This window comes from Leucopleurus acutus (assembly GCF_964270905.1).
Source record: "Leucopleurus acutus genome assembly, chromosome: 15".
Classification (NCBI taxonomy): Eukaryota; Metazoa; Chordata; class Mammalia; order Artiodactyla; family Delphinidae; genus Leucopleurus; species Leucopleurus acutus.
Window position 1 is genome coordinate 286974 of NC_139157.1, and position 71552 is coordinate 358525.

Sequence of the window (71552 nt, forward strand, 5' to 3'; positions counted from 1 at the left end):
CCACCACCCCATCCGGCCAGGGTACTGGGGGTATCTAAGAACCTGGAAATCAGCAGCCCGCAAATCCAGCTCCCTCCTAAGGGAAAAGGACCCCACGTGGTTATCCTAACTACCCACCATGCCCTGAAGTTGCAGGGGTCGCTCTGTGGGCACGCTGACCTCGAGTGAGGAGGCCCTCCAACTCCAACCTCCAGAGAGACAACCGGGGAAAACGGGCCCCCATGACGACTCGTGTGACCATCACTTGACCTGGAGCTTCTCTCAGAAAACAACAAGAGTGTGCCCCAAAAGAGGAGACTACTGCTTGCAGGACTTACTGCACCCAGAGAGGAGCTAATAAGCTTGTCAGGGGAACCGTATATCATGCTGTCACCATAGAAAAGCCTACAGACACCGCAGTGACGGTGCCCAATGAGAGCGGCTGGACTCCTGGCTACTTGAAAAGGCCGTTGACTCAGTGGCCGTCATGGTCCTGGATCACCACCGGGCCTGGACTGTCTGGGAGTTGAGCGGGCAGGGCTCTGACATCTGGTGCTGTTTGTATGTTAATTTAGGGGCCTAATTGAAGAAAGCACAGACTACTGGTCAGAGCATCTAGGCTGGCAGAAACCGTCAGCCTAAGGTGGCCAAACAAATGTGGGGCGGAATAAAACCGGCCACCCCAGCATCTCTGCGCATCTCTCTCCTGGACCCTTAAAAGTCATTAGAATCTATATCACTTCCAATGCTGGCGCTCAGGCGGACGAGCAGTGAGGCAGGAGGCCTGGGGACAATCAACCTCACCTAGAGGCTGCTGGGGAGAAGTTCTGCCCCTCCCCACGAGTATGAGGACTCCCAACTCAGCACGAAGCAGTTACAGAAGAGGGGTCTGCACCCACAGCGCCCCAAGAATGAGGAATGGGACAAAAGGCAGAGGAGTGGTTCGTCACCGGCAAAGCCCATGAAAAATTCCTGGGAGATAAAAATAGAATCTGGGCAATAAAATAAAGTCTAATCTTTTTTCCTCTGTGCTTTGTCTAATTTCACATGCTCCTAGGGTCCCGCAAGCAGAGGTCCCACACCTGGCACTTCAGACCCGATTTCCTAATGCAGAATGGCTGGGTCGACAGTTCAGCTCCTTGGGCCCCATGCAGACTCCGCGACATAGAGCCTGAGCTGCAGCCAACCCACCCCTCGAGAGCTCCGCTCCTCCCTCCCGCTGATGCTGCTGGGATCCCTACACAGCAGCTCAGCCCACAGCCCGTGGGGCAGTGCACGTTCTCATCTCTCCATTCTCTGAAGAAAATATAGAGTTTCACTTGCTTCTGAACCAAACTCAGTCTCAATCTGTTGGCTCCAAAGACACTGGGCAAGGAGAGCCTTGTTGGGGCCCACTCTGGTGGATCAGTAACAGAAATTGACAACATTGTAACTTCAATTAATACATGTGTGAGCAAAACTGTAATTAACATATAGCAGTGTATAAGGCTCGGGTAAAATAAGATGTTTCTAACACTTCCATTGGATATTTCCATCACTTTATATGGAGCACAGGGGCACTGCAATTCACCCGTTCCCTAAGCCTAACCCTAACCCTAACCCTAACGCTAATCCTAAACCGAACACTTAACCTAACCCTTACACTACACGGTACCCTAACCCTAACCCGTACACTAACAATAATGCATAACCTAACACGTACCCTAACACTAACCTGTTGTCGTACCCTAAAATGGAGCCTGAAACGTACCCATTCCCTAACCCTAACCCTAAACCTAACCTTAAACCTAACCCTAACCCTAAACCTAATCCTAACCATACACTAACACTAACGCATACCCTAACACGTACACTAACCCTAAACCATTGTCGTACCCAAACCTGTACCATAAACCGTACCTGTTCCCTAACCAGAACCCTTACCCGAAGCCTTACCCTAACCCGTACCCTAATCCTAAAACATACACTAACACTAACCCGTACCCTAACACATACACTAACCCTAAACCGTTGTCACACACTAACCTGTACCCTAAACCGTACCCATTCCCTAACCCTAACCCTAAACCTAAATCTAACCCTTACCCGAAGCCTTACCCTAACCCGTACCCTAACCCTAACCCTAACCCTAACACTAACCCATACCCTAACACATACGCTAACCCTAAACTGTTGTCATACACTAACCTGTACCCTAAACCATACCCGTTCCCTAACCCTAACCCTAAACCTAAATCTAACCCTTACCCGAAGCCTTACCCTAACCCGTACCCTAATCCTAACCCATATACTAACACTAACTGGTAACCTAACATGTATGCTAACCCTAAACCACTGTCATACCCTAACCTGTACCCTAAACCATCCCGGTTCCCTTACCCTATCCCTAACCCTAAACCTAACCCTTACCCGAAGCCTTACCCTAACCCGTACCCTAATCCTAATGCGTACACTAACACTAACCTGTACCCTAACATGCACGCTAACCCTAAACCGTTGTCGTACCCTAACCTGTACCCTAAACCGTACCCATTCCCTAACCCTAACCCTAATCCTAACCCTAAACTTAAACTTTATCCGAAGCGTTACCCTAACGCGTACCCTAATCCTAACCCGTACATTAACACTAACCTATACCCTAACACGTACGCTAACCCTAAACCGTTGTCATACCCTATCCTGTACCCTAAACCATCCCTGTTCCCTGACCCTAACCCTAACCCTAAAACTGACCCTTACCCAAAGCCTTACCCTAACGCATACCCTAATCCTCACCCGTACACTAACACTTACCCGTACCCTAACACGTACACTAACCCCAAACTGTTGTCATACACTAAACTGTACTCTAAACCGTCCCTGTTCCCTAACCCTAACCTTAACCCTAACCCTTACCCACAGCCTTACCCTAACCCATACCCTAATCCTAACCCATACACTAACACTAACCCATACCCTAACACGTACGCTAACCCTAAACCATTGTCATTTCCTAACCTGTACCCTAAACCATCCCTGTTCCCTAACCCTAAACCTAATGCTAAACCTAACCCTTAACCCGAAGCCTTACCCCAACCCGTACCCTAATCCTAACCCGTAAACTAACACTAACTCATACCCTAACACGTATGCTAACCCTAAACCATTGTCGTACCCTAACCTGTATCTTAAACCATCCCCGTTCCCTATCCCTAACCCTAACCCTAACCCTTACCCGAAACCTTACCCTAACCCGTACGCTAATCCTAACACATACACTAACACTAACCCATATGCTAACAGGTATGCTAACCCTAAACCATTGTCATACCCTAACCTGTACCCTAAACCATCCCTGTTCCCTAACCCTAACCCTAATACTTACTCGAAGCCTTACCCTAACATGTACCCTAATCCTAACCTGTACACTAACACTAACCCATACCCTAACACGTACACTAACCCTAAACCGTTGTCGTACCCTGACCTGTACACTAAACCATACCCATTCCCTAACCCCGACCCTAACCTTAACCGTAACTGTAACCCTTATCTGAAGCCTTACCCTAACCCGTACCATGATACTAACACTTACACTAATGCTAACCCATACCCTAACACGTACACTAACCCTAGAGCTTGGTCGTACCCTAACATTTACCCTAAACCGTACCCCTAACCTAACCCTAACCCTAACCCTAACCGTAACCGTAACCCTTACACGAAGCCTTACCCAAACACGTACCTTAATCCTAACCCGTACACTAACAGTAACCATTACCCTAACACGTATGCTAACCCTAGAGTGTTGTCGTACCCTAAACTGTAACATAAACCGTACCTGATCCCTAACCCTAACCCTAACCATAACCGTAACTCTTACCCGAAGCCTTACCCTCATCCGTACCTTAATCCTTACCCATACACTAACACTTACCCGTACCCTAACATGTATGCTAACCTTAGAGCGTTGTCATACCCTAACCTGTACCCTAAACCGTACCCGTTACCTAACCCTAACCCTAAACCTAACCTTAATTGTAACCCTTACCTGAAGCTTTACCCTAAACTGTACCTTAATCCTAACCCATACTCTAATACTTACACGTATGCTAACCATAGAGCGGTGTTGTACACTAACCTGTACCCTAAAACGTACCAGTACCCTAACGCTAACCCTAAGCCTAACCATAACCGTAATCCTTACTGGAAGGCTTAACTTAACCCATAACTTAATCCTAAACCATACACTAACTCTACCCCTTACCCTAACAGGTATGCTAACCATAGAGCATTGTCGTGCACTGACCTGTACCCTAAACCGTACCCTTTCCCTAACCCTAACACTAACACTAAACCTAGCCGTAACCCTTACCAGAAGCCTTGCCATGACCCATTCCTTAATCCTAACCCATACACTAATACTGACCTGTACCTTAACATGTATGCTAACCCTAGAGCGTTGAAGTACCGTAACCTGTACCCTAAACCGTACCCATTCCCTATCCCTAACTCTAACCCTAACCCTAACCCTTACCCAAAGACTTACCCTAACCCGTACATTAATCCTAACCCATACACTAACACTAGCCCGTACTCTGACACGTATGCTAACCCTAGAGCATTGTCATACACTAACCTGTACCTTAAAACGTCCCTGTTCCCACACCTTAACCCTAAACCTAACCATAACTGTAAACCTTACCCGGAGCCTGACCCTAAACCGAACCTTGATCCTAACCGGTACACTAACACTAACCCATACCGTAACACATACACTAACACTAGAGCGTTATCGTACACTCAACTGTACCATAAATCGTACCCGTTCCCTAACCCTAACCCGAACCATAACCGTAACCGTAACTCTTATCCACAGCCTTACCCAAACACGTACCTTAATCCTACCCCGTACACTAACACTAAACCTTACCCTAACATGTACGCTAACCCTAGAGCATTGTCCTACCCTAACCTGTACCCTAAACTGTACCCATTCCCTAACACTAACCCTAACCTTAACCGTAACTGTAACCCTTACCCGAAGCCTTACCCTAATCTGTAACTGAATCCTAAACCATACCCTGACACTAACTCGTACCCTAACACGTACGCTAACCCTAGAGTGTTGTCGTAAACTAACCTGTACCCTAAATCATACCCGTTCCCTAACCCTAACCATAACCGTAACATTTACCTGAAGACTTACCCTAACCAGTACCTTAATCCTAAAATGTACACTAATGCTAACCCATACCCTAAAACATACGGTAACCCTAGAGCATTGTCGTATCCTAACCTATATCCTAAAATGTACCTGTTCCCTAAACCTAACCCTAATTTTAACCGTAACCATATCCCTTACCTGAAGCCTTACCTTAACCCATACCTTAATCCTAACCCGTACACTAACACTAAACCATACCCTAAAACGTACGCTAACCCTAGAGCATTGTCATACACTCACCTGTACCCTAAACCGTACCCGTTCCCTAACCCTAACCCTAACTCTAACTGTTACCATAACACTTACCCGAAGCCTAACCCTAACCCGTACCTTAATCCTAACCTGTACGCTGTCAATAACCCATACCCTAACATACACCCGAACCCTAGAGCATTGACGTAACCTAACCTGTACCCTAAATCATACCCGTTCCCTAACCCTAATCCTAACCCTAACTGTAACCCTTACCAAGAGCCTTATCCTAACCCGTACCTTAATCCTAACCCGTACACTAACACTAACTCATACCCTAACACATACGCTAACCCTAGAGTGTTGTCGTACACTAACCTGTACCCTAAACCGTACCCGTTCCGTAACACTAACCCTAACCCTAACCGTAACCATAACACTTACTTGAAGCCTTTCCGTAACCCGTACCTTAGTCCTAACCAGTACACTAACATTAACCCATACCCTAGCACATACGCTACCCTAGAGCATTGTCGTACACTAACCTGTACCCTAAACCATACCTGTTCCCTAACCCTAACCGTAAGCATAATCCTTACCCGAAGCCTTACCCTACCCCTAAATTAATCCTAACCCATACACTAACCCATCACCTAACACGTATGCTAACCCTAGAGCGTTGTCATACCCTAACCTGTACCCGAAACTGTACAGGTTCCCTAACCATAACCCTAACCATAACCATAACTGTAACCCTTACTCGCAGCCTTACCCTAACCCGTACCTTAATCCTAACCTGTACACTAACACTAACCCGTACCATAACACGTACCCTAACCCTAGAGCATGGTCATACCCTAACCTGTACCCTAAATCATACCCATTACCTTACCCTCACCCTAAATCTAACAGTAACCGGAACCCTTACCAGAAGCCTTACCCTAACCCGTACCTTAATCCTAACCCGTACACTAACACTAACTTGTACCCTAACACGTACACTAACCCTAGAGTGTTGTCGTACACTAACCTGTATCCTTAACCATACCCGTTCCCTAACACTAACCCTAACCTTAACCGTAACCGTAACCTTACCCGAAGCCTTACACTAACCCGTACATTAATCCTAACCTGTACACTAACACTAACCTGTCACCTAACACATATGCTAACCCTAGAGCATTGTCATACACTAACCTATACCCAAAACCGTACAGGTTCCCTAAACCTAACCCTAACCCTAATCTTAACTGTATCCAAATCCCTTACCCGAAGCCTTACCCTAACCCGTACCTTAATCCTAACTCATACACTAACACTAAGCCATACCCTAACACGTACAGTAATGCTACAGTGTTGTCGTACACTAACTTGTACCCTAAACCGTACCCGTTCCCTAACTCTAACCCTAACACAAACTGTAACCGTAAACCTTACCCAAATCCTTACCCTAACCTGTACCTTAATCCTAAACCGTACACTAACAATAACCCATACCATAATACGTACACTAACCCTAGAGTGTTGAAGTTCCCTAACCTGTACCCTAAGCCGTACCCGTTCCCTAACCCTAACCGTAACGGCAACCCTTACCCGAAGCCTTAACCTAACCTGTACCCTAATCCTAACCCGTACCCTAACACTAACCCGTACCCTAACACGTATGCTAACCCTAGAGCATTGTCATACACTAACCTACACCCTACACCGTCCCCGTTCCCTAACCCTAATCCTAACCCTAACCCTTACCATACGCCTTACTCTAACCCGTACCCTAATCCTAACCTGTACACTAACACTTACCCTTACCCTAACACGTACCCTAACCCTAACCCGTTGTTATACCCTAACCTGTAACCTAAGCTTTACCCGTTCACTAACCGTAACCCTAACCCTAATCGTAACCCTTACCCGAAGCCTTGCCCCAACACGTACGCTAATCCTAACCTGTACACTAACACTAACCCGTACCCTAACACGTACCCTAAGCCTAACCCATTGTCGTACCCTTACCAGTACCCTAAACCGTCCCCGTTCCCTAACCCTAACCCTAACCCTAACCCTTACCCTAGGCCTTACCCTAACCCGTTCCATAATCGTTACCCGTACACTAACACTAACCCATACTGTAACACGTACCCTAACACTAAACTTTTGTCGAACCCTAAGCTGTACCCTAAACCGTACCCGTTCCGTATCCCAAACCCTAAACCTAAACCTAACCCTAACCCTTACCCTAAGCCTTACACTAAACCGTACCCTAATCCTAACCCATTGTCGTACCCTAACCTGTACCCTAATCTATAGCCGTTCTGTAACCCTAACCCTAACAACAACCATAACCATAAGCCTTACACTAAGCCTTACCCTAACCCGTACCTTAATCCTAACCCGTACACTAACACTAACCCGTACCCTAACACGTACCCTAACTCTAACTCATTGTCATACTCTAACCTGTACCCTAAACTTGACCCATTCCCTAATCCTAACACTAACCCTAACACTTACCATAAGCCTTACCCTAAACCGTACCGGAATCCTAACCCGTTCCCTAACGCTAACCCAAATCCTAACCCTAACCATAACCATAACCCTTACCCTACGCCTAACCCTAAGCCATACCCTAATCTTAACCCCTACACTAAAACTAACCTGTACCCTAACACGCACACTAAACCTAACCCGTTGTTGTACCCTAACCTGTACCCTAAACTGGACCCGTTCCCAAACACTAACCCTAACCCTAACCCTAACCCTATCCCTTACCATATGCCTTAACATAACCCGTCCCCTAATCCTAACCCGTACGCTAACAGTAACCCATACCCTAACACGTGCCCTAACCATAACCCGTTGTGGTTCACTAACCTGTATCCTAAACCGTACCCATTCCCTAAACCTAACCCTAACCCTAACCCTTACCCTAACCCTTATCCTAAGCCTTACACTAACCCGTTTCCTAATTCTAACCCGAACACTAACCCTAACCCTAACACGAACCCTAACCCTAACCAGTTTTCGTACCCTACCCTGTATCCTAAACCGTACCCGTTCCCTAACCCTAACCCTAACAAAAACCCTAACCCTAACACTTACCCTAAGCCTTACGCTAACCCGTACCCTATTCCTAACCCATACACTAACAGTAATCCGTACCCGAACATGTGCCCTAAATAGAACACGTTGTCATACCCTAACCTGTAACCTATACCGCACCCGATCCCTAACCCTAACCCTAACACTTACCCAAAGCCTTAACCTAACCCATACACTAACACTAACCCGTACCCTAACACATAGCCTAACCCTAACCAGTTGTCTACTGCAACCTACACCCTAAATCGTACCCGTTCCCTGACACTAACCCTAATCCTAACCCTTACCCTAATGCTTACCCTAAACCTTACCCTACCCCGTACCCTAATCCTAACCCGAACACTAACTCGTACCCTAACCCTAAACCATTTTCACACCCTAACCTGTATCCTAAACCATTCCCGTTCCCTAACCCTAACCCTTACCCTAAGCCTTACCCTAACCCGTACCCTAATCGTAACCCGTACACTAACACTAACCCATACCCTAACACGTACCCTAACCCTAACCCGTTGTCATACACTAACGTGTACCCTAAACCATACCGGTTCCCTAACCCTAACCCTATCCCTAATCCTAACTCTAACCCTTACCCTAAGACTTACACTAACCCATACCCTAATCCTAACACGTACACTAACACTGACCCGTACCCTAACACATACCCTAAACCTAACCCGTTGTCTTACCCTAACCTGTACCCTAAACCATACTCTAATCCTAAACCGTACACTAACACTAACCCTTACCCTAACACATTCCCTAACCCTAAGCCATTGTCGTACTCTCACCTGTTCCCGAAACCATACCCGTTCTTTAACCCTAACCCTAACCCTTACCCTGTGCTTTACCCTAACCCTAACCCTAACCCTAACCCTAACAGGTTCCCTAACCCTAACGCGCTGTCTTGCCCTAACCTGTACCATAAACCGTATCCATTCCCTAACCCTAATCCTAACCCTAGCCCTAACACTAACCCTAACCCTTACCCTAAGCCTCACCCTAAACCGTACCCTAGTCCTAACCCATACACTAACACTAACACGTACCCTAATCCTAACCTGTTGTCGTACCCTAACCTGTATCCTAAACCGTACCCGTTCCCTAACCCTAACCCTAACCCTTACCCTAAGCCTTCCCCTAAGCCGTACCCGAATTCTAACCCGTACACTAACACTAACCCATACCCTAACATGTACTCTAACCCTAACCCATTGTCGTACCCTAACCTGTACCATGAACCGTACCCGTTCCCTAACCCTAACCCTAACTGTAACCCTAACCCTTACCCTAAGCCTTACCCTAAACCGTACCGTAATCCTAACCCGTACACTAACATTAACCCATACCCTAACCCGTACCCTAACCCGTACCCTTTCCTGTACCCATACCCTAACCCTAACCCTAACCCTTGCGTAGCGGGAGCTCAAAGCTCTCTCCTCAGGCACGGCTGTGGTCTCTGGGGGAGGCAGAGCTCTGGTCTAGGAGATGCAGCTGTGGGGTCTTTTCCTCTGCCTGGTGACGGATCCCCAAGGTGAGTGTCTCAGGTTCAGGGCCGGTCTATGGGGATGATTGTGGCTTCAGGTGGCTAAGAGGGACTGATTGATTCTCCTTGTTCTCAGGTGTCCTGTCTGATCTGACACTGCAGAGTCTGGCCCAGGACTGGTGAAGCCCTCACAGACCCTGTCCCTCACCTGTGCCGTCTCTGGGGGCTCTGTAACCAGCAGTTACTACTGGAATTGGATCTGCCCACGCCCTGGGGAAGGGTTGGAGTGGATGGGGTACTGGACAGGGAGTACAAGCTACAACCTGCTTTCCAAGGCCGAATCTCCATCACTGCTGACACGTCCAAGAACCAGTTCTCCCTGCAGCTGAGTTCTGTGACCACCGAGGACACAGCCGTGTATTACTGTGCAAGAGACAGTGAGAGGAAGTCAGTGTGAGCCCAGACACAAACCTCTCTGCAGGGAGACAGGAGGGGCTGGGCTGTAGGGGAGCTCAGAGACTAGTCCCAGGAGCCGGTGCAGCGGGTGGCAGGGAAGGTGGTTTCGGTTGGGATTGAGAATTACCTCTCCACGACGTTCAGCTGCCCCAAGGGACATTTCAAGTTTTTTCTGTCTCTGAATTCTCATATTCTCAGTGCAGCCAACAAATGAGAAAGTTACATTGTCTATTTGCAGATGGGATATCATCAGTCACTAGGGATGTGTCCATCAAGTTCCTATATCTTATTTATTTTTCTTGACAAAGAGAACATCCAGAAGACTCTCAGCTTCCCTGTGATTCGAAAACATTTCCACAAAGGGAGGTACCAGCACATTTCATCAACTCTGTGTCCAAACCCAACTTCGACCCCCTCACGCACAGGTGGCCCACATATAGGACCTCCTGTCAGACAGGCACATATGACCTCAGGGGGTTATGATCAGTGCACCCCCAGGACCTCTGTCCACAGGGTCTCTCTCCCCCCAGGATATGTTAACCTCCTGCTTCTGATTTACTGGGGTGGATGTTGAACCCACCCCAACATAACGCTCTGCCTTCTACCTTTTAAATTCTCCCTCTACCTGTCCTAGACCCTGAGCACCGTGGGGTTAGGGTTAGGGTTAGGGTTAGGGTAGGGTTAGGGTTACAGTTAGGGTTAAAAAAAGCACACAAGAGCTCAGAAAACCAAGTAGTGTTTCCCTCTGTGAGGGGAATTTATGAGGTAAATCTCCATTTGAAAGGGTGTCTCCCTCTCTGTACCAGGAAAAGGGTAACTGAAGCTCAAGAAACTTTTACCTATGGAGAAGGCCTGGACTTAAATCTACATAACAAACATACCCTTGTTTACTATGCACTGCCTGATGACCTCCTTTAACTGGCTTCCCCCCTCTCCCAACACCTTTTGTTTTTTAACTGAAGATGGTATGTAAGGGAGATTAGGTCATTTCCTGAGTTAGTTTTCCTGGTGTTGACCTGAAACAAACAGACAGCCAGATATTTCTCCAGCAAATATGGGTTTATTCTCAGGATCGGGAGAAAATCACAACTTGGAGGTCTGCAACCACAGCAAGGCACATGAGCATCCCCATGAGTCAAGGGAAGGAAACACCTCTGCAGAAAGGAAGAGGACCCTGGACGGGCTATAGCAAACAGTACACAACTTTTTATTGGCTGAGTCCTTGAGTCCTGGCTCAGTCCTTTCCTGAGGCCAGGAAATGAGAGTCTTTCTTCTCACTGTGGGGCTCCGCAATTGCGGTAACGCATGAGAGCTCTCCGTTCTGGTCTCCCCGTCCTATTTAATTGAGGTTTCTGCTTATTAATTTTTACAACACTAACCCCCAACTCTTAGCCCTTGGCCCAATCCCTAAACCCAAACCTAACTCCTAACCCTTAACTCTAGGCCCTAACCCCTAAGCTTATCCCTTCCCCACCATCCTAAACCCTCTCCCTAACTGCACCCTTCACGCCACCCTCCGTCCCTTTCCTGGACCAACTGGGCCAGTGACATTTCTGAATCTTTCAGCATCTCCACCCTGCCTCCCCCCGCCACCCTACAGCCCCGCCTCCAGGCCTCAGGAGGCGACTGGGGTCATCCGCCCCTAGGTGAGCGGATATGTGCTCCCAGACCCAGAGCGTTCAACAGCGTCTGCAGGACGTGCCCAGGCCGTCAGGAAGTCAGAGAGCCCGCGCTCCGCTGCACTTAGCTCACCTAAACGCCCTCCAAGACCTCCACGTGACCCCCGGGGACTCAAGCGGCTTCGCGCCCCTGCCCCAGCAACCAATCGTAAGTCAGGGACAACGAAGCCGGCCCACGCCAGGCCTCCCCATGGCCCCGCCCCCTCTCCACTGCCGTCCAATTGCTTCTGGCCGGCCGTCCTCCGCGCTTCCGCGGCGACTTCCGCTGTCGGCGGCGGGGCGGCAGTTCGAGGGGCCTAATTCCTGCGCCTATGGCATCCGGGAGCGTCGGGCTGGCTGAGCTGGGTTTTGTGGAGGCGGCGCCGGCGTGGCGGCTGCGCAGCGAGCAGTTCCCCAGTAAGGTGGGCGGCCGGCCGGCGTGGCTCGGTGCAGCCGGGCTGCCGGGGCCCGCGGGGCTGGCCTGCGCGCTGTGCGGCCGCCCACTGGCCTTCCTGCTGCAGCTGTACGCACCGCTTCCGGGCCGCGCCGACGCCTTCCACCGCGGTCTCTTCCTTTTCTGCTGCCGAACGCCACCGTGCTGCGCCGGCCTACGCGGTGAGGGGCCCGGGGCCCGGGTAGCGCGTGCGCGGTGAGCGGCCTGCGGCCCCGGTCGCGCGTGCGCTGCCTTGCTCGCGGTCAGGGCCCAGGGACCGTGCAGCCTCCTCTGCGACCCCGCCGCGGGCCTCTCCCCTGTACCCCGCGAGCGTTTCCGGGGGTGGGGGTGAGTTACAAGGGCTCGCGCCTTCTTCGACCCCAGCTTTTTGTTAATCAGTCGGTAGTAGGTGTTCAGATAATAGAACCTGTAATTTTTCGGAAACCTGGGTTCCAACACGTTGCTCATATGTATGTAGTCTGACTTAATGTTACTTTTGTTACTAATTTGAACAAGCTCAAAGAGCCTACTTAGTTGTATGGACTTTAAAAAGTTTCTCGTTTTCACTCTTATTTTTTCTTCCTTTCCAGCAAATAAGCTTTTTGAAAGCAAAAACTTTCTATTTTTCTTTTTAAAAAATGACTGTCTTTTCAGTCCTGTGTGGAGTGAAGGCTCAAATATTTGAATTGCTATGTTGTTTTATTTAAAACATGTGTAACGTTTCTCCTTCTCTCTCCTTAGTTTTTAGAAATCAGTTGCCTAGGAGAAATGACTTCTATGCCTATGAGCCACCTTCTGAGGATCCCCCGCTGGAGACAGGAGAATCCGTGTGCCTCCAGCTCGAGTCCGGTGCTCATCTCTGCAGAGTTTGTGGCTGTTTAGGCCCCAAAACATGCTCCCGATGTCACAAGGCACATTACTGCAGCAAGGAGCATCAGACTCTGGACTGGAGATTGGGACATAAGCAGGCTTGTACACAAGAAGGTCAGTCAATTCTGTTTTTATTTCTAAATCTCAGCTCAGTTTCATAGTGTCTGTCAGGCCAAATCTTTCATTTTGAGGATAAACATTACCATTACAAAAGGTGTAATACTTTTCAAAGCTTTGGTTAACCAGTGACATAAACACCTTTATGAAGAAGGAACTGTGAGGTCTTGCCCACTCACGTCCCAGCCTAGCTTTAGCATAGTCATTTAATTTATGAGCCATAATCTAAAATGCTGGAGCTACATATGTTAATTACTAGGGAAAACTGTTATGACGTGGAATACACTTCAGATATAGGAAATTATTTGACCTTCCAAACTAAATGATTACTAATGATGCTAGTTACCTTACTTTGTTTCAGGTGATTTGGACAGTACAGTTCCAGACCACAGCTTCCTTTTTCCAGAATTTGAAATTGTAATAGAAACAGAAGATGAGATTATGCCTGAAGTTGTGGGAAAAGATGATGAATCAGAGATTATAGGTAGCATGGGTAAGGAATCAGTTTCAAAACTCATTCATTAAATATACACTACTATGTATAAAATAGATAACTAATGAGAACCTACTGTATAGCATAGGGAACTCCACTCAGTGCTCTGTGCTGAACTAAATAGGAAGGAAATCTATAAAAGGGGATATATGTATAAGAAAAAAAAGGAAAAAGGTGGGGGAAAGAATAGTGAATCTAGTTGAAGCAGAGAGAAAGTAGAGGGTCAAGTGTCACCACATTCCAGCCTCAAGGGACATGTTGTCACCCATTTCAGGGGACACTGACGGCCTGCCATGGAGACCTAGGGATTAGAGAACCAGTTTGGAGACACCCGTCTTAGATCATTGCTAAGACAAAAAACGTTTTTCTTTTTAACTAACATATGAGAAGATTCAGTGCCAGATGTTTAAAAGCACCTAGGGAGAGGGATGCTATGTTTGTTGGTGGGTAGTAGTGTTAGAGAGTGTGCTTTGGGGAAGAATTCACTGATGAAGGAGTCTGATAGAAAATTTCCAATAACAGGTGAGAGAGAACTCCCTGTATTGAGTGTCCAGTGAAATGAAACCATGCTGTATCTAAACTGGACAGTGCATGCCATTGATCCACACTGTCTCTGCTCCCTCAGACATGGGGCCAATAAAGTAATAAGCAATAGAAATGTAAAAAAAAAAAAAGAATAAAAAAACTCTTTCATTAAGTGATTAAATATAATGCTTGAAAGGAAGGGCTCAAGATGCCAAGAAGAGAAGCACTGATAGGAAAAGGCAACTCACTTGGGAGGCTGCAACCTATACTTTTCAAATATTGCCTCATTTGAAGATATCCTTTCTGTACTTCCCTCCTTGGCATATACAGGAACGTTCTGGTTCCTGTAAACATGTCAGAGGAAGTATCCAGGTGGTCAGTTGGGTGGGGCTGCACAGGATGCTGGAAACTTGGAAAGTTTATCTGGCTCCAGGATTTGTTTCTCTGATTGAGATGGTGGACATGAGAGTGCCTAGCAGTGTTTGGTGGGCAGCAGGGGGCCCTTTAATCTGGCAAGTTTCAGATACTTGATTTCATCAGTTACCTCAAGGTTATCATACTCTGGCGCAGTGCCTGTGCTGAGACTAGCCGTAGCCAAAACTGATCCAACACTTACTCTGTACCACGGGCCTTTTGTGCATGATCTTACTAAAGTCTTGACATCAGAACAATATGTTAGAAACTCTGCCCCATTTTGCAGTGAGGAATTTGAGGTTCTGGGTATAACTTGCTTGGTCGTATAACTGACTAAAGTTGTTAAGTTCTAGAACTGAAGTTTGAGCTCACGTCTTACTCCAAAACTTGAGCCAAAATGTAGATTTCAGAATCTAAATTAAATTTTGGATTAGAATGTCAGCTTACTGGCTTACAGTTCACATTCAGGGTATGAGAAATATCTTCTGAGTTACAAAGACTCGATCCTGTTGGGGATGGCGGTGTTTCAGGTAGCTGAGATTCCAGAGGTGAGTGTGAAGGAGTGAGCTGGTAGGGTTAGGGCATGTGATGACTGAATGAGTGTAAGGGAAAGGAGAGATGAAACATGAAGAGATTGGAAGTAAGAGTCCAGATGGGTGAAGGACACTAGTGATAAGCAGGGCTCATATTTTTTGGGTGCCCTTTTGTGTGCTGGGCACAGCAGTCCTCAGACTGGGACTTGGGGTCTGTTCTTTTAATTTGGAGTTTTAAAGAGAAGCTCTTACTAGGAGCCGGCATAGTAATAATGCTTCATGGAGTACCTGCAAAGTCAGATGGTCTTAAAGCACAAACATTAATGAATTAAAATAGGAAAGCCTGTAGAAACATCTGGCCTTCACTGTCTGATTTAACACTAAGTTGGTTGTTTAAAACTGGCTTCCCTCAGCATGTGTTTATTGTCCAGACATGGAGATTATTCCTGTTGCATAATAGTTATGTTGATAATTTTTTAGGTGAAACACCTGAGGAAGAACTGGATTCCATGGCAAAACATGAATCTAGGGAAGATAGAATTTTCCAGAAGTTTAAAACCAAAATATCCTCTGAACCAGAACAGGTAAAATAGAATTCATTTACAGCTCCTTCTGTTCTTTTCAGGTGGTGGTTTAGGGGTATAAACCCTGAGTAGGGAATTCCCTGGCAGTCCAGTGGTTAGGACTCTGCACTTCCATCGCTGGGGGCCCAGGTTTGATCCCTGGTTGGGGAACTAAGAAACCAACCTGCAACATTAGCACAAAGACCACTGTGGTTTTGTGAAAAGAATAATGGGTTTTGCTGTTATGAAGAATTCTGGCTTCTTGAATTACATATTGACCTTCTGATGTAATTGTATCTACGGTGTGGGGGAAAAAAAAAGAGTGGTTTTGAGGATTAAGGTAGATTGTAGACTCAGTAAGTATTCAGCAAATGCTTCCCTTTGCCTCTTTGTTTCCATTAACTTTATTCCCCTTAACTTCCCTTACCATAAACATAAATCACTAAAGAAGACAGCTAAATTCCCATAAGCCAGTCGCTGAGCAAATAAACATCCAGGGGCTTATAGGAAGAGTAGGTCTAGGTCCTAAATACTGAGAAGGTAGTTTTTAGAAACGCATATGCTTTGAACAAGAAATATTGAGGAAGGTCACTCATTTGTTATATAAGCTGTTATAACAAAATTTACTTCTGTTTTATTTAAACACTGTGGCTCACTTGGTATTTGTTCCTTTAAAAATTGTTAACTAAGTTTCCTTATATCTGTGTGAAGGTAAGCACAGACCCTGGGCTGCATGTTAGATTGACAACCTGGTGATGGGGAAATAGGATTATTGTTAGTCTCTTCACAAAATAGTCATAGGATTCAGATTCTAACCATATTGACATCTAAGAAAAATAATTTGGATATCCTGAATCAGATAAGCTGAAACAGTCCCTTTGATCAGGGGCCCCAAACCCTGGGCCAAGGACCGGTACCGTGAAGCTTCAGCTGCCACTCCCCATCGCTCGCATTCACGCCAGAACCACCCCCTTCCCCCTCCCTGTCCGTGCAAAAATTGTCTTTCACGAGACAAAACCAGTCCCTGGTGCCAAAAAGGTTGGGCACCGCTGCCTTTGATGACGCTGAGAACGGTCTTAATTGTGCCCAGTGGAGGGGCGCAGGGGGACAGACAGTAAAGTGGTTTTCAGATGAGCGTTTCATCAATCGTAAGAGTATGTACAAAGCTTCTGTAGATGATCCTCAGATCACATGAGATGTTGGTGATTTAAACTGATCCTTATTGATTTTAGATTCTCAGATACGGCAGAGGGATTGCCCCCATCTGGATCTCTGGTGAAAATATCCCTCAAGAAAAGGATATTCCAGATTGCCCCTGTGGTGCCAAGAGAATATTTGAATTCCAGGTATGACCTTAAATAAGTACTATTTTAGTATGTAATTACCCTGATTTATAATTTTAAGCATTAAAAAACTTTGCCAAAGTAACATATGTGTATGGGTCCCTATGGTGTTATGGAAGGTTCCCTATAATGAAAATCAGTAGTTTCCTACCCCACCTTAGGGCTTGTTACAAGGAGGGAATTGTCTTTTACTGGTTATCTGGTAGTTATTTCTATCTTTAAATAGCATGCTTTTTCTGAGATTTATCAGTTTACTAGTTTTTTAGACATCTGTTGACTGACTTCTGCAGTAGTGAGGATTTAAATGTAGTCACTCACACCATCTAGACCATCGCCCACTTCCCAGTGTGGTTAGGGTCAATATTATTTTAGTGCCTCTATTGTTACCTTTATAATTTAAAATAATATACCTTTTTTACAATATTTGACTCTCTCCTTTGTGAGAGTGTTTCAGAACGCTTACTCTGTTTAGTCTTGGTTTGTAGATTTGTTAGGAGAACAAATTAATGTAATCATTAAGGTAACCCCCCCCCCCCCCCACAAGAAGTTGTTAGCATCAAAATCCGTTTGGGTTGGGCGGAAATGCTCCTGAATTGTGGATTCACTAACCTTATAAAGTGATATTTGTTTCTTAGGATAAAAAAAGGATTTTTGTGGACTGATCCAAAACTAATTGGTTCTTACTGCCAGAGCTCTGACTGACGCCCAAGATGAGCTGACGGTGGTTGTATAAAGCAATTTGATAACAGTAGTGGCAGTGCTGGCTCTTACTCTTTCCCATGAGACCACTGACTCCTAAGACCCATTTCTAGTCTATACAAATACATCAATAGATTTCCTTTTTGTATTCTACTAGGTTAGTGTTTCTTCAGAGTCATAGTAACAGCATCTGCTATTCAGGTTGTAAATAACCCAAAATAAGAGTTGCCCAAAGAGAAGCCTCATCCCTATTTTGTGGCATATTATTAATAAAAAAATAATTAGGTTAACAGCCAGGTCAAATAGATCAGCTGATCTTATTATACTTAGGAACTTCTTTCTTAAACGAAAAAGAAAGACACCAAATAGAGAGGGACTTTAAAGAAACATAGAGTTGCAAAGTATTTTTAGATTGTTAAGTATGTTAACACCATTAATGTCTTTAATCTTGCTGTGGAGTGTGGAGATGGAGAGACCAGGATCCCCAGGAAGGTCTGGTCTGTTGAAAGCAGACTGTGCTCATCACCGCCAAGGAGCGCTCTGACTGTGCCATCCTTTTCCCAGGTCATGCCTCATCTGCTCAACTACCTGAAGGCCGACAGACTGGGCAGGAGTGTCGACTGGGGCGTCCTGGCCGTCTTCACCTGTGCTGAAAGCTGTGGCCTGGGCACTGGCTACACAGAGGAATTTGTTTGGAAGCAAGATATAACAGATACTGCCTAAAGACAACTGTGTGAAGCCTCAAAATATTCATCATCTCTTAGACCTTCCAATTCCATTTCTAGGACTTTATCCTAAGGAAGTAATTATACCAGAGATACACAAAGATGTTGTTTTAGGTGTTGTGTATCTGTCCAGCAGGAGGCTACACAGTCTTAATGATACAGACTTATATGCACATCAAGTAAGATAAAGATGCCAAGGTACCATTGTAGATGGTATTCATAGTATGCTATTTTTGTAAAAATATTTATACACATGTATATACACCAAAAATATCTGGAATGAAATGCACTAGGTGTGAACTGGTTAACTAAACAGTGGGACTAAGTGACATGATCTTTTTACTTATATGTATATTTCTTTCTATAATAAAAATGGGTTATGTGCCTAATTAAGTCAAACCATCACTCAAGAGCATTTCTCCCCTAAAATTTGCAAAGTTAAAACAAGGAGAAAAATATTTGGGTAAAACCCCAAGAGACTTCCTGAGTTCAAAGAGAAGCTCTACTTCAAAACTGACTTTGGTCAGCCAGTGGCACTGCTTATAGACCAGAGGCTGAAAGGTCTTCTCTCTCCATCTCCCCATCTCACAGCACTGTCCACATGGCAAGTAAACCCAAATAAGGACAGGGAATCAGCCACGGGGATTTCCCTGGGTCAGCCTGAGGGAAGGCTCTGAGGTAGCTTTCAAGTGAGGGATATTGTTTCCGATGCCTCTGTTTACACAAGCGGTTCCTGAATCAATGCCACCAACCACGCTAAGCCTCCTTCCAGCCCCAGGTGATTTACACTTGTGATAATTCCCAATTCTCTTGGTGCTGGGCAGGCTTCACTGCTGCGAAGGCAAACTTGGAGACATTGCTGTTGATCACTGCGTGAAGACCAGCAGCTAGTTCTGGTAACATCCCTGCTAACCCTGAAATGCACTGCCACCATAAACACATCTTTTTGGAGGTAATATCACTTGCTAATATCACTGACTTGGCTATTTCACTATAGTTTTTTATCAGGAAATCCTGGCCTTTTAGTCCATATCACGTGTGTGTGGATATGTGTGTAATTTATATAAAGATACATAAAATACTGGACTAGTGGGGCCTTCATAGCCCAAACTATAAATCAGAAGTTTGCCCCAGTAGGACAGCATCCTGACTGCGAAGGACTTCTTAAGCAAATTGTTTAGGGTCTGTCTATTTGGAGAGATCCCCAGATTATGTAGACATTCTTGCAGGCATGTTGGTAACCCACCAAGCTATCCTTTAGGTGTGTATCCCTGCCAAGGTCTGGAGATGACAGCAAGTTCACCGGGCATTTCCATTTGGAGACAGACTTCCAGCACTGACTTGGCAACCATGTCCAAAAAAAGCAACTAGTTGAAAATAACTAAAACAAAAATAAGAAAATTTAGATAAATAAAAAAAGCAACTCAGTTGCCTCTAGATATGTCAAGACATTTAAAAACCTTCATGCCAACCATGAAATGACCGACACATCTCACCCAGCAGCTGCTCCTGCGGACGACATCAATCACTACTGCCAACCCATGCATGCTGTCCCCCAAACCTCTGCTTGGCCCAGATACTGCCTGACCAGGCAGCTCACCCTACCGTAGAGAGCAGTGCAGTCACCTGTCCCTTTTTGATACACTGAATGCTGGTCTCATCATCCTTTGACAATTCAGAGATCACAGCAAAGAAAAAATGTTTCAGTGCTTTTGATATTCATATTAGTGGTAGTGTTCTGTTATTCTAACTAACTCATCATCCCACGTGTCTTTAAAAATTAAGGGTTCTCAGCGTAAAATACGTAATATAGAACTGATCAAATAAAAACCCTGTAGTCTGAATCTGGATTGGATATATTAGTACGAACTCATGAGGTATTTTATCTTGAAAACTTTTAAAGGGAAAGAAGCAAGAACTTATCCTGCTATGTGAAAGAAGTATATAACTATATAAAAAAGTATTCTAACAAATCATGAAAAAAATAATTAGAATTTTATCTTTTGCAACCCACTAATGAATTAGTGGATCAATCAGAAGACGCCAATCAGACATTAAATCCCTAACAAACACTACTTACAGTCTTTACAAAGGGATCAAGCCTTTAGATGCAGTCACCAACCGGTAGGAAATGCAGAGAACAGAGGGACATGCTGGCTGCACCATCCTGAGTTTGCAAATAGCAAGACAGACTGTAAGAAACTACTAGCCAAACAGCCTATAAATTTCCTTAAATGAGATGGCAGGGGAACTTAAGGAATAAAGCAGACATAAAAACATCAATTTATTAAAATGGAAGACTAACCTATATTGGTGTTTAGGTAATTACTGTAAAAGGATAATGGTTATTTGGGTGGGTGGTGTTGCTGGACTGGTGCATAAGGAGTAACAAGAATTCAGTAAAGTGACTGGAAATAAATCTATCAGCAATAATTTTAAAGTCTTATGAAAAATGCCATTAATAATGAACTAAAATACTTAGGAATTAACTTTTATGTAATGTAAAGCCCTATATGAAAAAAATTATGAAACTTTACTGAAGAACCTAAAGGAAGACTCACACGTGGGGAAACAATTCTTTCTTGAATAGAAGGAGATTATACTGGACTGATGTCTTTCCGATTCATCCATACATTACTGACATCACTGATGACTGGAAAATGCAAGAAAAGGGTACCTCATACACCATGTTCTCTCTGGACTGTAACCTGGTATGGATCTATCAAAACCTAGAATGTATAAATGCTCTTAATACAGTGACTCCTCTTCTAGGCATGTTACTACAGAAATACCTGTACTTATCCACAAATACACATAAAAGGATGTTCCCTGCAGCACCTGTTTATAATAGTAAAACACTACAGGTAACATAAATGACCATAATTACGGAAATGGTTAAATATATAAACTTGTGTAACCATCAGATTACATCATGTGGCACCATCAGATTCCATTTCATGGCAGTATGTTTGTCATGGAAAAATGTGTATGATATAGTGACTAAAAAAAGGAAGCTATAGGGGCTTCCCTGGTGGCGCAGTGGTTGGGGGTCTGCCTGCTGATGCAGGGGACACGGGTTCGTGCCCCGGTCCAGGAAGATGCCACATGCCGCGGAGCGGCTGGGCCCGTGAGCCATATCCGCTGAGCCTGCACGTCCGGAGCCTGTGCTCCGCAACGGGAGAGGCCACAACAGGGAGAGGCCCGAGTACCGCAAAAAAAAAAAAAAAAAAAAAGGAAGCTATAAAATCAAACATATGCTTTACTATTTTTTCAATATGATAACAAAAGCACCCCCAAAAGAAAAAAACCTGAACAGAAGAGGGCTGGGGAGGTACCCACCAATCTGGTAGTTAACCTAGGGAAACAGACAGAAGGGAGAGGAAGGAAGAAACTTTCTGGTTTCAGAAAAAATATTTTTACAATTAAAAAGAAAAACACACGCCCGAACAATGAACCCCAAGAACTTACACGTGCTCACCTGATATTCATGAGAAAAACACACCTCACCAGTCAGTGGACGACCCCAGCTCTAACACTGAAGGCCTTTGGCTTAGAGCCCGTGTTTGCCACTTAACGGGCTCTGTAACCTTGGGCAGACCCTCAGCTGGGGCCTACCTTACCCTACTTGTGAAAGAGGAACAAAACCTAACTGCAGCTTTTGTGAGAAGGCAACATATCTGGGAAACGGGAGGTGCTCAACGTACGGGACGTAATAAACATGTTTTGTGAGCAACTTAAAATTTTCAGACAATTCTTCCATTTTCACTGCAACATACAATGAAATGTTGATTGAAACAAACAGCAAGCAAGCAAGCAAGCACACTGAAATGGTTTCAGGCATTATTTCTAAAATACGACTTTTTAAACAGTATGATCACATGAGTCTTACAAAGTTTCATTTATAACATCAATCTAACACTTTTATAAACAGCATTTATTGTACAGAGTACTCTGAAGGAAGAAAAATATGTACAGCCATTTGTTTTCATTAATACATTTCTATTCTGTCCTGCAATACTGGAAAGGCGGAATGTGGCACAAAAATAACCCTCAGGAGTTACAAATTAGAAAACAACACTTTTTAAAAAAGATTTTTACTTTTCTGGTAGAAATATAAAAACTGCGGTTTATGGGGAAGAAATTAAACAAAATAAAGTCCAATCGATTGTTGAGGTGGCTTTAACACTTAAAGTTTTGTCCCTTAAACCAACTTGTCAACAGCAGTAAGTGTTTAAAAGCTAAATATAAATAAACGGGCAGCGCTGCCCAAATAGCAGCACAGTTCGAGCAACTTACAGTAACACTTCGGTGATCTCTGTGCAGAAATAATGCCCCCTTCCTGGCATCCCTACGGGGTACACATGCAGGGGAGCTTCACCTCGTGCTGCAACCTACAACCAGACATCCATCCTCTCATCACATGGGGCCGTCCACAACACCACTAAATGTACCAGAACTGATTTGTTTTAAAAAAAACAAGTGGGTGGGGGAGGCAGGAGTACATGACAGCCATTACGTTGTCTTCCTGAAACCCTTTAGAATAGGGTAGATGTTCTCAAAGGCTTCATAAATTTCTGCTCTGACTTTAGCACCTATGAAGACAAGTTGGAGTAGAGAAGAGTGTGAAACGGCATTTCTTAACATAAAACCACAAGCACAATTCTCTCCACACCTAGTAAGACAGATGCATTAAAACATTAATGATGGACCCTTGTCATAATCCTATTTTTGTTTTTAAGGTGGTATTTTTTTAAGTTGGCTTCTTAAAAAAATTACAAAAGCAGCGCCCCAGGTGACTCCAGCCTCCTTCCCCAGTCTGCCCATGTGACTGGTGTTGGGCTCTGGACTGTGTCAGAACCCAGCAGGGCAGCAGTCAGAGTGGCTGAATCTTATTCTCCCAATCGCTGCCTTCAAACAAGCTCTTTTGAATCTGCCTTTGTTGTCGCAAAATGATAATGGTGATGAACCCCAAAGCTTTAGACAATGGTACCCAACTTAAAACGCCATCTGTTATGCTGTAATGCCCACCTCCCCCTTCCCCACCAAGGTCATGCTTCAGCTGAAGAACCAGCAGGGCTGTGCTCTGACTTCCCTCGGCTCACTCCCTCTGGTGGGTGTGTTTCCCATCAGAGTGTTGGGGTCAGGGGAAGACAAAAAAGGGGCAAAGCTTCTTTACAAGTCACTAGTCAACTGTCCCGACACTGTGATATTACTTCTTAGCACTGAGAAAATGCCATTCTTCACACTTTCCAAACTTCGAACACTACTTCCTGTTGCAACTTACCTGTTAATACAACTTTTCCAGAAACAAAAATAAGGAGAACAATTCTCGGTTTGATCATTCTGTAGATTAAACCAGGAAATAACTCTGGCTCATAACTAGAAGGAAAATGGCAAAAACAGTTTAGAAATTAACAGCTGCTCATGCCTTTAGAAAAAATGGGGACCTGAACAAGGGAAAGTACTGAGTAAGCAGCACACTAATGAGGAGGTGAAGCCCAACTCCTGAGGAGCGCCACAGGAGAGAGGGCTCAAGTGAGGCCAACTTGTAACTGGCACTTGAAGACCAACTAACTCTATTTCTAACGAATCTGGATTTCCTGACATAAGAACAAGAGCTTTATAAATATGTTCTATAGTCTCTGACCTTTATCAAGTTTCATTCTGGACAAGTTTACACCGACTTACAAGAGCCCAATAATCATTCATTTATAAGATCTGACAGTCACAGTTTACCTTCTAATCATTCACATCTCATCTCCTTAAACTGAAATATCTCTAGCTGTTAACTTTGTTCAGGCAATTTAACCAAAGTGATAGAAAAGATACTAGTTGGAGACTGAATCTTTCCCTGACTATGTTGTCTAACTAAATGCACTATTGGTATGTTTTATTCTAATCCTAGTAATCTCATTTTCTTAGTTAGAGAGATTGAAAACAGTTAGGATGTGTGACTCTGTTTAACCTAGTGGAAAATTCAAGATAGGCTTCTCTGAGGAAGAGATGCTAGGGTGGATATGTGAAATGCCAGTGGGACTTTCCTAAGTGAAAAGTGATATAAGAGTGTGCCAGGTACAAAAGTGGGATGTGCAAGGGCCCTGGTGCAATAAGGGCATGATAAGCCTTGGGGGTGCTACGAGCAGAGAGGCTGGAGAGGTGGGTAGGGACCACCTGCCTTGTAAGTCTTCATCAGGAAGTAGCAGGGAAAATAAATGTTGACTAGCACAAAAGATTCAAACAACTGGGGAAAAAACTGATACAAGAGGTTGTGGACTTTGTTCATGTATTTAAAATGTATTTAGTGAGCAATAAAATGATAAAACATACAGAAGGGGAATCAATTTCATCCCAGTAAAGGGGACTTTTGGGTGTCGTTAAGTGAAATGACAGGGAAGTAGGAGGCTGGTGAGAATAATAGGTGTTACCAAAGACATCAGGAAGACACTTCAACATTAAATATACCTATAAGTATATCATTTGTTCTTACATACTAATTAGTTTGCACATGTTTTATCATGAACAATGTTTAAATAGATTATAAATTACTTGTTGCCAAAAGCAATCACAATCCATTTCAGACTCACCTACTGAACTGTTGGTGGGTAAGCACAAGGCCTTCTAACCTTATAGGGAACTTCACATCGCAGCTCCCCACCATATTCTGAATCTTGAAGTCCAAGAACTTAGCTGGAAAACCCAACTTCTGTACAACCCTGGCATATTTTCTTGCTGCTAGTCTGGACTGTTCTTCACTAGGGAAAGAAAAAGTGAAATATTCATACTCAAAGACAGCTAAAATAATTATTTAGATGAAAAACTTATAAAAAGTCCAAATTAGGAAAGATATTTTATAAAGTGTAAACTGGTCACCCCTTCCAATAAAGAAAAGCTCAACAGACATTAACAGTTTTATGTACAAAGTATTCCTGTGTCCTTGACAGAAAACTTAGGCCTACCAAAATGAATCCCTCTTCAATTCACCAAATTACTGATAGCCCTAGATTTTTAAAAAAAAAAAAGTTATTTATTTATTTGGCTATGCCGGGTCTTAGTTGCAGCACACGGGATCTTCATTGTGGCACACGGGATCTTCAGTTGCAGCATGTGGAATCTTTAGTTGTGGCATGCAAACTCTTAGTTGCCACGTATGGGACTTAATTCCCTGACCAGGGAGCGAACCCAGGCCGCCTGCATTGGGAGCACAGAGTCTTAAGCCACTGGGCTACCAGAGAAGTCCCAACAGCCCTAGATTTTATACGTGTGAAACATAATATCATCGTCACCATTATCATCAGTATTATTGTACTTTAGCTCACAAATTTCTACTGAGATGAAAACTAACAAGCTTCATTTGGATAGGAAAATAATGATGAGACTTATACTCAAAGAATGCATACGCTAATTCCTCTTTTACGCCAAGTCTTTCTTTATCCATTCCTAGAAGTCATCTCTTGGACAAAACTATGACTTAGCAGAGCAGGGCTCATGTGACAAAAGCATAATGATAGCAGTATCATCGTCGACAAAAGGTTCTCAAGTGCAGGGTCATGAATGACAAAAATGAGGCATGCATACATGCTGAATTGTATGGAAATAAGGTGATAGCATACACCCTAAACTAATGCCTGGTTTTAAGAAAATGAAGTTACTACTGTCTAAAAGTGATGAGAATCAACTATTTTAATAAGAAAGCAACAATAACATTTTATTAAAGTATTAGCCTAACACCTAGAAACCATGACACAGCCATTTCTTTCATAACATACAGACCAGGACAATGAACTCCTTTAAACCCACCTCTTGGCTCCTGTGCACACCATCTTCCCAGAACTGAATATCAGTGCCGTGGTCCGGGGCTCTCTTATTCTCATGATTACAGCAGCAAACCGCTAAAACAGCCAGAGACAATAGTTAATGATGTCATGCCAGACTGCTGACTTCTGTCAGGAGAACTAGACAATGAGAAAGAACACCCCAAATAGTAAGAAGGACCTGGTACTTAGTTATCAAGATATCTGTCATGTGTTTCCATACAGGGCTCCCTTACATCACCATGTGCCACGCGTCTTTTGCATATGGAGCAAGCAAGCACACAAGTTGTGACTCTAAGGCGGCTGGACCAAGATCTCTGTGTTCTGTCATACACATCCCAACACCTGAAGACAAGGAATATTTGCAAAAATATCTTTCTTTAACTATAAATTTTGTTTTATTAATTTTTTTAGACAAATCTACTGCTAAACCTTTTCCACCTCCAGAAGGAATTAATAAATCAGATTACAAGCATATCAACGCATAGTGACGTTACCTCCCGTTTCCAATACTTTAGAAACTGAATTGGTGGATTGGCATTTATATAAATGTAATGGCCTCAGTGACTAGGTTACATGATACAAAGCAAAAAATTAGTTTCAAAATAACTGAAATTTTAATATCTGCTATCTAATTACACATGAAAAAATTCGTATTATTTCTAATCAAGATCACTCTTTGACAAATTAGATTGCTTTCACAATTTTAGTTTAAAAACTACTATATGTCTTCTCTCTGATTTTACCACCATGTAAAAATGCTAGCATTATATTCTAGTTTATTCAAGTCCCAGGAAATGCCTAATTATTTTGCATTTCCTAAATTCCCTCTACTGGTTTTATTGCTTGGATAACTAATATCATTTCATTAGAAAAAATTATGTAAAATCATGTATTCAACTTAATAAAATTATGACAAAAGATTCTTATAATGCTACATTCATATGGACTTTCCATATGCATTAGGCTGTTTTTTTTTTTAAATAAATTTATTTATTTAGTTTTGGCTGCGTTGGGTCTTCATTGCTGTGCACGGGCCTTCTCTAGTTGTGGCGAGCGGGGGCTACTGTTCGTTGTGGTGCGCGGGCTTCTCATTGCGGTGGCTTCTCTTGTTGCAGAGCATGGGCTCTAGGCATGCGGGCCTCAGTAGTTGTGGCTCACGGGCTCTAGAGCGCAGGCTCAGTAGCTGTGGTGCACGGGCTTAGTTGCTCCGCGGCATGTGGGATCTTCCCAGAGCAGGGATCGAACCCATGTCCCCTGCACTGGCAGGGGGATGCTTAACCACTGTGCCACCAGGGAAGCCCTAGGCTGTTATCTTAAAATCAGAAAATTTGTAGGTATTTTTCCCTTAATCTTTTTATTATAAAAAAATCCGCAGTTATACAAAGGTAGAAAATATAATAAACTTCTTGTACTTATTATCCAACTTTAACAATTATTAACTTTTGGCTAATCTTGTTTCATCCATATGTCCCTTTCCCAATTCTCCAACTGGACTATTCTGAAGTAAATTCCAGGTAGTATGGCATTCGATTCTATATAGTTTTCAAAACATAAATGGGATCATACTATATATTTTGCTCTGTAACTTCACATGATCCCCTCACAATGAATATGTCAAACTTCATCCTGTGGACTGCTGTATTCCTGGAGTCTCTATATATTTTGCTCTGTAACTTCACATGATCCCCTCACAATGGATACGTCAGACTTCATCCTGTGGACTGCTGTATTCCTGGAGTCTCTATATATTTTGCTCTGTAATTTCACATGATCCCCTCACAATGGGTATGTCAGACTGCATCCTGTGGACTGCTGTATTCCTGGAGTCTCTATATATTTTGCTCTGTAACTTCACGTGATCCCCTCACAATGGATGTGTCAAACTTCATCCTGTGGACTGCTGTATTCCTGGAGTCTCCTACTTGGCAGCTAGTCAATAAAAATGCTGCATATTTTGCTTTAAATCCTTGTTTTGCTGGTGTCAACAAACTTAAACACAACATATTCTTTTTGATCTAGAGACCTTTGGAAGAAAATTCTGTATTATTATAGTCTGAAATACATTAAAATTGTTCTGACCTTGGGATTATATTCAGCATTCCGGGCACGAAGTGCAATGGTCTTCAGGTCAAGTTTACAACCAAGATTCACTGTGGATACAATATTTCTGTAAGAAATTAGAAAAGAAAACATGATTATTTACTGTTAGTGTTAGATGATTACTTAGAAATTGTATTCTTTCATTAGAACTAATTTAATGAAATTTAATGAGATTAAATTAGTTTAATTTAAACTATCTTAATTTTTTTAATTAAAATTTTTAAAAATTGCTGACATTTATTAAGTGTTTAAACAAGTACCAAACACCATGCCAACATTTTACAAAGATAATCTCACTTAATACTTACAATGCACTATGAAGTAATAACTATTTAGTACTGCCATTTTCAGATGAAGAAGCTGAGGCTTAAGTGGGGGTAACTTGCTCTGTATACACATGGTTCCTAAGTGAGGTATGACTTTCTCACTTCTCTCAAAATAAGTATCTTTTGGAAGAACAAAAGTTCAATTATCTTTGACAAAGGAAGAAAACCAGCTTTTTCCTCTGATTAACCCTCAGTAAGTCAAGAAAAACAAACATCACCATCTATTATCTGGGTCCAATGAACACTTTTCATTTTTTAATATTCTTATATAATTTTATAAATAACTTCTAAATGAGTTGTAACATCACTCTCTTGTGAATACTGATCCCAGATTGCAAATACATCTCCAACTGTTCCAGCTCATGGCTGCTTCTGGGTCTTTCTTTGGCACTGTCAAAATGCAATACCTTTGAAAACTTGATAGCTCATAATTAGGTTGAAAAGAGGTTGGGTGTCTTCTTTAATACACAATTGTAATGCCAGTTAGGTTGATCAACTCAATGTTCTCATTTCTACATCACCTATTTCCTTCCAATCAATTTTACATACACAAGTTCACAGAACTTTCTTATAATCTATTTAATTTGTGTAGAATTGGTAGTAACATCCCTACTTCCTTTTCTGATTTTAGTAATTTGAGTCTTCCCTTTTTTTGTTAGTCTAACTAAACGTTTGTCGATTTTTTTCAAAGAACCAACCTTTTGTTTCATTGATTTTCTCTACTGTTTTTCTTTTCTCTATTTCATTTATCTCTGCCCTAATCTTTACTATTTCCTTCCTTCTGCTAGCTTTGGGGTTAGTTTGTTCTTTTTTCAGTTGTAACATTAAGTTATTGATTTGAAATATTTTTGTTTGTTTTTTGGCTGTGTTGGGTCTTCGTTTCTGTGTGTGGGATTTCTCTTGTTGAGGCGAGCGGGGGCCACTCTTCATCGCGGTGCGCGGGCCTCTCACTGTCGCGGCCTCTCTCGTTGTGCAGCACAAGCTCCAGACGCGCAGGCTCAGTAATTGTGGCTCACGGGCCTAGCTGCTCCGCGGCATGTGGGATCTTCCCAGAGCAGGGCTCGAACCCGTGTCCCCTGCATTGGCAGGCAGATTCTCAACCACTGTGCCACCAGGGAAGCCCTCTTGTTTTTTAATGTGATCATTTGTAGGTATAAATTTCACCCACAGCACCACATTTGCTGCATCCCGTATGTTTTAGTATGTTGTATTTTTGTTTTCATTTGTCTCTAAGTATTTTCTAACTGTCCCTATGATCTTCAATCCATTGGCTGTTTAAAAGTGTGTTATTTGGACTTTCCTGGTGGCGCAGCAATTAAGAGTCCACCTGCCAAGGCAGGGGACACGGGTTCGAGCCCTGGTTCAGGAAGATCCCACATGCCATGGAGCAGCTAAGCCCATGCACCACAACTACTGAGCCTGCACTCTAGAGCCCACGAGCCACAACTACTGAGCCCGTGCACCACAATGAAGAGTAGCCCCCGCTCGCCGCAACTAGAGAAAGCGTGCGCATGCAGTGACGAACACCCAACGCAGCCAAAAATAAAAATAAATAAATAAGTTCGTAACAAAAATAAGAAAATACAAGTATGTTATTTAATTTCTACAATCTTGTGAATTTTCTGGGACGCTTTGTGGAATACCAGAAATATTACGGTGTTGGCAAGAAACAAACACCCCATCTGAACTAGGTAGAATTTACGATTTAAACCAAAGGTGCAAACTTAAATACACACAGGAGCCAGCTAAGTGTTAAAGACAATAGGGTATGGTGTTTATAGAGGTGAACTAACAAGTGCTTATCTTTCTAAAATCATTAAGATTAAAATTATTTTGTTTTTAAAATTGTTTCAGATCAAACAAACACCCACGCAAGATTTAGGCCACTGGATAAGAGTCAGGATCCATGGTTAAACATTACTTAGTTCTAAAAATGATCAGGAATGACTTACAAGAAAACTGGGTAACATAGTTGTTACAAATATCCCCTGATATGGCCATAAACTTCCTAAAGGCAAAAGCTATATACTTCTCGGCGACAGATATTTAAGAATATTTGTTTTTCAGGAAAGAGAAATTTTCCCTACCCGTCCCCTACCCCCCAGTTCTGTTACATACAGGACCTAATTCAATTAGATAGAAAAATACATTTAGGACAAGAACAGCCATCCTCAGCTTGTGGGAAGGGCACAGTTCTTCAAAAATTTACATGCAGCCCTTACAATGACCAATGAAGGAAAACAAGGACCACTATGAACTATAATGATTCTGTGACTAAGTAATTAATCTTCCCAAAAACTAAAAATATCACACGGGAAGGAGACTACATAAAGCTTCATTTGGTAAATCAGCTACAGCGAAATGTCTACAACAACAATAATGCAATCTAAATTGAACTTCATTGGCCCAAACATATAAGCACAGCTACTAAATTTCTGAAGATGTTATGAGAGCCTTTTACTGGGGGCACTGACTCACTAAGACAGCTTCCCCTTTTCTTTTTAAAGCGAGTTTTGATGCATGATCGCCATTAGTGCCACACAAATAACTCAATCCATCTGAGAACAAAGAACAGCAGCACAGTTCCAGGGGACCCCTCCAGGGCAGGGAAAGGACGTACAACAAGTACTCACTGCAGCTGCGGCACAATCCCAGAGCTCTCCGAGGCTGGCGTGGCAGGGGTAATGGGGGTCATGGGAGTCATGGGGGAGGGATACAGGGGAGTGGTGCCCGGCAAGGGTGCGGTCGTAAGAGTCTGTGAGTGGAAAAGCTGTGGTGTCTGGCCCGAGGCCCCCTGGGTCGCCTGCTGGGAGGTCGACTGCTGAACGGCTGCCACTGCCGCCTGCTGCTGCTGCTGCTGCTGCTGCTGCTGCTGCTGCTGTTGCTGCTGCTGTTGCTGCTGCTGCCTTTGCTGTTCTTCCAAAATAGACAGACTGTTGGTGCTCTGAATAGGCTGTGGAGTCAGTCCTGTGCCATACGGCATCATTGGACTAAAGATAGGGATTCCAGGAGTCATGGCCCCCTGTGGGAAGTTAGGAGAACAATGGGTTAGGCTGGCTGGTGTTTGTGTCTGTAGGACTTGGCTGGTAGAACAGCAGATGAGATTTGCAAAGACAGGCACCTTCCGAGTACAAAGGGGGTTATATAGCAGTAATGGGGAGGAACTTGCTGTTCTTACACACATCACTTTCTTCTTCAGCATAACACAGTAGGTAAGAGCTTAGGATGTGGAAGCAGACCTGGGTGTGAAATCCAACTCTGCTACTTACAACACGTGAGAATTTAAGGAAGCTCCTTAACCCTTCAGGCTCTAGAGGATAACAATGCTTTAAGACTTAGAAAAAATCGAGAACTTCTACTCTTTGAAAGATACCATTAAGAAAATTAAAACTTGGGACTTCCCTGGTGGTCCAGTGGTTAAGAGTTAAGAACCTGGCTTGCAATACAGGGGACGCCGGTTCGATCCCTGGTCAGGGAACTAAGATCCCACAGGCTGCGGGGCAACTAAGCCCATGTGCCACAACTGGAGAGCCCGAGTGCCGCAACTACAGAGCCCATGCGCTCTGGATCCTGTGCACCACAATTAGAGAGAAGTCCGTGCGCCACAACTAGAGAGAAGCCCACATGCCGCAACGAAAGATCCCATGTGGCACAACTAAGACCCTACGCAGACAAAAAAATAAAATAAATAAATATTTTTTTAAAAAAAAGAAAATTAAAAATTAAGCCACAGACTACGAGAAAACATCTACCATACATATATCTGAGAAAGAACTCATATCCAGACTACATAAAGAACAATCAAAATTCAATAAAAGATGAAAAAACAGACCAATAAAGAATGGGCAAAAGATGTGAAGGACATTTTACAAATGAAGATCTATAAATAGCTAATAAGCACTTGACAAGATGTTCAAGATCATAAGTCAGAGGAAAATGCTTGTACTTCTAGAACGGCTGAAGTAAAAACCCAAGGGCCGGTGAGCACGTGGAGCAAATAGAACTCTCACGTGTTGCTGGCAGAGCCTCAGAACATGCTTTCTTATAGAGTTAAACATGCACGTACACAATGACCCAGCAATCCCACTCCTGAGTACTCACCCAAGAGAAACAAAAACATAGCAGACACGGAGAAATGTACACAAACGCAAAGCACCTTTATTCACAATGGCCCCAACCTGGAAACAACCCTAATGTCAGCAACTGGAAAATGGACAAACTGTCGGACACCCATACAACAGAGTGCTACTTGGTGATAAAAAGGAACTTGCTGATACACAAAGACAGACACAAATAAAAGCATATACTGGTATGGTGCCATTTGCATGATATTCTAGAGTAGGCAAAACTATCTCTAACTCTGGAAAGCAGATCATTAGTTGCCTGGAGCTAGGGGAATGACTGCAAAGGGGCAGGAAGGGACTTTTAGGGTGATTGAAATGTTCTATAACCTTCACAGGTGCATACACTTATCAAAACACATACTTAAAATGGGTGTTTTTTGACTTCCTGGTGGCACAGTGGATAAGAATCCACCTGCCAATGCAGGGGAAACGGGTTCGATCCCTGGTCTGGGAAGATCCTACACACTGCAGAGTAGCAAAGCCCAGGCGCCACAACTACTGAACCTGAGCTCTAGGGCCCGCGTGCCACAACTACTGAAGCCCACACACCTAGAGCCCGTGCTCTGCAACAAGAGAAGCCACCGCAAGAAGCCCGTGCACCACAACGAAGAGTAGCCCCCGCTCGCCGCAACTAGAGAAAGCCTGCTCGCAGCAACGAAGACCCAATGCAGCCAAAAATAAATAAAATTAAACCTTAAAAATAATAGAGTGTTTTTATTTAAGTATGTAAACTACACTTCAACAGAAATTATTTAAAAATTTAAAAGTAGCTACGTTATTTGGAACCTTAAACATAAAAATGAAAAGAAAACTAGAAAATAATTTGGTTAGAGTTATCTCCAAAATCAAACACCCTATAATCACTCAGACCACTTTCATAAGTGCTTATCAAAAGATTAAGTTTTACAAATACACATTTTAGCTTCCAAACAAACTCCCCAAATCAAACACTATCATGTTTATTCAAAGCCTAATAGAACTTCTCAATGAAATAAAGGAGGCTTAAAAAATATAAATCCATTTTCAACAACAGATGGTTAAATTCCCTTGCTTCCCTTTTACACTGTCTCTAACAATGCAGATTCTGACCTACGTGTACCCTCCCTCCAGTTGTATTACCTGAGGGGAGGCCAGGCCCTGGGCATAAGGTGGGAGGCTGTTGTTCTGATCCATGAGGTTCACTTTCTTCTTGGCAAATCAAAAACCTTTGGACTGGGAATCACCTCAGCATTCAGTCTTTTCCTAGAGCATCCCCAGCACACTCTTAGCGACTTCCTCAACTCTCTGGGTTATCTTCATGCACACCAAGAAACAGTGATGCTGCTTTGAAAAAAGTTTGAAGTTTAATGTAAGAATACAGGTAAGCTATACAGTCTTATAAACCAGTTTCATGGTTAAACAAAAAACAAACAAACAAAGAATGAAAAAAACCAACGAAACTATTTTGGAATATATTTCTTTTTACCTTACAAAGCTGAAATCTTATTCCTTCCACATTTCCTGTGACTGCATGCAAAATTGCCAACAGAACAAAAATTGTTTTTTTATGTGTTTAATTTATAGTCTTATAATGTTAAAAATTAAAGTACATAATCAGCATTAAAAACTTTTGGGGAAAAACACCCAGGGAAAACAAATTCCTAAGGAACCTGTCATATCTGAGTAGAAATATTTATTATGCATTGTATACACAGCGCTATTAGGCTAAATTCAAGTTTTAAAATATTCCATTCAGCATTCTATCCTCTACAATGTCTTGGGCATTAAGTTTAATAAATTTTGAATTGGATCCAATACACTTTAGTGTGCTCATTTATTGAGCAACTACTTTAAATAAAACACTGTGATAGACGCCGTACAGACACAAAAATAAACATCATGTTTTTATATATGTAATAACTTTAATTCTTCAGAACACATAAATACAAACTATGCCTGTATCTGGCTTTCCTTAAATCATGTCTTTACTGGCTACACGTTTGAAATTTCTTTTAGTCAAAAGAACCGAGTGACTGATGAACTACCTTTTATTGTTTAGTTCAGATGGACTCCTACCGTGCTCAGGATTGCTGTGAGAACTGACCGATTCAAACAGGACTGATTAACACCTCAAGAACAGCATCTAATTATCACACAGTAAGCACAGGATAAATGTTAGCTATTATTATTAGATTTCAGTTTAAACATTACCATCTAATAAGATATTCTCACACAGAACTTACAGATCTTAAAGTTACAAGTTATATGTCAAAGACACACGTGTAACTCAAGCATGTACTGGTACAAAATAAGCACTCAGAAAGAATCTGATAATGACTTTGAAAGGACAAAGGACCCCAAAGACTATATATCCTACATATTCATCAATGGAAAACAGACCAAAAAAAAGAGAAAACTCTGCTTCAGAAAACATCAGACATATAAGAAAATTATGCTCTTTCAGACATTGTTATCCTCTTACAACAACAGAAGTGCTGCAAATATAAAAATGAAGAGGCATTTGATCCCTGGCATCAAAGAGTTCAATTTGAAGGATTTGTAAATAATCACTGCAAAACTTAAGTGCTATAATAGCAGATATGCACTATGCTAAGCCCCTTGAGTGAAGAAATCAGCAATATATGTCTTTGTAATCTCTGTACTTAGTACAGGGCCTGGCATATAGTATGTGATCATGAATGAATGCATACATGCTACACAAAAGAAGACAATATAACTGCCAAGTGTTTTGAAGAGTATGTTCATAAAGCAGGGACCATATGACTTGGGTCTAGCAAGGTGAGAAGGAATTTATATTCAGCATTTCAAGCAGAAGAAAGATGAAGCAGAAAGAGACAAACACTGAAAGAGCACGCAGTATGCAAGCAACAAATTTAGCATGACTGCATGGAACATTCCTGCAGGGGATGAGACAGCAAATATAAGTGAGGTCACATTATCAGGATTCTAAGTCATTATTACATAAGCAATATGAGCAGTGACAAGATTCTGAAGTGCACCATGAGTAGATCTACTTTGGCAAGAGTGTGGATGAATTCCAATAGATAAAACTGGAGGCTGGAAGTTCGGTTTAAGACTCACTGCTGTGGTTCAGGCAAGAGTTAATGAGGGCAGGATTTAAACCACTCATTAATATGACTACAGATTATCCAGAAACTGGTGGCTCCAGACCCCTTTTTACAAACTAAGTCTAGAGAACAAATCGGTGGAACTAGGTTGAGGCCTCATGTAACCATTTTCAGAGCTCATCTCTCACTCCCAGTGATGGAACTGACCATCTTTCCTCCCCTGTGTCATTAAAACCGCACAACTATTACCGCACTACTGTATCCTCACAAAAGAGAGTTGTTTGCAGAATCTCCTCATTTTTTGGTCAAATTCGATATTTTTTGGAAATAATCACTGATAAGGGAAAAGACTCAATTAATTCTGCATAGCCTTCTAGTGACTGCATATGTAAATCAAGCATAATCTTTTCAGAGACGTCTACCTGGAGTTTTAAACGAGAAAATCACACAGTCCAGGGCCTAGGGAGGGAGACCTCGTAAGGAAAGTGGTGTGTGTTTGTATCTTAACGCTCTAGCGTGCCTGAACTCTCCGGCCTCTGACAAAACGTTAAAAAGTCTCAAGCGCAACTTTATTATAAAACCACCACTGCTGGTAGCAAAACAGGTGGGCACAGGCCAGGGTGAATCTCCCTTTGAATATCGAGAGGAATTAACGGATGGCAGGACATAAAGACTCCGCGTCTTGGATGCGCGGGACTGTCCTGTCTCAGGCCCCTCCCAGCACCCTGCACCACACGCTCGTACTATGGGAAGCCGCTTTCGAACTACGGCAGAGGAAGGCACTCGGTGGGATAGGCAGCCGGTACAGGCCGAAGCTGCGGCAGCACGAGCGGGAGGAACAGCCCCCGCGCGGTGTCCCCGTCCATTCCGCGCCTCCTCCCACCATCACCCCAGGGCCCCGCTGCAGCGGTCACCTCTACACGAAACCTCAGAGAAAAGCTCAAAGGGCTGTTACCTGGAGTCACTGCAGAGACAACTAACAGTCGGCGAAAACGACGTTAAGCCGCAAACGGCCCAGGCGCCCGCTACGGCGACGGTTCCCGACCCTACAGAACTCCTGGCGCGCGTTGTTAACGTCACTTCCGCCAGTTCCGCCCTCGGCTTCGGCCGGCAGCCCACCGTGCAGCGCGGGCCAAGGGAAGTGTGGGTGTTGCGTCACTTCCTGTGATTTGCTGGGTATTCGGCTTAAGGGAAACAAGGGGCGGGGCGGAGCTCTTCTGCCTTCCGGCGAGGCCACCCCGTCAGAGTATTTTACGATTGGTTGTTGCTGGATGTAGTAGGCAAGACTGATTTTTAAATGTTGACTGTTTAAACCGACTAGCGATGTGACATTTAGCAAGTTACCAGACCTCTCCGCCTCAGTTTCTTCGTCTGTAGGATGGAGTAATAATAGCACGTGTCCTCTAAGGACTGTGAGATGGATTAAGGAAATGCATGAACAGTGCCTGGCACATGGTAAGCATGTTAGCTATTCTCAAACATGTAGAATGATAAAACAAACAAACAAAAAACACACCTGGTTTACAAATTCGATTATATTTTAATTCTGCTGCTACCATCTTATGCAGTATTTTCACATTGGTCACAAAGAGACTATAGGTAGTTGGACCCCAGAGTACCTCTCCTATGGCTCATTTAGGCATAATTACATGTTGTAATGCTTTCCTTTGTACTTCATATAATCAATGAGGTTGTGAGCTCCTTAAGGATAGGAAATGTTTTACAGAACTTTTCTATCCAGGCCAGTACCTGAATAAGTACAATACTTCTCTGTCCATAACCATCAAAGAAAATCCTTTGTTTAAGTATGGGGAAAGTTTTAATTAAAAAAGTACTTTTCAAAAATCTTCTCTGCTTCCAGAATTGCATGTATATATCAGACAGTCCATTCTATATTAGCCAGCTGCTTGTCTGCTTTTTTACATAACATTTTTAAATTGTAAAATATAATATTCATATACAGAAGTACATAAACCCATGTACAGATTAACAGACGGTATTAAATCAAGTAAAGACAACCAGTACTGCCAGCACCACGACCCGTCCCCAGCCACACAGGCCCTTCCTACTTACTGTGTACTCCTAAAGTATATAGTATGTATTCTTTTGCTCAACGTTAGAAGACTCATCCATGTTGATGTGCCTTCGCTCTAGCTGAAGTAGGTTAATTTTTTGCTGTGACACATCCCTCAGTTGCTTTATCCATCCTGCAGTTTATGGACATTTAGCTCATTTCTACTTTGGGGCCGTTAAGAACAATGTTTTATGAACATTCTTACACGTCTTTCTGGCCAGGGTACATACCTCTGCGTGACACTGCTGGGTCATGATGCGTGTGTATTTTCAACTATGCCGAGTAATGCCAATCCCTGTTCGAAATATGGCTGTACCAATTTACGCTCCAATAGAGTCTTCGAGCTTCCGTTGCTCCATAGTTTTGCCAATTTCTTTGTAAGGTCAGACCTTAAAATTTTTATCCATCAAGAGTGATTTCGAATGTTTCCTTGGGAGAGAAAGCCTTTACCTCTCTGTCAGCTCTCTTGGAAGAGCGGGCGCCGGCTACTCACCGGAAGGTTACGGCGCTTGCCTCTAGGACCAATGACCGGCGTGAGACCGAGCGGCCGGAGGCAGCGCCGCGAAGCCGGAAGTGGCGCCATTTCCGGTAGGGGCCGCCATCTCGCCGTGAGACAGCAGGAGCGGAGCAGCGGGATGTTGTCCTCGGTAGCCGCGTACTCGGGCCCGGGGAGAGACCCGGCCATGGAGCCTCACAGCGCCCCGGGCCCTTTGCAGCTGCGCTTTTCGCCCTACGCTTTCAACGGAGGGTAAAGCCCGGAGAGCCGCCGCTTCCTCTTTCTCCCCCCATGTCCCTGCCTAAGGCTGTCGGCATGGCTACCCGGCTTTGCCCCGCCAGCCGCAGGCCTCCCTCTCCGTGGTTGCTCGGTTCGATCTTGTTCCTCAGGGCTTCACCGTACAGGCCGGTCACTGGGTCTCGATGTGGACGGGCAGGTTTGCGTGGACGGGAGGTAGAAATTGATATCTGGGCTCTGCTCTGGAAGAGGTTTAAAAATGGACCTAACCGTTCGTTACTATCTGAACGTGTTTCTCGCGCCAGCAGGCAAGGGGCAGGTTGAGCATCTGAGATGAAAGAGTTAGGATTGATTGGCCGTGTCGTTAGATGTAGTTGTGTCTGTAGCTAAATGAAACTACTTCATCATTTTCTGTTATTTTAAATAGCGGGTAGGATTAGTCGGCCAGACTTAGTTTCATAGATAAGCGTTTATTTTTAAGGGTTAGCGTTAAGTTAAGGAAAAAAAATACTCAGAAGGGGGACCTTTGAATATTGTATTCTTGCGTGTTGCATTCAAGTTGTCTTTTTTTTTTAGTTACCATCTTTACCTTAAATAATACTTTTCCTTGACAGTACACTAAAAGAATCAGGGTTATGGAAAAACACTCTGTTGAGGACTCCTAACAATGAAGAGCTGTATATTTAAGCACTGATTATAGTTTACCGACCAAACTTTGTACTTTAAAATATCCCCGCCCAATTGGAACAAACAGATGGTCCTTTAAGGCAACCAGGTTAATTAATCAGGTCCTTATGGATTTGAAATTTTAATGCAGATTTTCGCGGTATGTTGCAAACAGGGTGGAAGGCTATGATTTTAGCCTTGTTTCTGCCACTAAAGAGCATTGTGGTCTTTGGGTACCCCTCAACTTCTTGAACCCAGATTTCCTTGTCTTTCTTAGCTACTCATATTTTGGCGAGGGGAGAATCAAAAGAGAAGCATTTTGTAAATTGAAAGCAGTTATCTTTTTTAATCCTTATGGTGACTGAGTGTTAGATGGTATATGCCTCAATTTTACAAATGAGCCTGGGCCCTTAGAAGTTAATTTTTTTTTTTTTTAATTTATTTATTTATTTATTTATTTATGGCTGTGTTGGGTCTTCGTTTCTGTGCGAGGGCTTTCTCTAGTTGTGGCGAGTGGGGGCCACTCTTCATTGCGGTGTGCGGGCCTCTCACTGTTGCGGCCGGCCTCTCGTTGTGGAGCACAGGCTCCAGACGCACAGGCTCAGTAGTTGTGGCTCATGGGCCCAGTTGCCTGCATCGGCAGGCAGATTCTCAACCACTGCGCCACCAGGGAAGCCCAGAAGTTAAATTTTTTTAGTCACAGAGCTGGTGTGAAGTTGAGCCCCAGGATTTGAATCCATAGCTGTGTTGCCATGGAGTTTATGTATGCTTTTATTATTGCACTTCTAAATATTTCCTATGACAACTAATGAAGTAGTTATACCACAAGATGCGTTAATAGACCCATTTCATGAGGCAGTTGCAGATTCTATATAAGACTTATAAGGTATTCAGTGTTCATTACTCACTTTTTAACCTTTGTAATCCAGTTACTGCCCTAAAGTTAGTTGCTATGGCTTTTCTCATTATTGAATTACCTTTTCTCAGTCTTCGTTCTTTTTCTTTAATATTTATTCCTGCTGGCTCTTGGGCAGCCTTTGCTTCTACAAAATAAGACTTAGTCCTATGTCTTTTTCTATTCTGACTAAATGTGGTTAAACCCCAATTGATTAGCCTTCACATTTGTCACTGAGTAGTCTCACATGTTTCATTTATGGGAAGATATTCCCAGATCTGTTTCTCCAGTTCTACCTTTCATGAGCCCCTCGATTCTGGCTTCTTAAATTCAACTTTCCACCTGGATTTTCTGCTTTCACTATAACTTAAGATATTAAAACAAAAAGTAGGGCTTCCCTGGTGGCGCAGTGGTTGAGAGTCCGCCTGCCGATCGAGGGGACACGGGTTCGTGCCGCGGTCTGGGAGGATCCCACATGCCGCGGAGTGGCTGGGCCCGTGAGCCATGGCCACTGGGCCTGCGCTTCCGGAGCCCGTGCTCCACAACGGGAGAGGCCATGGCAGTGAGAGGCCCGCGTACCGCAAAAAAGAAAGCAAAAAGCAAACTAATTATTCCTCTTAATCACTTCTCATTTACACGGCTTATAATTAGGCCATCATGCTGCTTGTCAGAGTTTAAAATCTTGGATGTCAAAATTGGCTCTTCCAGCGTCTAACACATTTTGGTAGTTACAAAAACCTGTACAGTTCGTGTGTTTATGTTTTTTGGATATACCTGTTTCTTCCTGTTCACGTTGCTACCTTCCTGCTGCATTAGTCTTATTGAAAGAGTTTCCATCCTAATTTCACATATAGTGTTATTGTCACAGTAGTCTTCTTAAAATTCCACTTTGCAAAAGGAACTTTTCTCATTCTGCTCGTATAACCTTTGATTCCTCACAAAAATTCCTAGATCTGTGCTTTTCCATGTGAGATTTTCTGCTGTTGGATCTGTCCATCACATAAGCCTTATGCCACTTCACTTGTATACACAAAAACGGACACCTGAATAAGTTGTTTGAATGTTTTATTTGAATTATACCAGTTTTCCTTTATTCAGTGTTCATGTTATGTGCAATACCATCCTTTTGTACTTCAGAGTTTTAGTGCCATCCCACCTCGGTAAGAATAATGGCCTAAGTTTTCTGAGCGCTTATGTTCTGTGAGGCACAGTGCAGGTGTTTTATGTGGGTCATGTCGTCTAATTCTCACAGCGACCCTTTAACACAGCAGCTGCTGATATCATCACCTTGAACTTGGATGATTTGCCCAAGGTCACAGAGCTGTTAAGTGGCAGGGGCGGGTTTTGGGTAACTCCAGAGCCCAGGTTCTCAGTGATCATACTCTGCTGCCTCATGCTTACGGCACAAGGATCATAGCTAACACTTTCCTGGAGGACCAGTTATGTGTCAGGCACTGGTATGAGGGGTTAACAATTATTAACTCATTTAATCCTCTAACACCCAAATAAGGTAGCTACTGTTATGATCTCTGATACGCATATGAGGACATTGAGGCCTTGAGAAGTTAAGCAACTTACCCACCATCTCATTACCTGCTAAGCAGGAGAGCCAGACTTAGAACCCAGACGGTCTGCTTTTAGGGCTCATGCTCTAGACCTCCACTAAACTGCTAGCATGAGCCACACAGCCACAAAGGGAAAAGTTTGTTCTTTGTTGGTCCATTTTCCAACAGATATTTGGGTGTCTTCCTGAGTGCAAGACATAATATAAAGACTTGGATATAAAGAAATGAAAAACATTAAGCCTTTGGACTTCCCTGGAGGTCCAGTGGTTAAGACTGTGCACTTCCAATGCAGGGGGCAGGGGTTCCATCTTAGTTCCCTGGTGAGGGAACTAAGATCCCATATGCCGCTTGGCGTGGCCAAAAACTAAAAAATACAAAAATAATTTTACGGGGGTGGGGGTTGGGGGTGTGATGAATTGGGAGATTGGGATTGACATGTATACACTGATGTGTATAAAATGGTTGACTAATAAGAACCTGCTGTATAAAAAAATAAATTTAAAAAATAAACAGTGGGATAGGTTCTTAAAATGAGCAAATATATATATATTTATACATACGTGCTTATGACTTTGATGTGCAAGAGAATATAAATTTTTAAAAAACAGAAAAAATAAATTTTTAAAAAGAAAAGAAAAACACTAATCCTCTCTTCTCTGAGCTCAGATAGCTTGTGTTGTAGCGCCACTGTCTACACCTACCTGCCCTCCCACCCCCCAGCGGGCAGGGCCATGGCCTTTGGCTGTTTTATAGTATCGGTAGATGTTAATTTTTTGATGATGGTGATAATTTAGTGATTTGTTTCTGTTACCTTCTGCTAAGGAACCTTTGCTCTGATTGAGGCTTGTGTTTTTTACGAAGTACTTAATATTTTTTTCCCAGATGACTTGTAGCCCAGGGATCCTTTCCCCTTACCTTTCCTCTTCCATCTGGATCCTGCACTTGCTTACATCTAGTATATTTTATCCCACTCTATGCTGTGGAGCATTCTCATTTTGGGAAAGGTGTTATTACCATCCAGAAGAATTCATTAATTTTCTCTTTTGTCTTTCTTTTCCCCTCAGTACTGTATTGGCAATTGCTGGAGAAGATTTTTCAATTGTTGCTTCTGACACCCGATTGAGTGAGGGGTTTTCAATTCACACACGGGACAGCCCCAAATGTTACAAATTGTAAGTAAATATTTCTAAGGACATATTCTCAGCATGTTGTGATGATTTAATACTGCAGGAGATTTAACTTCTAAATGACTTGTTTCATGAATTTTTTAATTGCCTGTTTGGAGCTTAGCTTGCATTTTTGTTAGGAAATTGTTTTCTAATAATTCAGTATGTAGTCTTCATGATATTTGCCATATCTAGGTACCAACAGTGTTTTTGGTAACTTAAATATTTTTTACTTCAACATCTTATGAAAAATTTCAAATATACGACAAAGGTAGGATAATTTTGTAGTGAACACTCATATACTATCACCTAGATCTTATCAGTATTTTATTATTATTACTTTATCATACATACTTTCATCCTTCTATGCATCCATTAATACGTTGAATTTTTTTCTAATCTGCACCTTAAAAAAGAAGATAACCTGAAACATTCAATTTAACCTTATCGTAAGCAGTTGTAGCCATCGTTCACGGTTTTAATGGGGTGCTTATATTTTTTCTAAAACGTAAGAAAATAAAGGCATGTGTACAGGGGAAGAAAGTCTGCGTAAATTACCTAAATGCATCTTGCATGTTAGCAGTGGTTTGTATTTAACATTTTTAGACACAGTTAAAAGTGGTGGTTACGCCTACGTTAGTCCACGAGATGGTCTTAACCTTGAATTGTAGCAGGAGTGGACTGATGAGGTTCGGGTCCTTTGGGTGGGCCTTGCGGTGCTGCAGGGCATGAGCTAGCCCACATCTTAACCTAAAGAACAGTAAACTTGTCTTCATCTTCCCAGTTCCCTTTCTGTCCACTTCTGTCTTTTGATACCCCTTTCTCTTCTCTGATTTGTACTGTACCCATGCTATAATTTTTTCTTCTAAGTTGTAACTTTTATAATTTGAAAGTAGTAACGTCATAAATAAAATTTAAATACGTGATTTTATATATATTATCCTTGTGCAAGATTCTGCTCATCTTTATAATGTTCTGTTTTAGTTTGTGTGCTGCCTAAGTGAATACCCATTTTTTTTAAAATGAAATTCTTCAGGTATATAGAGACAGAACGTTAATGTGTTCCTGTCACGCATGTTTTGCACTAGACCATACATGCAGTTGAATTGCCTGCGTGCCTCTGATCCCATGCCCTTTGGGGCTGACCTAGAGCCAAGTCTGCCTCTTCCCCACCTGTTTGAGACTTACATTTCCTCTTTATTCTTTGCATAAAAACGCCTCTTCATTTATGTACCTGGATATTTGGCAAAAGCATTTTGAAGCTCAGATTTTGTCCTACCCTCTTGGTCCTGTCAACTCTTCTTAGTAGTATAGGCAGTGAAGCCTTATGGTATACTGGGGGTCTTAGGCTCAGTGCAGTGAGGTTGGGTATAGGGGTGGATCAGGAAATGCTGGTGGTGCCCCTGGAGGTGCCAGTGGTCTCCCCAGCTGGACACGTATGTTTTGTATGAGTCATTCTTATATTTCTGAAAGGAAGGGTATCATGTGGCCTCTGCTGATCATCTCTTGATGAGATTGGTTTGTGTTTCCTTATACATGTCAAGACTTGGGAATTAATTTTTGAGACATAGATGTACCAAGATTTTACCAGTTTCCCTCTGGTGGGCATTTGGGTTGTTTTTGTTTGTTTTGTTTTGGAGAGCCATTAAAATAATACGTATACTTACACACAAGTGAACCCAGAGTATATCTTTGCAAACTTGCATAAGTATATTGACTGGATGAATTTCTGGCAGTGGAATTATTGAGTGAAAATGGTGTGCATTTAAATTTCTACTAGATACTGTCAAACGAGCCTTCTAAAAACTTGCATCAGTGTATCCTCTTTGCCAGTATCTGAGAGTACACATTTCCCACAACATCACCAGCATTAGGCATTATTAGTCTAATAGATTGAAATCATCTCTTATTTAGATTTGAATTTCTGATTGGCATGGAGGTTCTTTTATATGTTTATGGTGACTTGTGTCTCTTTTTATGTGACTTTCATATAAGTTACCCATCTTTCCATTGTGTTTTTTTTTAATTGAGGTATAATTGACATATAATAGTTTCAGGTATACAACATAATGATTCTGTATTTGTATATATTGCAAAATGATCACAATTAGTCTGGTTAATATCTGTTACCACACATAGTTACGACATTTGTTTCCCTGTGGTGAGAACTTCTAAGATCTACTCTCTTAGCAACTTTTAAATACGCAACAGAGGCTTATTAACTGTAGTCACCATGCTGTGTATTACATCCCCATGAGCCATTGTGCTGTTAATGCTTTTCATATTTTTAGGAACCCTTTGTAGAATAAGGAAATTAAAATTAGACTTTGGTTGTATGTACTACAAATACATTTCCTTAGTTCTTTTTTTCTTTTTGGCTATGCCGAGTGGCTTATGGGATCTCAGTTCCCCGACCAGGGATTGAACCTGGGCAACGGCGCTCTTGGTTCTTTTTTAAAACTTTGTTCATTGTATTTTTATAGAAGTTTTAATTTTTTATGTAATAAAATTTGTAAAGCTTTTTCTGTGTGAACATTGGGTTGTATCATATGTAAATTGGCTTGAGTTGTGAGCTAAACTAGCTGCTCACAACTCAACCTAAGGTTGTAAAGAAATTCAGTCATATTCTCCTCAGTCCATTCATAGTTTCATTTATTCTTTTGAGTGAGATGTTGGGATACAGGACCTCCCAACCCCCCCGCCTCCCCCCAAAAAGAGCTAACTAAATAGTTGTCCCATTACCATTTGGTGAATAATGGGAATGGGAGTTTTCAGTTTAAAATTACCCAAGACATGTCTTCCTCTACTGTCAAACCAACTTAGTTTCCTGAAATGTGGTTTTTTTTTTACAGAACAGACAAAACAGTCATTGGATGTAGCGGTTTTCATGGAGACTGTCTTACCCTGACAAAGATTATTGAAGCAAGACTAAAGGTAGATGCCTTTGTATATGTCTGCACTATTGAAAACTAATAACAGTCCTTTAGGTTCTTTTAAGCATATACATCATGACTTGCTCAGAATAGCTGCAGAAGAGCTAGACGTCTAGCAGGTGAAACTAACCTATCCTGGAAATGAAATGATAGTGTTAATGCAGCATCATCAAAGTAGCACAATGTGAAACTACAGCAAGTTCCTTTTGTTAAAATATATGTACAGTATAAAGTAAAGGATTCTCTACCTTTTTTGAGGCAGACTGGGAGGGGTTTCTTCTGAAGACACTCTTCCCTCAAAAATGAAACAAATCAATTTCTGCAGAGGAGGCAAGCTTTTAGACCGAAGCTTGGTCTGGAGCACCGCCAGCTGACATGCTCTCTATATAGCACTGCACTGTTAGCAAGAGCAGGAGAAGAAGGAACAAACCAGCTGTTTGGACCAGAGGCACAACCTGCGCCATTGTTACCTGCCCCTCAACAGGCTTTAGTTGATAGCTAGCTGAGGAAGGAGATTTGATGCAAGGTGGATGAGGGTGGAAGAGACGAAAAGGGTGGTATTCGGAAGAAGTAAGAGAACGAGACAGACTAACCTGTTTTACAGTTTTTAAAGGGCTGACATTGCCTGCATGTCTTTTGTGGGAGCTGGGGAGGCATAAAGAACAAAGGAATGCTGACTTGATGAAAGCAGAGGGCCGTCTGGATTTTGATCATCGCCTGTGTGTATTAGCAGTGTTTGCTGCAAGTAGTTTCAGGGAGAATAGGATAGGTGTAATTTGGACTGTGCTAAAATGGATTTTATCTGTAATAATAACCAGTAACTACTCTCTTCTTAGTTGATAACAGTATAGGGTTGGAGTAGGATTCTCAATCACCATATGTCAATATTCAGAAGTGTAGCTCTGTTTCTTAATCAGTTATAGCCTGCTGACATTTTTTAAACTGCTGATATTTACAGTGTCAATATTATATGCTGTTAATATTCTTACTTAATTTTGTAGGCTACGTGTCGTAATTTTTAATTTAGTAGGTGGTTAAGTCCAGCTGGTACATGAAAAAGTGAGCCGGGTTGGTCGCATTCTGTTTTGCCTATTTGTGATAACCCTTAAGATGATGTGTGATGTCACTGGAGTACGTAATGAATTGTTTAACTGATACTTGCTCTTTGAATGTGTAGAAATGATTTCATTTACTATTTATCAATTGTTAACATTTATTTAAAATCTATTTGTTTTGAAAGCTTTAGTGACTTATATTTATTGATGTATTTGTATGATTCCTACTGCATATTTTATAAATGGCATTTAGAGGACAAAAATAAACATGACATGGAGAGTTGTTAATAAAATAAAACAAGCACAGTGAGTTCAGCTCGGTGTACAGTCCTTGAAATTTTTCTTTCATATATTATTGTGTAAAGGGTGAGCTGAATAAATGTTGGTGCTCGGTTTTGAAATGAAGAATTTTCTTTATAACCGTGGAAAAAATGTTTCTGTGCACTGATTTATCCAGGTAGCTCATTTCTCATCTTTCTTCAGTATTTGTCATTGTTTGATTTTATAGTACTTCTTAGGTTTCTCTTTAGAGATGTTTGCTATGTAGCTGACAAACTGGTGAACTTAAATTTCTTTTATTGGATAATTTGGGATTCCTAAGGATGTAGTAAATCTGAGATTGGCAATCACTGTATAAGATGCTGTTTGGGATACTTCTGTTCTCCATGGTAGATGCTCTAAGGGTCAAGACCACTGCACTGTATTCACACACAGTAAGGGCGCTGCCCTCGCACCTCACAGGTACCTACTCTGCAAAGAGACGGACTTACGTCTGAGTCTGATCAGGAGTTAGCATAGCAGATATCTTCAGCTTTATGAGCCATTTGGTTTCTGTGGCAACTGTTCAACTCTGCCCTTGTGCAAAAGCAGACAGACAATATGTAATGAATGAACGAGACTGTGTTCCAATAAAACTTTATAGAAACAAGTGGTGGTCTGAATTTGGCCCATGGACCTTCCTGACCACTGTCTGTTTGCAGAGTGGAGAGCTGGATTTGGAACATCCTCTCCAGGTCGCCTCATATGCTCTGTTTGTATATATTTGCTCTTGAGTTAGCAGTGCCTGGGATAAGGATGGCATGGAAAGTAGTCTTTAAACCAAAGAGCTGAGGGCAAACTTAGCATTCTTTCCGATAGAAGTGTTTGTAGCCCCCAAAAATGATAGGACATAATAAAGTATTTTATTTTAGTAGTATTGTGTTGTTTGATCATGAAAGAAACAGGTATCCTTTCCCATTTCACCAAGATAGGCTTTCATTCTTTTCAATTTACTGTTCATTGTTCTAGTCTTTAATATATTCTGCCTCTACATGCCTGTTATTTTTGTTAATAATTGCAGATGTACAAACATTCCAATAATAAGGCCATGACGACAGGGGCGATTGCTGCAATGCTGTCTACAATCCTGTATTCTAGGCGCTTTTTCCCCTACTATGTGTACAACATCATCGGGGGACTCGATGAAGAAGGTAGGATGTTTTCTTTCTGGGTGATGAATGGGGTGGCATTTCTTAGATGTGTGTGTGTTTCAAACCAGAGTTGAAAAGAACCGGATACCCTCTTGCCCAGCAACTTCATTTTCTCATAATTAAAGCAGTGAAGAAACTGAAGCTAGGGCTTCCCTGGTGGCGCAGTGGTTGAGAGTCCACCTGCCGATGCAGGGGACACGGGTTCATGCCCCGGTCCGGGAAGATCCCACATGCTGCAGAGCGGCTGGGCCCGTGAGCCATGGCCGCTGAGCCTGCACGTCCGGAGCCTGTGCTCTGCAACGGGAGAGGCCACAACAGGGAGAGGCCTGCGTACCGCCAAAAAAAAAAAAAGAAGGAAAGAAAGAAAGAAACTGAAGCTAAAAGGGAAATCAATGATTATCCAGAGACACACAGCAAGTGGTGTATTAAGTGAATGTTGGGCAGTCAGTTGTTTCACTATTTTCTCAAGATCTTGCATGAATTTGATAGTATATTTAGCATTTTAATCTTACAGAAAGAAACCTGACTTGGAGAAGCTTGGCCTAAGTATGATTCTAAGTAAGACAAACATACTTCAAAAGGTTTTTATGAAAGTAATGTGTTAAAGAAGTGCATTTCCACCAGTATTTTTGGATAATTTTTAAAATCCCTCTTGGATTTTCTGTCAGAGTCATACCAGGAGGGCCAGTGAAAATCAGCATTGTTACTTGACATTTCCATGCTGTTTTTGATCCAAAGCATGGATCAAAGGGCAGCAGTGTTTTTCACCAGGTCTGATTTGAATTGACTTTTAGTTGCTTCCAGAAATCAAATACAGTCTCCCAGGACAGATCTGTGCTGCCTCTTAGAGTAGTCCAGTGTAAAGAAGTTACAGGAATGTCTTGGGTGTCATTGAAACAGTCTGTCTTTCTGAGAGGGAAGGTTTCTGGGTAGGATGGGGTCAGGTTCTTCTCATCTCCGCTCTCGTTTTTACTCCTGTCCGTTCCTGTTCCATGGGTGTTTTCTTTGTTCTCCCTCTCTCTCTTTCTCACCTCTGCCCCTGTATGTGGCCTCTGGGAGCCTTCTGATCATTTTACCTACCATGCTTTATATGTAGACAAATTAGGTTGACACAGTTTTTTCAGGCTTTCAAACTTGCTTGAAAACTAAGAGAAAATATAAAGCACAGAAATGGTACACAGAAATTAATTACACTTAACCTGGGTAATTAAATTCTAGCCACAGGTTAGCTTGCCTTACCCAGCATGCTGGACACTTCTGGTGCCTTTTTTGACTTCAGTTATGTCTGACTTGAATGTCAGGTTAATAAATTCAGATTTTAGCAATATTAATAATAGCTACCATTGAATTTCAGCAGGCCAGACAACGTCCTTTGAGTTTTTCTGAGCGTCAGGCTGATTGGAGAAACCTCGTGTGTGCTGAGCTCGTGTGTGGGCAGAGCTAAGGCTCGGACCTGCTTGACTTCACAGCCCTCTTCTTTGATTTCCAGATTACACTCGCTTGCTTTGGTGGTATTCTCAGGCATTTCTAACCTTTTTTTCCCCCCTCTAATCTTGTCTGGTTTGATTTGGTTTTATTCCTTAGAGGAATTTGTGTGTGTAGTAAAGCAGTCCTTTGCCGCCTTTTTCCGTTTCCCAGGACAGCCTTCAGCTCTCTCACCCGTGCTTTCCTCTTTCTTGGTTTATTTCCTTGTTTGGTGGTGTGCATCTCTAGAGAAATTTCTGAAGAAAGGAATCAGGAGACCTTTTTGAGTCCTTGTTTTTTGAGTCTTTTCTTTATCCTGGTGTTCTGAAAGGTTCCAGCGAGGCTCCTCGCCCAGAGTCTTGGCTCATTTATTTTGTCTCCTCTACTGTTCTCCTCCTCTCCCAACCCTGCCTTCTCCACAGCCACCTGGGTTATGATCCATAGTTCCTCATTTTTTCCCCTGCATGTTGTCCACCTGTTTATTTTTTTGTTCTGCTCTGAAGATTTCCTCAACTTCAATGCCTCATTCTTTACTGAGCTTTCTATTTTTGCCATCATTAATTTCCAAGAGCTTTTTCTTATTTGTTAGCTCCTTTATTTTTAAGTGTCCTGTTACTGCTAGATTTTTTTTGTACTTCTTTGAAGTTTTCTTGTGTTCTCTGCATTTTCTCCAGCTGCTTTTTTTTTTTTTTTTTGCGGTATGCCGGCCTCTCACTGCTGTGGCCTCTCCCGTTGCGGAGCACAGGCTCCGGACGCGCAGGCTCAGCAGCCATGGCTCACGGGCCCAGCCGCTCCGCGGCATGTGGGATCCTCCCGGACCGGGGCACGAACCCATGTCTCCTGCATCGGCAGGCGGACTCTCAACCACTGTGCCACCAGAGAAGCCCCAATTGCTTTTTTTTAATGCATTATTTGATAAGCTTGGAATATGTATACACCCACTGAGACAATGTATTCCTTTTTTAAAATTTTATTTATTTATTTTTATTTTTGGCTGCATTGGGTCTTCGCTGCTGAGCGTGGGCTTTCTCTAGTTGCGGCGAGCGGGGCCCTGCTCTTTTTTTTTTTTTTTTTTGGAGGCCTGCTCTTCATTGTGGTGCGTGGGCTTCTCGTTGTGGCTTCTCTTGTTGTGGAGCACGAGCTCTAGGCGTGCAGGCTTCAGTAGCTGTAGCACTCGGGCTCAGTAGTTGTGGCTCGCGGGCTCTAGAGCGCAGGCTCAGTAGTGGTGGCGCACAGGTTTAGTTGCTCCACGGCATGTGGGAAGAGATCTTCCCGGGCCAGGGATTGAACCCCTGTCCCCTTCATTGGCAGGCAGATTCTTTACTGTGCCACCAGGGAAGCCCTCAGATTGCTTTCTTCATCTTGTTTATTTTTGGCTGCTGCCTTCTACATTGGAGGCTTCCTTCAAATTTCTTTTGAATTTTGGCCGTCCATTTGTACTGAAGATTGATAATCAAAATCTGGTCATAAAGGTCTGCACTGAAGGAGCACATCAGCTCTCCATTTAACACTTCTGTTTTTGTACCTGCCTTTCACCCTATGGTCTATGGGTAAGCCTGGTGCCTCCAAGTCCAGAGCCTCTGCTGAAGTTTTGAGACTTTTTTTTTTTTTTTTTGGCTGCGTTGGGTCTTTGTTGTTGTGCGCAGGCTTTCTCTAGTTGCGGCGAGCAGGGGCTACTCTTGGTTGCGGTGCGTGGGCTTCTCATTGCGTTGTCTTCTCTTGTGGCAGAGCATGGGCTGTAGGTGCGTGGGCTTCAGTAGCTGTGGCTTGTGGGCTCTAGAGCGCAGGCTCAGTAGTTGTGGCACACGGGCTTAGTTGCTCCACGGCATGTGGGATCTTCCCGGACCAGGGCTTGAACCCATGTCCCCTGCATTGGCAGGCGGATTCTTAACCACTGAGCCACCAGGGAAGTCCCTGTTTTGAGATTTTATTTCCTGTCTTTTGTGTTGGTGAAAGTGGGGCTCTGTTCCTATGGAGACCCTCAGGACACTGGGTCAACAGCTGACTTTAGCACACAGTCGACAGCTATCTACTTTGACCTCTGTGCCCTTACCTCTCCAGTTGCAATCATGCCCTCTTGTAAAAAATTTTCCCCAAGTTAATGAGGGCTTTAGTTTTTCTGTAATGAAAACAATAATGCTTACAGAAGTCAAATAGTACTGGAAGATACAAAGATAAAAGTAGTAATCCCCCAAAGCCTGTCCCTAGAGATAATTACTATTCAACTTATAGCGAACATGCTTTTAGATATCTTGGTGTGCATACGTGCTTGTACACTACATAAGTAGGATGTAGTTTATACGTTTTTCTGGGACTGTCCAGTGGATGTATTATCACTGAGGTAGCTTTATGCTGGTGGATAAAGGCATGCATACTGATTCCAGGCTGACATATGGGATAGGGCGGCACCATAGTTTCCCCACCAGTCCTCTGAGGATTATTTAGGTTGTTTCCAGTTTTCTTAATATAAACAATATGACAACTCCTGTACATACAATTTTGTGTATTTCTCCGACCCAGCTTATCTCCCTGGAAAAAATTCCTAGAAGTCGAGCTTCTGGGTCAGAGAATATCTATATGTTTGCATCCTGCTGACACCCTGAGCGTGCCCTTCAGAAACAGTCCTCCTGCACTCCACCAGCAGGGGTGTGAGTACCTTCTTTTGTTTTGGGTTTTTTTGGTTCTGTTTTTGCATCCTAACCAGTCTCAGAATTTTGACACATTCTAGGTCTTTGCCTAGTAAATACTTTGTTATTTTAATTTATATGTATTTTTTGTTTATAGAGGTTGGGTGTCTTCATGTTTATTGCCCTTTGCATTTCTTTGGAGACTGACCCATGTGTTAATCTTTGCTTATTCCCTTATTCGCAGGTCAGTCTTTTCTTACTGATTTATAAGAACAACTGTGTTAACCCTGTGTAACGTGTGTGGCAGATGCCGTGCACGAGCGTTCTTGGTCTCTGACCTTTTGGGATGTGTCTTGAGCTATACAGAAGTTCCTGACTTTCATACAAATCTGTCAGTCTTTTCTTTATGGTATTGAGTGTCTTAACTTTGTTAGAAACGCCTTCCCCATCAAAGGTTTACCTGTGTTTTTTTCTAGGACTTGTCTGGTTTTATTTTATTTTTTACTTTGAAATCATCGCACGTTTTAAGAATTATTTTGATGAGGAAAATCACTTTATACTTACAGCCAAGATTCAGGCCTTCTGCACTCAAGTTACAGATGTCTCTTGCTTTTTCTAAGGGAGTCTTTGAAGCTGTGGTCTTGGGTATATTCTACTCTTGTTTTCCTCAAAGCTGTGTGTGTGGTTTTCTGAGATTGGTTTACCCTTGGGTAAATCTTTCGAGCCTCATTTTACTTGTGGCCTATTGGCCTCATGAGCGATACAGTTGTCCCTTTGGCTTTGTGCCTCATGGCGCTTCTTTATGTGTTGGAGTCAGTGGCTGTGACCTTGTTTCTTGTTCTAAGCCTGCTCCCAGCAGAGCACTTCTCCAGGTTCTTTCAGGTGCTGCCTCCTCAGCCGGGTTAGGGTTAGGGTTATATCTCCGTAATTCTGCGGTGGGAAAAATACACACAGCTAATGTTGGCAGTTGTCCATGGTAGTAAGAAGATTGTCCTTATCTCACATCTCCCAGGGTAACTACTGGAGTGTTTCAGTTATGGCATAATGTGTTTTAAAAATCAGTTGTGTTACTTTTAAGTCATACCTTATAAATGATCCGTGATTTCTCACACTCAGAACACAGTTGTTTTAAAAGGCCTTTTTAAAAATTAGTGACATGTATTCTTTGTAATAAACTCAGTACCAGAGCATATAAAGTGATTCCCTTCTTTTCTTGTCTGTAATCCCACAAAGATGAATAACTACAGTTTACTTATTAATCTTTCCATATGTTTTTGTGTGTATATGTAAATGTGTGTACAGTTTACTTAATGCCTTTAAACAAAAATGGGACTGTACTCTACATAGCACAGAGCTCCTTATTTTACATTGTCCCGTGGATGTGTCCCACAGACCTGTCCTCCTCTTCCTAGTCTGCACATGGCTATGTTGACATATACCATTTTCTGCTAATGGAGTTGGTTGCTTGTAAATTTTTGCTCTGTAAGAGATACAGAAATGATCTTGTACATATTGCTTTGTGTGTTTATGTAAGCATTGCTTGTAGGTAAATCTTAATTCTGTAAGTGAAATTATTACTGGGTCATAGGGTACGTACTTTTTCTCTAGTTGCGGCGAGCGGGGGCTACTCTTCGTTGCGGAGCGCGGGCTTCTCATTGCGGTGGCTTCTCTTGTGGCGGAGCACGGGCTCTAGGCACGTGGGCTTCAGTAATTGTGGCTCACAGGCTCCAGTAATTGTGGCTCGCAGGCTCAGTAGTTGTGGCACTCAGGCTTAGTTGCTCTGCGGCATGTGGGATCTTCCCGGAGCAGGGATTGAACCCATGTCCCCTGCATTGGCAGGCAGATTCTTAACCATTGTGCCAGAGAATTCCAGGGAAGTCCCTGGAATTTCTTCTTAATTAAATTGATTTTTTTATGGTGCTGATGCTAAAGAGTGTGCTTACTATTAGTTTAAAAGTACACAGTAAGTTTTTCATGCTTCTCACATTTAGCACCAGGAAAATCTTACACTTGTGTCTATACTGCAACTACACCAGTTAGATTTTTAGGAATGTTGTGAGGAGTTTGGTGCCGAACTTAGAGCAGGACCTGTGATTGTTAACTAGTGAACCTGTGAGACCACATACATAGTGGGAGCCACGGCGTGGTAATCGGTGATGGTAGCTTGAAGAGAGCATGACGCTCCTGGGGGCAAACGCCTTAGTGGACAGGAGTGGGCAGGTGGGCCTCCGATTGCATTCTGAGGGGAGGGGAGGGGAAGGGCAGACTGCACTTCTTCTGAAATTTTAGCCAAGTTGATAGTCCATTTTGTATCACATTTTGAGTAGATTTATTTTACCACGATTTGGGAATGTGGTCAAGATGCATCCTTATGGAGACTGTTTTCTTCTTTAAGGGAAGGGAGCTGTGTACAGCTTTGATCCGGTGGGTTCCTACCAGAGAGACTCCTTCAAGGCTGGAGGCTCAGCCAGTGCCATGCTGCAGCCCCTGCTTGACAACCAGGTAATAAGACTGCGTCCAGGGGGCGGTGGCATTAACACGAAGTGCCTCCCCTGCATTCTCTTCACCAGCTTGGGGGAGTGCGGAAGTCAGCGCTTTCTTGTAGTTCGCTGCTGAGTTTGCTGGGCTGATTTGCCCCACCCAGCCTTCTTGTCTCTGTTCCACTGGTTCTCCTGCCGCCCCTCCCTTCCACGGCTCCAGCTTCTTCCCTGTTCTCACGGCTTGGAAGGCGCTTCTGTCTACAGTGGTTGGTCCATGTTTTTGGTTCTCCTCCTGCCATTTTTACCTGAAATCATGAAAATGCATTTCTCCCCCAGTCTCATCTCACCGTTTCTGTGTCACCTCGTTTTGTATTCTAATTTCCAAGTATACGTTTAACTTGCCCCCTTTTCTGTACTGCTGGCTGCATTCAGGCTTGCGTGGCATCTTGCCTGGATCATTGTGTTTATTCCCTAACATCCTTTTTGCCTCCAAGCTTACTTCCCTACTTCATCCTCCTTGCTTGTCTAAAATTCGTTACGTAGTATGTAGTTACTTCTGCTTGTTGCTTATCTGCCTCATCTCCTGTCACTCCATATTCCACTCAGATCCTTGAAGTGATGTGACTTCCCATCTCCATCCCTTTGGAGATACCACAGCCTCCATCTGCAATGTTACTCCATCCTTGAACTCGTTTATCCTTTAGCACTCCTCTACTTAGATGTATTTTCTGCTGAAGCCTTTCTTTTCTTCTCCCAGGAGATTTAGTTAGGACAGCTTGGGGCTCTCCTGGCTCTATTTTCTTCTTAGTTTCAGTAGATTCTGTAACGATAGTTTGCTTACATATGTTCACGCCTCTGCTGTGTGCTTCTCAAGAGCAGGGCCTTTGTCTCAGTGGATATTGGCCAGGTGTTAGGTATGTGTAATTCAGCCAGGTCTGGAAATATTTCAGTTGAGGGACATTTGAAGTTTGTGTGATGTACTCATGTTGAACCCTGAGACGTGTGAAAGCTTTGAGGGAGACTGGACTGCCTTTGTATGGTCACATGATGCCTCATCCAAGGTTTCTGTCCCACCAGGTTGGTTTTAAGAACATGCAGAATGTGGAGCATGTCCCACTGTCCTTGGACAGAGCCATGCGGCTTGTGAAAGATGTCTTCATTTCTGCTGCCGAGAGGGACGTGTACACTGGGGACGCACTCAGGATCTGCATCGTGACCAAGGAGGGCATCAGGGAGGAGACTGTGCCTCTGCGGAAGGACTGAGTTCTGTGCCGTTGTCCTTGATTAGTTCAAAACTGGTTAAGTTTGTACCTTGGAACTGTTGGACTGATCTGTTTTATTAAAGAATAAAACCCCAAGCACTTACTTTGTTATGACTTGTTTTCTTCCAGGACAGAACTAGGAAGTAGAGTTTCTTTTTCCTTTCGTTTTCTTCATTCTTCCTGTATTTTTCTGTCATCCAGAGCTATTTTTGTATTTTAAGGATACAAAATCTTTTAGCTTTCATCTATCTGGGAAAGTTCACTGTTTTGATCAGCTTATCGTCTTATGGTAGGTCAGCCCATCTTATGAAGAGAGTGTTTGGAATTTATTTAGTCCACCCAGCTTGCCTTGAAGGGCAGATTACCTTTAAACCACCTCAATTTTATTAAGACATTAATGGATATAAATAGAATATGTTAAGATTTATCATCCCTGGGATTGTTAAACAGTCTGGAATGGCTGTTTTGGAGGAAAATCTTTAAATCAACCAGAATAGAAGAAAACTGTAAAAGCAAATAGCCCTTTAAACGGGCTTTAGCCAGAAATCTGGAATAATTTGTATAAACACTTTGGAAATGTTAAAATTGATACCTAAATTTCGATAGAGTGTTTGCTTTAGAGCTAATGTTAAGTGCACTTTGGCTCCATCAAATGGGATGGGGTCAACATTGGATGTGGGAGTAATTTTCTTGATGTCGAACAAGTCAAATTCTGTGCTACGTAGGGGTGTGATTTGCCTCGCGGCCAATTTTACCGTTGGCCTTCCATGAGGAATTTAAATGATCAAAACCCCGTAGAGGATACATATTTTAAAATTTGCTCGAGAAGTATTTGTTGAATACTCTGTCACAGGCACCAAGGATGCAGTGGTGGCATCTCATTCATTTCTCTTAAAACGTCACAACTGGAAACTGGACTATCCCATCCAGAGTACACATTTGTCGTCTTTATTCTACCAGTTACCCAGAGACACGGAATCAGGAGGATACAGACGGAGATTTATTATTGGTAACTGGCTCACATGGTTGTGGAGGCTGAGGCGTCCCATTTCCTGTGGTCTGCAGCCTTGAGACCCAGGAGAGGGGTGGGGCATGGGTTCCAGTTCGAGTCTGAAGGCCTGAGACCAGGAGAGCCGACGGGGTGAGATCCTGTCCCCAAGGACGAGGGAAGGTGGCAGTCCCAGCTCAACAGGGAGCGAGAATGATTGGGTGATGCCCACCCAAACTGGGGAGGGCAACAACCTCCTCACCCAGAAACCCTCACAGACGCCCGGAAATAATATTTAGCCAAATATCTCGGTACCCTGTCATCCAGTCAAGTCGACATTAAATTAACCATTATATAAGCTACAGGTGTATTTTACTTTTCATTTCAAAGGATTTTCTGTTGATTTGGGGTTCAGTTTTTCACCGCTTAAAGTTATGTATATCGTGCCTAAAATGTTTCTATAAGGTCCTCACCTCCTGAGGTTTCTAGGACCATGTTTCCCCCACCCTCAGGTGCAAATTATTTTAGCATAATATTCCTCTAGACCGTGAACGTGGTCTCATCTGAAGGCCTTGTCCAGAATGTGCTAGATATGGACCCTTCTGGAGCTCCCTCTGACTGCAGTTGCTTGAGTGGCTTTTATAGGTCATTCAATCACAAGTGCTCACCTTAAAAAGGCAACCTTTTAGCACTTTGATAGATCGGAGGTGCCGGCCTTTGAGGTCCTGGTTAGAAAGCTGCCATTACGTTGTGACTTTGCTTTACAGATGAGTTGCATTCCCGCCTGTAGCACAGAATTGAAAGAATCTGATAATATTAGAAATTGTTGGGGGAAAGGAGTACTTACTCTTTGGAGGTATTAGCCATGGCTTTGACTTACACACACACTGAACTGGAATGCTGTGTAGATGTTTGTTTTTTCTTTAATTATCAGAGCAGAAATGCTTTTTTGCAGTCTGCTCGACAGGGCTGCCCAATTGGGGTAGCGCTGGCTCAGAGCTGAGCCTGTGACGGGCAGGGGCTACTCTTGCGCCTCTGAGTTTCACACGCAGCCACGTTGCCTGCTCTAATTGCAAAGACAAATCAGGCTGTGAGACAGTGACTTTGCAAGCCTACTTGAGAGGAACATGAACCACTTAGTAGGAAAATCGTCTTTATTACTAAAATATCTCAGTGATTACCCTGATAGGTTTTCCCACTGCTTTTCTGTACCTGTTACCTAGGAGAGCCCTTCAGTAACGTTTTCTGACTCCAGGGTCTACCATTCCCTTGTTTGTGACTTTCAAGGTGTGACTAGTAGGTCCCCTCTATCAGAATTATGTAGAGCGCTTGTTAAAAATGAATTCCTGGGCCCGCCCCGGACGTATTGTCCTGGTTTCTGGACTAGGCCATGAAAATTTGCATTAGGAAACAAACACCCAATTTGAAAACTCCCTTAACTCTTCAGGCAGGCCCAATCAGAGGAACAACCCTTAGGAGACATATAATGAAGGCTTGATTACAGGTTTGACCTTGTGCCGTTAAGAGGGGCCGGTTAGACGTGTGTGTGCGTGGTGCCAGAGCCTAGTCTACAGTGCAGCCTAGGCTGTTGGGAAGGGACAGTGGGTGTGAAGGGAACACACGGCCAGTCTGGAAACTATGAACTGGGGCGTGAGGACATTCTCAGCAGCCCCACTACCCGCAGAGATGGCTACAAGGGCTGAGCTAAACTCTCACCCGGCACAGCAGTTGGGAGAAGCTAGAGGGACGCTGGCAGGAGCTGAAGGCACCACCACGCCCACCAGATGGGCACGAAAGGAAGACGGATGCTGCCTCACCTCACCTCGCCGGCCAGCCCTCCTCCTGAGTCGGCAGCAGCAGGCCACGCCTAAACGCGGGAAGTACTTTCAGGTTCCCACCCCGCAGAGGAGGCGGCAACTATGTCCATGGGCAATTTGGACTACGGGCGGCCTGAGGGCATGGAGCGCGGGGGCACAAGAACCTCCTCCTACCGTTCTGCTGGTTAGGCCAGAGGGCATGAGAGCTGTCTGTTAACATCCGGGCCGGTTTACTCTCTTGGACGGGGAGGGGCTCACGGTGTGTCTGTAGTGACTCTGGGCACATCCAGACAGGAGGAGGCCCTGACCACCACGGCCACATCACCCTCTCTGAGCAGGTGCCCGGTGTCTCTGTCCTGAAGGCATCTGTTCTCCTCTCTCCTCTAGCATGAGATTAGCTGCCCATGTGGCTCTCCCTGGTCTGAGTGCCTCCTTGGAGTGTGTAATCATCTTTGAAACATGTTTTTTCTGTAATAGGAAAATCTTTTCAAAAAACAGCTGGGGAAAACAAAAAGCAACAAAAAACCACCATGAGGTATGAATTGATATCCATAGGGCTGACTTAGAAAGTACAGGTGACCTGGAGTGTGGTCTCACACACTGTCCTCAGGCAGACCCACAACCTGTGCCCCTTCTGCAGTGAGATGCTGCTGGAGGGGCCCAGCTAGAAGCTGTGGATTTGGAGGAGTTGTTGGCTGCGGTCCAGGGAGGCCATCAGACCCTCACTCTTAACGGACGTCAGATCTGTGGGCCACTCTCCCCGAGGCCACTTGATGGCAGTGTTGTCTCATTCGGCTGGCCATCCTGCAGATGGGGACCTGGTGTTCGGTAAGGAAGCATGTTGCTGGCCCAAGTTCTGCCAGTGCAGACTGCTGGGCTCCTGTGAGAGCCCTGAGCCTGGTGGTAAGTCCTGTTTGGTGACCTGGAAGGAGGGTTGCCTTGCTATGCGCTAAATCCCTTCATCTTCATATCAAAGTGGAAAGGACAGGAGATAAACGCAGAAGAATTGGTAGTAATCGATACCGGCAGAGATCAACCGAAAAGTTGGTAGGTAGTTATCTATACTGGAGGTCCTGTGTATGTGTATGGGTGGGAGGGGAGAGAGGGAGAGAGAGAAAGGAGGGGAGAAAAACATCAGAACACAGTATTTCTGTGGAAATGGGGAAGTTGACGGGGTTTGCTCAGGTAGATGACTGGTGGTAGGACTGAAATTAAGACAGTATTTGTTTTATGCTACTGCACTCTCTCTCTGGGTTTTCTTTGTTTTCTGCTACCAGTAAATCCTTTTACTTCTTGAACTTCAGTATGTTCCTTTCAAATGAAATGTGATGTTATGATGCTCTAAGGACCCAAGGCTACAAACGCCGCTGAGATTCGTGGGTGAAGATTTTGTGTAGGCGCTCATGGTAGAAAATGGCCACAAAGTCATGAGCACAATGTCCATTTAATGAAGTTCTAAATCCCAGTGAGTGGGCTGTTTACTTCAAGTAGTAACTACACCCCCAAGAAAACGCAAGAAAAGACTTGCTTTTCTTGCATTTAACTTAATGCCTTTTGATTTAATAGGAGTTGGCTTCTACTGATTTCCTGTGTCACTGGCAAGGGGTACATGTGTTTTCCTTATATATCACAGGTAATTTTGCCTTTCTTCTCCTTTGCTCAGAAGAGAGATCTGGTAACCCCGAGGCTGACCTGCCCTAACTGGAAAAAGTTTAAAAAGGAAAAAGGAAAGCTTGCCATTATAATGACCACATTTTCTAAGCCAAAGGTTGAAACATGCTGTAATATACGGCCTGACCAAACATTTCAATTCAAGGCTGTCTTTCAAATATTAACACTTGTAATCGACTTGTTAAGAGTACCTGTTTAGTTTTGGTTTTCTTTCCTAACATTTATTTTTAACTATTTCAAAACCTGCACCTGGATTCTGTTTTCTTCCCGTTTTGATAATCTCATTTACTTTTTGAATTGATTGTTCAGAGCCATGAGGCTGGCCTAGAGGGTGAAGACGCTGCTGGTCCGTTTGTGACGACGTTGCTGTTTTTCCTCTTCATTTAGGATGCTAAGAACATCCACCTACAAACCCTGAAATGTTGGCTAGCGTCTCAGGAGGTCATCTTGGACTGTACGAACTCTGTCATCACTGCTTCCTGGGAGGGGTGCAGTGCACGGATCTCTGGAAGCTTGTAGGCTTGGGGAAGGCCTCCCGGAGAACTGCCAACCATCCCGCTCCCAGGCTCTGAGGCTCTGGAAGCCTTAAATGTCATAGAACATTCCCCATTTGTAGGATCCTTGTGAAACTTCTCAGAGGGAAGGGGAAGGTGTGAACAGGGAGAAAGACACAGGGTCAGGGACAGGAGACCCTGGGTAATGTCAAAGAGCCAGGGTGGTTGGTCATATTCCTTTCTGCAGGCTCTGAAAAGAGTATGAACCATGTGAGCTGGGACTTGAGAACAAAGAAAAGCCAGGGGTTTGAGGATCTTGGGGATGAGTTTGCAAGGCTCATTTGTTCCCCCAGATACCAGCTGAGCACCATCTCCATGCCAGGCCTGAACAGACACCAGTCCTCTGGAGCTCATCTTATGTTGGGGGAAGGGAGACAGTCAACACAGAGGAACATAGGTTCTAGGGGGAGCAGAGCAGAAGGGAGACTGTGCTGGCGATTCTTCCTGAGAAAGAAGCCAAGCACTTAGTGACTCTTGTGTTGTGCCTCAGAGGGAGGCTGGGATCCTAACACGAAGGTCATGTGTTGAAGCCTCAGCTGCTTCTTGTGCGGTGTACGGTTCCCTTTGAGAAAAGCACTGGGACTCGGCCCATGTGGGCTGTTGGCTGGGGGGGTCCTGACATGAAGCACATCTAGATAAATAAAAACCTCGTCCAGACGGTGTTTCTGTTTTAAGTTCCTTAAAAGCTAACAATTGGGAATGATTGAGCAATTTATGAAATACTGACTACCTAGGAACTCTGCAGCCCTTAAAAGTAGTGCCCGTGAAGCCCTTGTGGTAACACTGCAGAATATTAGGGCAGAACATTACATGAAATCCACAGAATGAAAGTTGTCTGTGCGCCATGACCAAAGGTATGTGAAAACATGAATATAATAATGCAGAAGAAAAGACATCCAAATTAATACACCCAATATGGGTGGTTTTCCTTATTTTATAGACCTCCATAATGATATTTTGTCATTAAAAAAAAGTTTTAGGTAAAGTTTTGTAAATTTAGAATTCTACATTTAATAACTCCTCTTCCATTTTTGCCAACCTCCTCACAATATTTTATTTTGAGTGTGGATGCAATCTAGTAATCAGCTAACTTAATGAGAAAAATCCAACTGGTAATTTGGTTTGAGTTGGTAAAAAATTAGGTTGTTTGACAGAGTATCTCACTTTTAACCAGCCATGTTGACATCAAGAGATATACCTGATCATTTCCTAATTATTAACTAATAAAAACTATTGTTTTCATGGTGCTATTTTCATAAGCCACAAATATTTTGGGGGTGGGTAGGTGGGGCAAGGATGGGGCTAACTGCAGAGCGCATGCCTGCTGTATTTCAGGACTGTTGGGCAGTTAGGCAATGGCATGGCCAGAACACTAGTCTTGCTTATCTGTCGAATTATGAAACTGAAACCCTAGCCTTTTCAGAAAGAGGTGTACAAAGTCTCTGGGTCGTCTGGAGAAAATCACAGAGAATTCTGACTTCCCTCAGGCTTCATGAAGGTGAAAGGAATTTAACCTTTAGCAAACATTACAAAACTCTAACAAAGAAAATGATATTGAAGGGTGTAGAGTTTCCCTCAAAAAGACACGCTAATAAATGCTTAGAGCCAATATGTCCCCCACAAAACAATTAAAGAAAAACTCCAGGGAAAATCACCAATGCCTTTTTTATTCCATTGGAAGTTTGGTGTAATGTCAAATATCAACACTTCAAAACTAAGAAAAAAACCACATTCTTTCTTACAGTTTTCACAGATTGGAGGGAAACAAGTTACTGGTCAAAACTTATCAGGAGGGCTTCCCTGGTGGCGCAGTGGTTGAGAGTCCGCCTGCCTACGCAGGGGACGCGGGTTCGTGCCCCGGTCCGGGAAGATCCCGCATGCCGCGGAGCGGCTGGGCCCGTGAGCCATGGCCGCTGAGCCTGCGCGTCCGGAGCCTGTGCTCCGCAACGGGAGAGACCACAGCAGTGAGAGGCCCACGTACCGCAAAACAAACAAACAAACAAACAAACAAACAAAACTTATCAGGAAGTTTGGTGTAGTTTTGAGGGGCATTTTAACTTTCTCTTCTCCCCTTAATGACCTTGTCTTGTCCCGTGTCCCTCGTAATTCTATGAGGAAAATCCGTATGGGATTTTACACTGGAGAAAACGTTAACATGAGATCTTCATTTGCTCAAAATTTACAGCCAGTTTTGAGCCCTCCTGATACTTCAGTGCCTCCTGTTCTGTATCTTCTATTAAATAGAAGAAAGAAATCTTCTATTTGATTCTAAAGAATCTATTTGATGTGAAGAAATCAGATGAAATCCTATAACATCATCTGTAAATATTTCAACCCTCTAAAAGATAATGATCATATTTTAAAATATAATCACAATTTCATAATCATACTTTAAAAGATTAACTCTAATTTCTCAACGAAATATCCAGTCTATGTTCAAATTGTCTCGATTGTCTCACAAATGTCTATTTACAGTTCATTCAGACCTGGAGCCAAATAAATCAATCTCTCTCTTCAGTCTCCCCCTCTCGCGCCGACCCCTCTCTGTATTAAGCTCTTTCAGTCTCTTGAAACTCAAAGGTCAAAGAAGCCAGGTGCTTTGTACTGCAGTTTCCCACTTTCTGGGTGTCACTGATTATGTTCCTGTAGCTCCTGTGCTTGTCTTTCCCTATAAATCGGTAGTTGGGGTTAGAAGCTTGATCAGATTCAGTTCAATCTGTCATCAACAGAGCAATCTAAGTTTACATCTTACCATTGCTTAGATCGGCAAATTTGACCCGTTTCTATTAGTCAAACAATAATCTACTGTGATGTGACACATATCTAAGTACGATTGATTGTTTTAGTTTATGCCGTTGTAAGAGAAACTTCAGTTTCTAAAAAAGCCACAACGTTCTTTCAATCATAGGTTCCAAACTCAGACAGGGCAGGGCTTCAAGCTTCCCGCTTGTGCAGGTCAGATGTTCCTTTCCCCCTGCCCTGGGGTGGGGGCGCCTGGCCTCTGCATGAGCATCTCCAGGGATGGGGGCTCGCCCACTCCGCCCATCCCGGGGGCCACGTAGGAAGCTCCCTCACAAGGTCACAGCTTCTCCTCCAGGGCAGTGCATTTTCTTCCAAGGTTTTTGGTTTTTTGATTTTAAACGGGTTTCTATCATGTTACCCTGCTCTGTGTTAATAATGTAAATATCACTTGCTTTCTCAAATAACACATCACTTGCTTTTCTCAAATAACTTTCCAGACTATCTGGCCCACTAACTGAGGGAGTTTGGCTTGCTCTTGGGAACCCTCTTAGCTTAGCCCCTGTGTTCAACACTCTACCTCCTATGCCTGCTTGTGGCCAACACCTTTGTTCATATTTCATTCTGGGGATCACAGTAAGAATGCGTCGCTATTAGTCTCATTGTCACCTCTGCCTTTACCTTCATTGCTCCTGTTGGGACTGTTTCTGGGAGAGGGACTCAGGGAACCTACCAGCCAAGGGTCTGTTCCAGCTCAGCTCAGCTCCAGATGGCTCCTCTGGGCACCGGGGCAGAGGGTCTGTGTGACCGGTGCCTCTTCTGTGAGGCCCAGGCTGTCAGGCTCCCTTTTAGACACTTCAGAGTCAAGCTCTTCGCAGGCATCCAGCTGCCCTGCCTGCTCCCTGCCTGCCGGGCTCAGATCCCTGATGGCCTTAAAAGGAGAGTCAGAGGGTGGGCTGCACAGGCGCAGCTTCTCTCTGAAAGCGCCCAGGGAACAGTTTGTGGGGGCGAGAGGGTGCCTCCCAGAGCTTGGCCTCAAAATAGCCCGGTCGTCTTGAGCTACCCTTAACAGCCGGCCATGAATCGATCACCCACAGTCTACGTAAAGCCTCTGTAAACCTATTTATATTTGATGTTTGTGCCACTCTGAACGAGAATTGAATCCAAACGGTTATTCCTGAGCATATTCTTTCCTCTTTTCCTTAAACTAAAGCTATCTTTAAGTTTCAAAGGTGTCCTCTTGCCTCTATGACCTGGAATTGGGTGGCGTGTGACATGTCACATCCACTTGTGAATGTGCCGTGGCGAGGTCCAGCTGCGTCTATGATACCAATTCATTGTCACTGTCACTTTCAGGTGGAATACTGTTGCCCAAGTGACATCAGTTTCTGGGCGGAAACTAAGTGCCTTGCCTTCTGGAGTAGATTCCATCTCAAGGAATTGTCCAGAAAAGGAGACACTTATTTATCTCAGCTTCCTCCATGACTCCATTCCAAAATCAGCTTCTATAGGGACAGTATTCCTTGCAAATGTGGCAGATGGTCAGGGCAAGATCACAGCTCTTCTCCTTCCTTTACAGCTGTGACAAGTGTATGTGACAGGAGGTTGAATTAGGGAAAGTTACAGATAGGAAGCAAATCTACGTGGATTCCACCCAGAAAGAGTCAGAGCTGGGCTCATTCAGCAGCCGAGACAGACTTGGATGCCAAGAGGAAGCCAGGGTGTGCCATGAGCCCCTGGGTGTTTACAAGATGCCAGCTTAGAGGGGGCATCCAGGGACAATATTTTGGAAAATCTAACATGAACTGGACATTAATGTGAAATAAGGCCCAAGAAGATGCCCCGCTTTCTCTGTGTTTGCAGGGTGACTGTGCAGCGGTGCAGTGCATGGCTCTGTGCTCGCGTCTGCACTGCACTCTGCCCACTCCCCGCCGGCACTGGAGCAGCTCTGCAGACCAACGTGGCGCAGCCGAGCCGCACCAGCACCCTCAGGTCCTGGCCTGTCTTCCCACTGTCCCTTTCCAGTGACGACAAGCTGCTTGCTGTGGGCCAAACACACTTGCAGAGTCGGTGGCTGTCAGCCCTGGGGCCCAATTCCCTCACTTCCCAGCCATGCAGCCTCAGACATCCTCACCTGTGAAATGTGTGCAACGTTAGGAGGAGCGGATCACGTGACGCGTGTGAGTGCTCAGCCTGGACCCCGACGCGCAGCACGGCCTCAGTGAATTGCAGCTATTTTCTTTAAGCCTCAGGCTGTTCCCGTTCTCTGGGGGGTCCACAACCGAACGCCCTTCTATCTGCCTAGAAACTTTTTTTCTTTTCTTTTTTTCTTTTTGGCTGCTTTGGGTCTTCATTGCTGTGCACGGGCTTTCTCTAGTACTCCTCGTTGCAGTGCGCGGGTTTCTCATTGCGGTGGCTTCTCTTGTTGTGGAGCTCGTGCTCTAGGCGCACGGGCTCAGTAGTTGTGGCTCGTGGGCTCAGTAGTCGTGGCTCGCGGGCTCAGTAGTCGTGGCTCGCGGGCTCAGTAGTCGTGGCTCGTGGGCTCAGTAGTCATAGCGCACGGGCTTAGTTTCTCTGCGGCATGTGGGATCTTCCCGGACCAGGGCTCGAACCCATGTCCCTGGCATTGGCAAGCGGATTCTTAACCACTGCGCTACCAGGGAAGCCCTACTTGGAAACTCTTATTTGTCCTTCTTCTCCTTCAAGTCCCGGCTCAGGGGTGCCTCTGGGAAGCTGCCCCTGACCCACCTCTGCCTCCTCTTCCTTCCCTGCCTCGTCCCCGCTCCCCTCTCCTCCTGCACAGACGTCCTGAGGAGGGTAACTCCTCACTGCATGGTGACTTCTGACTCTTACCCTAGAGGGCTCGACATCCATGTCTACCATTACTGATGAATACATATTTGTTAAAATAATTAATTAAACAAACTCAGGACTTTATTCAATAAAACTTTGGCTGGAAACTATAAATATCTTTGATTCTTGAAGAATTCATTGTTACTAAATGCAATTTTGTAAGAGAAACCTTCCCGACACAGGGTGGGTCAATGGAGGCGGGGTGGGAAAGATAAAAAGAATTCTTGGTGGTAGGAAGTTTGAGGAACCGCTGCGCTAGCTCCTCCTCCCATCCCAGCGGGAGCCTGATCTCCGAATTAAGCCTTTGTTTCTGAGCTTAGGAGGCAGCAGCTGCCACTGAAGGTAGGATACAGGGCTTTGCCGCTGACCAGTGCCTTTCCTGGGTCACTTCCGCCTTCTGCCAGGCATGTGCCCCTGCTGGCCTTCTGTGGGCTGGCCTCTAGTCCCTGGCCACTCCCTAAGGTCCCTTGGGGTTAGTTTGATGCAAGCAGTTGGATGGGACCAGCTCCTCTCACCTCCTGCCATTTTGCAGTTAAAACTCTATGCATGCAAAATTTTGTAAATGACCCAGCATGATACGGTGACTATATTTTCAGACCCCCAAACTGAGTTTGTTAACCAAAGATTGAGTTCAGACTTGTGAACTCTTTTATACGAGAAGTTTTATAAAGTTACAAATATTAAATCATATTTTATGATGTATTCTTTAATAAATTTATTTATTTATTTACTTTTGGCTGCGCTGGGTCTTCGTTGCTGCGCGTGGGCTTTCTCTAGTTGCGGCGAGCGGGGCCTACTCTTCGTTGTGGTGCGCGGGCTTCTCATTGCAGTGGATTCTCTCGTCGCTGAGCACGGGCTCTAGGCACACGGGCTTCAGTAGTTGTGGCACGCGGGCTCAGTAGTTGTGGCTCGCGGGCACTAGAGCACTGGCTCGGTAGTTGTGGCGCACGGGCTTAGTTGCTCCGTGGCATGTGGGATCTTCCCGGACCAGGACTCGAACCCGTGTCCCCTGCATTGGCAGGCAGATTCCTAACTACTGTGCCACCAGGGAAGCCCGTGATGTATTACACTATCATTGTACTTCCTCCCAAGTCTATACTCCTATATGCACCCTTCTCTCTTTATTCCATCCAGATACAACTGGAGAAGGTCTTTCCTCCTAACAAAGATCAGTTATTTCACAGGAGTTTCAGACCCCTTTCCCTCTCATTGTGTAGGTCTTCTTTCCTCCTATTACGCCCTCCTCCGTTGTGAATTACTGGTCTTTCTTTAGGATTTGGTCATCCTCACTGGCAAACTGATGTGCTTTAGGGCCTCCCACATAAAGAAACAAGAGAACCCCTCTGGCCTCCTCACCCCCCTCCAGCTACTGTTCCATTACTCTGATTCTCTTTATAGTCAAATTCCTCAAAACGCTTTCTGTAAACACCACTCGCCACCCTTCCCTCCACGTGGCCTCCTGCACTCTGACACATCAAAGTGCGCTTGTCAAGGCGCCACGGAGGTACTCGGGCCAAATCTAAAAGAGAATCCTCTTGCTTGGCCTCCCTCTGTCTGCCTCGGCTCTGTGGCAGCGCATCTCTGGGGCTTCCTCCTGCTCCATTAGCTGCGCCTCGGACCTCTGTAGCTTTCTCCCTCCTTATCCAAGTTCTGCTGCTGGGTGTTTCTTAGGGCTCTGGAGGCCACTCTTGAAGGAACTTGGATATGCTTGGCTTTTGTTATTTAAAGTTTTGTTAGTATATTATGCTACATGACTATACCTTCTCATTAAAAACCCACAATTACATAAAGAGTCAAAATCCCACTAACCACTCCCACCAGCCCCATTCTCGTCCACAGAACTAAGCGCACCCCAGGCCTGGGGCTCTGGAGCCTCGCCAGCCACTTCGGGCCTCCAGGCCACCAGCCACCTCGCCTTCTCCCCTCCCCAGACAGACGTCTTCACGCCGTTAGGAAGGGCTTCCCTGGTGGCGCAGTGGTTGAGAATCTGCCTGCTAATGCAGGGGACACGGGTTTGAGCCCTGGTCTGGGAAGATCCCACATGCCGCGGAGCAACTAGGCCCGTGAGCCATGGCCGCTGGGCCTGCGCGTCCGGAGCCTGTGCTCCGCAACGGGAGAGGCCACGACAGTGAGAGGCCCTCGCACCGCGATGAAGAGTGGCCCCCGCTCGCTGCAACTAGAGAAAGCCCTCGCAGAGAAACGAAGACCCAACACAGCCAAAAAATAAATAAAAATAAATAAATTAAAAGAAGGCTCAACATTTAAAAAAAAAAAAAGAATAAAGCCTCTGCGAGCAGCAACTCTGTGTCTCTCAGCGTTTCAGTCCCAGTGCTTGGAGCAAACAGGGCACAGCAAAGTAGTACAATACACGGATGGCAACTTCAGTGCAGCCTATGTTTGGTGCCCGTCTCACATGTACATACCCTGAGACTGCATGTATGTGTACATACGTATAGTCAATCCTCATTACCCATGGATTTCATACTTGTGAATTTGCCTACTTGCTAAAAATTTCCAAGGAAGGAGAAGATCGGAGATGCACAACCTCCCAGAAAGAAAGGCAAGTGTGCAACACAACACAGCACAGCACAGCAAACGCCACACAAGAGTCACCAACGTTCGAGACGCCGGAGCACGAGAGCCTTCCTCCCAGGTGTTAGCTGTGCTCTATTGCCCAGAGTCGAGATGTCGCCCCAAAGCCTTTCCCCAGTGAAGAAACCTGCATTTCTTTTAGCCTCAACAGGCCATGTGTCCAGAGTTGTTTGTTGTCTTTCGTACTCTTTAATAGACTTACTTCGTTTAAAGGGGAAAAATTTGCCCAAGAACGTGGCTACTGGAGACCTCATCCAGTGCCCTGTTTCTCTGGCATCTAGATGTTCACAGATGTGGTAACGACAGTGAGGGAAGGCACAGAAAGGCTTGAGGATAAGAGGGGTTACTGCCCTCTCCCCTTCTGGGAGTCCCTGTGCCTGCCCACGGCCGTGGGGAGTGGTGCTGAAACCCGCGCAGCTCTGTCGCCCAGACGCTTCTGCAAGCTGGTACATTCCCGCCCTGTGGCATGGAGGTCAGAGGGCTGCTTCCAGATGTTCTCTTTTCTGCAGAGATTTCTGTCCAGAGCAGCTGCTGGTTTCCCAGCCCCTGCGCCCCATTCTGGGAGGAGCCGCACTCTTTCCCTGCTCTGTTGTAAACAGTAGGTGCTCAGAGAGCCTGGGCCCGAAAGGCAGGGCAGGAGGCCACACGTAAGCTGGCGGGGGAGCAGGGCCCCCGCGAGCGGGCGGGAAGCTGGCACCGCCCACCCGGCCTGTGGGACGCCCTGCGCGGGTGGCTTGCTCAGAAGATGGGGTTCCCTCGTCCCTCGTGGGAGCACCACGCCCTCCCCACCTCCGCCATCGTTTCCTGCTGCGGCCCCTTGCGCAGCGTCTGTCGGTTATAATCTCGTCCCCTATCGGCTGCAGCCAGGAGGGCAAAGCTTCACACGTCTTTGCTCACTTGGACGGGTGCCTGGCGCTCAGGGTGCACAGCACCTGGTTGTGGTGAGCGGATCCAGCCCCTGCTCGGCTGGTGACCGTCTGTACTGCACAGCCTGTGACACGGGACAGACCACTTCAGGCCTCTGGCCCTCCACTCCTTCGAGAACACGGGTTTTGAGGGGACTCTGTGATTCTATGTCATGAGCGTGAAGCCACACTGGGAACCAGCAGACGCAAGCTGGGGAGTCGCCCTGGACAGAAATGGGTAGGCAGGAGGGCTTCCAGAACCATCAGAAAGCACTCTGTGGGGTAGAGGAAGGAGGGCGGCAACCGAGGGGACAAAGGAAAACTCCTGCCCAAGGGACAGTCCTCAGACTCCGCCCTCACCAGCCCCTCTCAGCCTGGAGGCTCGGCTCTGACCAGGAGGGCCGCGTCATCTGTAACAGAATTCATGCCATTTAAGCCTGACAGTAGGCCTACTTTGTCACACACATGAGGAACCTGGGACTCAGAGAGGTTAAATCCTTCCCCACGGTCACAGCAGCTGGAGAGGCGAGGAGATCGCATCTGACCCCAAAGCCTGAAATGTTACAGATCTCTTAGCTTCTGACAGTTCCCTGAAAACTGCAAAGGACAGCGGTTGTTAGGAGTTCAGGCTCTGAAGTGAGAACGCAGGGTGAGACTCCTGGTGCTGCCCTGTCTGTGCCTCAGTTTCCACATCTGTAAAATAATGGGGATGATGGTAGTATCTGTGCCACAGGGTTCAGTGGCTTAAACTGAAAACACACCTGACAAGTAATACGTGACCAATAAGCACTAGCTGTTACTATGGTTATCATACTTAAAGA

General features: G+C 44.1%; 3 protein-coding genes across 4 annotated transcripts; 2 read left to right on the top strand and 1 right to left on the bottom strand.

The window, feature by feature from the left end:
• The first annotated feature begins 12376 nt into the window (after positions 1-12376).
• Positions 12377-19225, top strand: PDCD2 (programmed cell death 2). Of its 2 annotated transcripts, XM_082855375.1 has the most exons (6): positions 12377-12691; positions 13251-13493; positions 13858-13989; positions 15942-16045; positions 17257-17370; positions 18631-19225. In XM_082855375.1, exons 1-6 carry the CDS (start codon positions 12409-12411, stop codon positions 18787-18789), a joined length of 1035 nt encoding a protein of 344 aa, XP_082711501.1. In that variant the 5' UTR covers positions 12377-12408; the 3' UTR covers positions 18790-19225. The 2 variants fall into 2 exon arrangements, with proteins under 2 accessions (XP_082711501.1, XP_082711502.1); XM_082855376.1 differs by lacking the exon at positions 13858-13989.
• A 3501-nt stretch (positions 19226-22726) lies between these two features.
• Positions 22727-37290, bottom strand: TBP (TATA-box binding protein). The gene is made up of 8 exons (XM_082855249.1): positions 37179-37290; positions 34275-34475; positions 31665-32053; positions 28685-28772; positions 26589-26680; positions 25376-25543; positions 24076-24170; positions 22727-23383 (listed from the first exon to the last, which is right to left on the bottom strand). Exons 2-8 carry the CDS (start codon positions 34326-34328, stop codon positions 23304-23306), a joined length of 966 nt encoding a protein of 321 aa, XP_082711375.1. The 5' UTR covers positions 34329-34475; positions 37179-37290; the 3' UTR covers positions 22727-23303.
• A 1606-nt stretch (positions 37291-38896) lies between these two features.
• PSMB1 (proteasome 20S subunit beta 1) lies at positions 38897-56706 on the top strand. The gene is made up of 6 exons (XM_082855236.1): positions 38897-39045; positions 43221-43328; positions 46175-46256; positions 48650-48779; positions 55266-55372; positions 56428-56706. Exons 1-6 carry the CDS (start codon positions 38933-38935, stop codon positions 56611-56613), a joined length of 726 nt encoding a protein of 241 aa, XP_082711362.1. The 5' UTR covers positions 38897-38932; the 3' UTR covers positions 56614-56706.
• The last annotated feature ends 14846 nt before the right edge of the window (positions 56707-71552 follow it).

Coding starts and splice junctions, on each gene's coding strand:
- TBP (XM_082855249.1), bottom strand. CDS start 34,328: ATGGATCAGAACAACAGCCTCCCACCTTATGCCCAGGGCCTGGCCTCC. Junction 32,054..34,274: donor AGGGCCTGGCCTCCCCTCAG/GTAATACAACTG, acceptor AACTTCCCACAG/GGGGCCATGACTCCTGGAAT. Junction 24,171..25,375: donor ACCCACCAACAGTTCAGTAG/GTGAGTCTGAAA, acceptor TTTTCCTTCTAG/TTATGAGCCAGAGTTATTTC.
- PDCD2 (XM_082855375.1), top strand. CDS start 12,409: ATGGCATCCGGGAGCGTCGGGCTGGCTGAGCTGGGTTTTGTGGAGGCG. Junction 13,494..13,857: donor GCAGGCTTGTACACAAGAAG/GTCAGTCAATTC, acceptor ACTTTGTTTCAG/GTGATTTGGACAGTACAGTT. Junction 16,046..17,256: donor TATCCTCTGAACCAGAACAG/GTAAAATAGAAT, acceptor TATTGATTTTAG/ATTCTCAGATACGGCAGAGG.
- PSMB1 (XM_082855236.1), top strand. CDS start 38,933: ATGTTGTCCTCGGTAGCCGCGTACTCGGGCCCGGGGAGAGACCCGGCC. Junction 46,257..48,649: donor TTATTGAAGCAAGACTAAAG/GTAGATGCCTTT, acceptor TAATAATTGCAG/ATGTACAAACATTCCAATAA. Junction 48,780..55,265: donor CGGGGGACTCGATGAAGAAG/GTAGGATGTTTT, acceptor TTCTTCTTTAAG/GGAAGGGAGCTGTGTACAGC.